This window comes from Acanthaster planci, linkage group LG13 (genome assembly GCF_054643075.1).
Source record: "Acanthaster planci isolate LZ-2023a linkage group LG13, COTS_SCS, whole genome shotgun sequence".
NCBI classification, from domain to species: Eukaryota; Metazoa; Echinodermata; class Asteroidea; order Valvatida; family Acanthasteridae; genus Acanthaster; species Acanthaster planci.
In genome coordinates this window covers 15,464,696-15,535,627 of record NC_141789.1, presented here as the reverse complement: position 1 = coordinate 15,535,627, position 70,932 = coordinate 15,464,696, and the positions used below count along the sequence as shown (strand labels likewise).

Genomic DNA, 70,932 nt, shown 5'->3' with positions numbered 1-70,932 from the left:
GGAACTCTTTGTGAACACTCAAAACAAAGCTTTACTACAACCTACAACTTTTATTTTGTCCACGGGAAAAATACAGATTCAGGTACTCTACAATATTTGTATTTTTATACTACTAAAAACTTTAACATGAATATAAATGCGTCATATTTTCAGGCAAAAACAAAGATATATGAGAAACAGATTTAAATTGGGGTTTTATCATAAATACAGTGAAAGGTGAACTAAGTAGCTGTCACTGTGAAGGGATGCAAAAATTTTCTTTAAAAACACAATTTGGGACAAAATTATGTTAAATCCTACAATTGAAACAATTGGCTTGTTATCATAAAACTGCTATCATACATGTGCCTTATTTTGAATCATAACGGGATTGTTTTGAAGACAAGTTACTTGCATGACATAACTTTTTTTAAAAATACATGTACAATGTACTCACACATCAGATTAACTTCTGAGTAAACCTCTCCTACTGTTAGTATGATAAATGAAATTTATCTTATTCAGTTCTGACTGTTGAGGACAGTATTTCTGAAAATGATCATCTCACAGGATAATTAAAATTAGAAGATTTTTTATTCCACCCATAAAAAATGCAGGCATGCATGTTACAAAGCCACATAAAAGATGTCACCAATTTCTTACCTGCTCAAATCTTCTCAACAAGGTCTATTTTAAACATACTTCAATTTACATGTGTCGGTACTAACTAAAATTAATTAAGGGATTTCAACTGAAGCTAAATTTTGTACGACTAAAACAAGAGTAAGAAACATGTTTGCACTAGCCTCTCAACCATTAAGCATCAATATAAAAAGAGGAGGTTTCCCTACATAATTTTGGTTAACTTTAAAAGCACCCACTGAAACATACAGTTAAAAGAACTTGAAATAAACAGGACAAGAAATAAGATGCAAGTTTATGTTATACACAAACATTTTTAGGGTATTCTTTACTGGGGGACACATCATTCCAAATCTTTTCACTTGAAAAAAAAAAGGAAAAAGAATCCTTTACAGTGATTATTTGACCTAATCTAAAATGCAAATGATATTTTTTATCAAGACTTGGGATTTTTGAACATGTAACAGTTATTTCACATACTGACGACAAAAGAATTACACGCAAAATCTAGATTCTAAATATTTTGTGTAAGCATTACATGTCAATTTACACCCAAACACAAGGCTACAAATGTGAACAAAGCTACCTAGTACGAGCAAGGCCATTCGCATGATACAGTTACAAGTTTCAAAATGAAGTGGCAGTGAAGGTACTACAATATCTGAAATTCATTGAGTGACAAAAAAAAAATCTGTTGGTATTCGTCGTAAGGAAATTTCACTGAATAAATTTTTTACACTGATTTAAAAAGAATTGCATGATAAAGTGACAAGAGATTGCAACGCTTAAGACAAAAGTGTTACGTGTTCATAACCTAACTGTCAAATATTCTTCAAAAGTTTTCTCCCCATGTCTATTGTCATTCAAACCCTTACTAAACTAAACTACACAAAAGTCCACACGTGGCTTGGAATAACCATTTCATGGGATCTTTCCAATTTTGAGTCAACAGCTAAAATCAGGAATTCTCCAGTTGTAAATACAAGGTAGAGCAAGTGCTGGCAAGAGACTTAATCCCAAGCTCTGGCAGGAAATTATGGATGCAAACATAAGTTACAGAGTCTTCTTGAACCAGGAAGTAAAGTGCAAACAATTGGAGTATCTCGCGTGTTGGTTCATGCGCTGGTTCTCATGCTAATGCCTTTTACACACATAATTGTGCACATTACGTAACCACTTTGGTACTCTATACTACACCGGGGGTATTCTAGGTACCAGACAAGAACAGAGCAACAGTTCCATTGGAAGAAACAAATCAAATGAGCCAGTTTCGGTATTTCAAAAAACCAAGGTCTTTCAGGAACCAACCGTACATGAGTCAGCGTAAGGCTGTGCTTATAGGCCAGACTCTCGAGAGAGCGCACAGCTTTTCCTGGATAGCCTCGTACTGGGCATGCGCTGTTGGAATACTGAGCTGACTTACTGATGTGGCATTCACAACTATTTACACAATTCATGTTTTTTGCAAACATGCACCTTAGAAGATGAGCTTTCTGTTTCTATTAAGCTTGAGCTGCTTATTTGAAATAATTCCTTTATACAAAGAGTACCATGGCTAAACAATTATAGGTAATTAATTTCTGAGTATCGAGGCAACTTTCACTCAAACCATTTGCAAGTCACATTCACCAAAATGTTGATTATAATTAAATTATTTTTTTGAAAATTGAGACTGGTTGCAAATGCGAGCACTTTTACTTCAACCTCAGACTACATGAAAAAAAAATCTAGTTCCTGCCTTTTTATCTGACTGGAACTGCTTGCTGTAGCCGGGGTAAGCAGACCTTGCAATTAAATTAAACCAAATATTATACATCTGAGATGTTACATTCATTCCTGTCATTGTTTCTGCTTCATTTACATGTTACATACAGTACATAACAGACAAATCAAACTTTAGGAGTCACCCCATCTTTTGAAAGAAAGGGAAAAAAATCAGGCTGAGTTGGGTAATAAAAATTGCAGCATTTTGTGTCAGAATGGACAAAGATTTTAAGTAAAATTACACAGACAGCCAAACACTAAACTGAACAATTCATCCAAGGGTCTTGAATGTTGCCATTCTTTGTATAGGAAGAACAAGATCAAACACAACATGCACGGATGACGGGATTTACCAACTTGAGGTTTCCAGTAACAAATAAAGTCACAATCCACTGCATTTTTTTACAGTCTGGTGTGTTTCCATAGAGACAATGTTCTCCCTGATGACTGGCTGGGTTATATCTGACGTGTTATGGGAACAAACTGAATAGCACCCTCTCTACTCATCTGATTGGTCAGCTTCCTCTTCCTGGGGCTTGGGAGTGGGTTTTCGGCCGACCTTCTTGGGCCGGCCTCGCTTTCCAGGGGTGCTGGACCTGGATGTGACCTTGGCCTTAGCTGCAGCCTTCTTCTTCTTCTTGGGGGAGGTGACGGTCCCTGCAGGTGGTCTGCCGCGGGGCTTCTTTGGAGCGTTGGGATCTTTAGGTGGGTTGAGGCGGGGCCTGCCGCGGGGTCGTTTCGGGGCGTCAGGATCGACAGCTTTCTTGGGTTTGCCGGAGCCCTTAGGTCTGCCCCTTGACCTCTTGGCTGGAGGTGCATCACCAGCAGGTGCTGCATCATTACCGTCGGTTTCAGCTGCAGTTGCTTCCGCTTTGCGTTTCACCATCTCTACCACCTCAGTACAGACTCTGATGGGAGACTAAAATGCTGGGGTAAAAAAACCAAAAGAATCAGCCACATGCCTTTTGACTAGGACACAATTTTCACCACTGATCTTTGTAATATTAAACTGTTTAGGCTATTTACTTAAAAATAAACAATGCAATGTCACATTGCTCTATGAGACAGCTAAACTTGCAGAACATCCAACAGCTAGCTGGGATATCTTTCAATGAATCCTTTTTAATTTTTTTTCAAATTTATTCTAGCATGGAATAAATTAGGCCAAGTAACATTAGGTCTGATGTATTTTAAAATATATCATTGGCTTAAAAATAAAGCAAGGATAACTTTAGTCTTTAGACCAATCTGTCTGGTACTTGTATAGCATTGAGGTCTAGTCTACAATTTAATTTGGCCACACTTTCTGAGGCATGAATAATTCCATCCCATGCAACACTACAAGTTTGGCTTTAGGGCCTATGCAAATCCAGGGTAACTAAAAATTGTATAAAATAAGATGTGAACATAATTAAAATATACCAAAACACTTCGAAAAATACAGTAATATAATTAGAAAAAATATAGGTAAACCCCACTAAAACTTCCACCTCACGTTACATTAAACTACAATATTGCCCATGTCTTCGATGCATGTTGCATGTGCCAGTAGCTTTATCAATAAAAATAAAATACGAAAAATTATAGAGGTAAAAACTTCGCCCAAAATTGCGCTTAGAATCAACATATACACCGCTCGAAAAATCACAATAAAAATCCAGCACTTTAGTTTTGATCTCAGTTCCCAAAATATATAGTTTAAACGCAAAAAAGTAGAGGAAATTGGCCAAAAACTCACGTATCAGCAACCGTTCGCTTTATTTCTCCAGTCGCACAGAACAAAGCAAAGGGGAACAGACGCGGGAAGAGTACGCTGAAATGGCTGTTGCATGTGATATTGTTCCCTGATGTTAAAATCCATGTGGATTTAATCGTTGGTTTTGAAGATTCAAGCTGTGAAACCAGACAAAAATCATGAACAGAGTAATAAATGTGAAATGTGATGACATTTAAGACACATTAAGGACGACGAAGGATTCCAATTCAGCAATTGTTGAAAACTTGAGTGAGGGAGAGGACGGTACTTTTTACCCCCCAAATTTTTCTTCATCAGAGGCTCTGTAGGATCGTGACTCAAATGGCACCAAAAATGTCTCCCCAAAAGGTTTTTATGGTAACAAATAAAACAATTCAAATTGTATGCATTGTTAAAACTTCCAATTCCATTTTGAGAATGAGAATATTTTGGAGATGGGCGACGGACGTGTCAGGGTGGAATACATCAATTATCATGTGATTACGTCGTTTGGATTTATGTTTCTCAGCTGAGGTAGGCCTAGATATTCATTCTTCCATCGTATACTGACTCAATGAAGCCTCACTTCCAGATTTTGGTGCAATTAAGTTACAAGATGAGATACTCAAAAGTGTCGTAAATATTTTTAAATGTCAAAGGATATTCAAAACATTTGCACATATTTTTATTCATTGAAGTGCAGGTAAATTATAGGCACATTGGCGCCTACCGATCACGAGGTGGCGCTCGTTTGACGCAAAATACGCAAACCGCATCAACCAATATTATTTGCAACACCCAATTTTAATCGCAAGGTCGTTTGAATGTAGTCTGGTGACTGGACCTCCTGTTCAGGCGATAAAAATAGCAATTTGTGTTGGCGGGGATCAGATGGCAATTTGTGTACATATTTTGACAGGTTGATAAACAACATGCGGAACACGTGTGTGTGAAGCAAACCAGGTGAAACGAGGCACCAGCAAGAGAAGTTATTACTTGAAACAGTGCACCAGTGGCATGGATTAAGTGGCTGATTCTGCTGATGGCACAGAGCCTGGAAGTAGTAATGCTGTTTGGACCACCTTTCGCTGTAATTTGTGTAAACTTGTGTTTATCATGATTAATCTAAGGAAGGGTAGGCATGGTGCAGGGTATGGCGATTGGCGGCCCATCAACTGATCAAGATTTACGGAGCAGAAACTAGGCCTGCGTGCGTGACCGTGTAGCCGGCCAGGTCCCTAATTTCGCCACCTATTGTCCAGTCTCATTGGTTTTCACAGTAAGTGGCCAAATAAGGGACCTGGCGACAGTACCGTCACGCACGTTAGGACCTGCCCGTCATGGATCATAAGTGTAAGATCATTAAGTTGGAGAGACTTTGCTGTCTCCATGAGTCCATGCATGGAACGCATGCACAAAATGACAAACACAAAAATGGCTTACATTTACACGTTACATGTAATTTCTCATATTTTTAAACAAAATTAACTAAAGGTAAACTGCAGCCCTTTGTTTGAAATCACAGTCTGACAGTTACCCTTGTTATTCTAATGAAAGTACTGGGCCTAGGGTATATTCCATTTTTTAAGAACATGCAAAGGATTATTTTGGCATGGGTTTCTTTCCAGTCTTCATCAACAGGGATCAAAGTTGATTCTTTGGATCAGGAGGTAATTGGCAAGTGAGGTAAATCAAGAAAGTAACTAGTTTTGGCCAAATTCCAACTGCCCAGTCATGCTAGTCAAATCATTCCGTTTATTGATAAATAAAAGCATTTCTGACAGATTGTGGCTAACTGAAAAAAAGAGTTTTAACATGAGAATATTGTCACTGTGTCTGGTGTAAACTTTTGAAAATCATGGATTTTTTTTCCTTAGGGGAAAACGGCATACTACAAACACCACCTTAAAAGGAGTCATGACAGGGTGTCAGCCATCGATCTGTTCAGAGAAGATTCAGACCTGGGATTGAGACAGGTCATCTTAAAAATTGTATCTCTACTGAAACAAGGAAAAAGAGTAGTCATTGACGATGAAAATTGGTCAAAGAGTACGCGACTGTCGTATGTCAAGTCCATATCAGCTAAGGTAAGTGAACACTGGAAATGACAGAACTAAAGAATTCTTCAGAAATTTGTCAGCGGAATTGCAGAATACCCGCCACTCTAAAAACGACCCCTGGAATGACTGCTTACGTGGGTACAAGGTGAAACTCCTTTGCGAAGAGTGTGACACTTGGACTTGTACCTGGCTATGAGGTTGATCATGCGGGGTGGTGGGGTATTCTGCAATTGAGCTAATTTGTCAACCAACACTTCTGTGAAGTGAAATGTTTATCTCAGGTTCCTAACTGCAAGTTTCGCTGCATAAAATTCAACACTGATGGACCACTTGCCCTCCACTGGTTGCAAGAATGGTCTCTCGCAAAGAGCATTCTCAGTTGTGACGAGAGGTCATTGGATGATTGGGCTCGGTGTGAAGCCAGGATATCACGATGGTTTGGAGACGATGTAACAGGACGAAGACCAGAGATACCTATGGCAGAGGAGGGCATAAGTCTTCAAGATATCCAGGTCAAATTGGTCGCTGATGATGTGGACTATAAGGTAATTCAGACATGAATGCTACAAAAGGCATTGTGAAGGAAATGATATTCAGCTTTGTTTCTGTTGATCATACGATTGAGTCAGTAGACAGCTTTGGATGAGTTGCAATTTTAGAATAAACCAATGAAATAAACTTGATGGAATTCCAATCAAATGTTCTATTTCACATTTAAAACAAGTTAACCCACTGTGCATTACTGTATGCATTCTTTTGTCAGTTCGAAGTTCCTGCTCTCTTCATCGAGTGGGAGGGCATTTGTCAACAAAAGGAAGATGGAACTAACCGATCCCTTGAGGGTACCAGGGAAGTCCTACAGACCTGGACATCTTGCAACCCATGGGGGCGCATTATTATCATCTCACACGGGTCATGCAGTGATGGTAATTTTTATGGGTTTTTTTTTATGTACTGTTTATACTGATGATGTCAAGTTGCTGATCTCTGAAGAGGCAATGGTGTATTTTTTTAATGAGTGCAGAGACTTTGAGACACACATACCATCTTGTAGTTTGAAGACAAAATGATAGATTGGGAGATCGGCAATGCACAGCATTGGTAGAGCACTTGTACAGTACGCTGGAAGTCACTGGTTAAAATCTCTCTGATGTCATTTTTCTTCACATGCTGAAAAAAAGTCATTTCCCATGTTAACATTTGCAGATGCTATATCAAAGGTGCCCGACAATTGGACGGTCATCAGCATGAAGCAGGCCCTGATGGACCTCTGTCAGTCTCTTCCAAGCCCTGTCTACTTTTACCACCACTCAGACCCAAAATCCTCTCCGTCTTTTGCCACACCCCCTCAGCCTGGTACCCTAGCGTTCCTTCAGCGGTTTCACCATATCCACCTGTGGCATAGGGGCACCTTGTACCTCTATCATACCATGGATCATGCAGATGGGGCTCGTGCTGCTGGAGTGAATTGTCTCAAAGCAGCTGCGGCCCTCCAGAGCCCTAGCTTGGTGTGCCTGAGCCAGTGCTCTGCCAGAGAGGATCCAGATCCTATTTTGAAAGACATAAAGCTGATTGGTCATTCTGAATTGGATCAGCAGAGGTCAACACCCAGAATTCCATTGTACTCTGATGCTGTTGCATCAGGGGAGAAAGTATGTTTTGTCCTGGAATCTGACTGCAGACGAACTCTTGGAATCTGCTTCAGAGATAGGAATACATTAGACAGGTAAAACTGCAGGAAACTAGTTTGTAAAAACCAAATGAATGTCTTATGATGAAAGGGGAACTTTTAATTTAGGAAGTTATTAATCAAATCATTGGATGCTGAAACATTTGTATGCAAAGGGCAAGTTTGTCTAGTTTGGAGACGGTTGTCCTCTTTCCATTGTTACTATTTCCTTGAGGAGTACCTGTCCGTAGTCCTTTCAAGGAAAGTTGTGTTTTCTCTATAGTTGGACGCTATGACAATCAAATATCTTGCTTAGGAACACAATGGGTTGAGAGATTGAACGAGCGTGCAGGAGATTTGTGGATGGGTTGCTGAAGTGTTTTTGTATCAGTATGATATTATTTCGGACTTTCACTTTAGGTATCAAGAGCTGTATGCGGAAACAGCCACTAAGATAATGGCCCCAGGGACCAAAATGGTCACCTGCATTCCAGACAACCCAGTCATTAATGGACAGAGACAAATCACTGACAGGTACGTAGTCAAGGAATTCAAGGATTTTTGCTTTCTCTGTTGACTTGCGGTTGAGACATTTCAATACAAGACTTTCCTAGTCGCTGGAATTGTGATCTTTGCAGTGAGTGAGTTTTTCTGCATCACATGGCATTTTGTGATGGGTTTAGGCAATTCTGCCATCCGTTTTTAAATTACATCACAGTTCCCGGATGCAATTTGCGATACAGATTTCGATGGATATTTTCAGTCAAAGAATTAAAAAATCTTTGGGGAGCTACGATAAACAGTTACCTGAACTGTTATTGGTAAAATAAGTCAAAACAGGATGAAAATCCCACGATGCGGTCGCTGCATGACAGTGACCATACGCTCGAAACATACACGTACACGCATACGCGGGCAGGCTGTATATGCAACTTGGAAAGTTCTTGCCGTGGAGAAATCATGTGCAGCATGCATGAGATTGGTTCCCGTCGCCGCGTTGCGCTGCCGAGAGATACATAGTAGACAGACTGGAAACCAGACTTCATCACAGTGTAAATCTGTGGTGTAGAGTGAGCTAGGTCAGTGTCTTCACTGCAGTAAAAATGCGTAGAGATGCTGTAATGATAGATGTATAGCCGTAGCTCTGGAAGCCTGCTGTGGACAAGCATAGGCTTTCTGACTGGGGCTTGATTGCGTGCATGTGGCTAGTGATGAAATGTAGCGACGCTGCAGGCATATTGTTATTGCACAAATTTTTTCAACTGAAAGTAAAGTCAAATTCAAATAACCAAAGTCCCCAGATACGATGTACGACAAAGTTCACTGAATTTGGCCTTCATCTGGCTGTAAGTATTTTATTCTTATGCCACAAACAAAAAGTTCATCGTCCCTGCCCAACCCACTAAAAAGCCTGGACCCCAGTTTCTACTTTTGATCATCTATTTTGCATTTACCATACATAACGATCAATGTTTTGCTGTACACAAACAAAATTGTGCAGCCAATTTGCTATACCTGTGTGTAAAGGTTTGGAACGTGATTGCTCACAGGTATGCATGTTATACCTGCTGAACAAAATGAAGCTACTGTAAGCACAGTCCTGCTCATACATTTATCTTTAACCCTGACTTGGTATGAAATCAAGAAGTAAATGTCCTCTTAAAGTTATATGAAACTTTTAAAGTCTTCCTTCATTCCACATGATAGTGTTGACTCATCTCAACAAGAGGCCGTGACATCTCAACAACCAATCACCCTGACAGCCTCCAAACCTGAGACCCAGCAGACCACACGAGGGCTCCCTTCTTGGATGCTGTCCCAGAGCCTCAAGAAGACCAAGAAAGTGGATCGGCTGATTGGTGGTGAATCGTTTGAGGACAGTAGTCTGGAAGAACCAGCAAGGTGGGATCAAGATGTGTGGACCTCTAAGTATTGATTGTCGTAACAGGTTGCCTGCTGCAATGCTTGAATCCACAGTTGGAAAAATCAGAACTTGGTGTATGTTGAGTGCAAATTTTGATCCCAACTTTGAGTTTCTCAAACTTTCCATTCAGTTTCTTTGATTTGGAGTTCCTGTATTGTAATAAATCAGTCTGTTTTACTAGTTTAGTATTTGTCCCCAAAATGAGCACATCATAAACTCATTCAGGTTTGTTTTATATTCTTAGTTGGTAAACGTAAATAACTACACCTCACAACGTTCATTTGGGAAAGAAATTGACAAGGACTTCAATCTGGTTTGTCAAGGAAGAAGAAAAGTGACGTGTCTCCACTGCTGAGTACTGTCTACTGTATGAGTCCTGCCGAGCTGTGTGAGACTGCATGGATGATTCTGAAAGAGGTCAGACAATGTAGCTAGAGAGAGGGACAGACAAACAGAGAACCAGTTTGACACAGCTTCAGTGTTTAGGGGCAAGTCTCCTAAAATTTCTCGTCTATGTAATGTTTGCGTTTGATGTCAGAGTACCCTGTTAAGTGTTACATATCTCTGTGTGCCAGTTTAGGAACCCAGGAAAGGTTGCAGAGTTAATTACATCTATTGCTCAGCCTTTGCCTGACTGAAAATGTTTGATTACTCTCAAAAACATTTGGATTTGCTAGTGCAATTGCTGTCAAAAAGGATAAAAGCCTTGCTTCGAAGAGTGTGAAACTCTCTGCCTAGTTTATGCTTCAGTCTGTGGTCATTGTGATTTCATTTTTTGTCAAGGATCATGATCTTGACAGCTCCCGGCAAGCAGACCGAGAAGATTCATCATTATCCAGAGAAACTCAGGAGCTAAGGACAATCACAAAAGATGCTTCCATCCTAGTTAACCACTCAGAGGATAGCATATCAGCTGAATCAAGGAGTGACATGCACACAGAGTCTGGAGGAGAGGAGGCACGTCTCCTTGACGACATCTTTATGGTCTCGTCGCCAGGCATGAAACCACCTCCAAGAAAAGCAAAGTAAGAGCTTTATCATCCTCAAGGGGTTCATTCTGAAGCTGTCTTTATTTTGTTCTGACTGGAAGAAATGAGAAGGTCATATTATTTATAGTTAATGTTGACATCTCACTTCAAGGTCAATTGTGCCAAATTGGAATGATGGTTTTTTGCACGTCTAAACCAATACCGTTGCTTGCTTTAATTGTATGTTAGAAATATGTCTTGTATAACACAAAATGTCTTGTTAAATGTCGATTATTATGCTCCCAAGTTGTGCAGGTCATAAGTTTGGTGTTAACCTCATTGAAACTTACTGAAATTGAGAATGATTTTTATATCGTAAAAACTCCAACTTTGGTAGCAATTTCCAACTTTATCAAGCTTGTGTTTGATTTTGAAATGATCTTACAGTACAATGGTGATGCCATTGAAGAAATCATTATAAAATTGTTATTAAGGGAAACATGAAGCAGTAAGTCGTTGAATTTGGTTTCCATCTTAATTCTGGAATTTCTTCTAATGATTAACTTGGCCTGATTTGGAAACTTCAGTATCCTGGACATGCTAGGCGACCGATAGATCAGATAAGAACTGGAAAGTGCTCTCAACAAATGTAATCTCTCTGTGTGAGCAGAAAGACAAAGTTCTTTTACGTCACATGTTTGGCTGAGCGCTCATGGTGCACATATCAAATTTCAGTTTGGAGATCGATCCAGATTGGTGGCGCGGTCGGAAATATGGACTCTTTATTTTTTACCAGCCTGCCAATTTCAACACACAATCTGCTCAGTTTGTATCCTGTTTCACCTAATGGCCGAAAGTAAAGTGTCGGCAAACACTTTCACAAATTAGGTCATGTCAGGTCACTGGCATTGATGGAAAATTGGCTTTTCCTGGAGACAAAGTGTGCAGGATATTCAAGCCGATATTGGGGGTAAAAACCCGTGTGCAAATTTGCGGCGAAAATGTGCTGATTGGAATTGTTTGATCTTCCCTTGGTAAATGAATCTGTGAATGCAATCAAGACTACCACGCTGACCTGAGAATCAGTCAACAACAGGAATATCAGTTAATATTGACTTAACCAGGCCTGTAGTGGTGGAATCTCTGTCTTCAGATTTATTGAGCTTCGTAAAATCACATGCTGGAAAAGATAATAACACATGCTGGAAAAGATGATAAATAGCATCAATTTCTGCCTGTTGGAATATCCCCGATTGACTTACGTGAGCTTTGTCAAATAAAAGTCTGTTTAAATGTGTAATTTCACAATTCTTGCATCCAACCAGAATTGGTACCTGCCTAATGTTTAAACCAAGGTATGCAACATTTGCCCTTCCAAATTTAAGGTTTCCTAAGAAGAGTCAGAAGTACTCTAATAGTTCCTCTGCCCGTCCTGAGTGTTATGCCCCTGAGACTGTAATGAGTGTTCCAGAGACTGCTGGCTACACTGCAGCATCTATAGGACCAAAGGAATCTACCATTGCCCTTTTAGGTGAGTCCTCTACGAAACAGATCGAAACAGGGACAAAAGAAAGCAGAGGGCCTGATTTCTCCTTTTTGGATGACATATTTTGAAATCAGTGCTGTTTCACTTCACATAGCGATTGTTTTAAAATAATGCTTCACAATATTCAATAACCTAAACACAGAATAGCCATTCTTTAAGTATGCATCCCACAAAGTGTAATGAGTGTTTATTTATGCTAACGTGCCCTTTCAAAGCATATTCAAATTCGGGACTTAAAATTCTAGCTACTGGTTTGGAGTGGTTTGAAGGGTTCTACGAGACTGTTTACAAGCTAACTGCATTAATGCAGTAGCTAAACCACAGAGTGAAGGTTATTACCTCTATAAAGATTTGTTCCCTCCATTTTGCATAGCAGGAAGCACTTTGTTTCCGCCATTTTATGACATGCTTTCTAAAAAAAATAAATGATTGAGTTACCAACAGGACTTGCATCAAATGGACCTCACCTGGTGTTTTTCTCAGCCGTAAAAGCCAGATGAAGGAGCTTTTAGATCCTCGTTCCTACTGAAATTTCATGAAGCTGAAGGTTTCAAAGCAATTTTAGCAATATTCAATATTTAGTTGGAACGGTCCTTTTTTTTTCGCCCGAGGAGAGGGAGTGTTTGAGGGTAGATAATTATGGAATGTCCCACCATCTCCAAACATCCTTCCTTTATCTACCCCTGTATACAAAAAATCAATGTCTTCTATTTTTTCTGCCATTTACAGATTTTTTGGTCATTATATCAGGCTTGTATATTTCATTGACGTTTTCTTTGGTACAAGTGGACCTAGTCAAAATAAAAGGCCACTTGTTTTAATAAATTGGTTTTTGTTTGGACTTTTTATCCAAATAGGGTTTGATTTTGTCAATATGGCTAAATTTCACTGGAATTAGGAATTATTAACTGTATTAGTGTCAGCCATTGAGTCAAGAATGAAATTCAGGATTAATGATGATGTGTTCTTGATTTGATCCTGACGAAAAGACTGTTAAATAGTCCTCTGTTTTAAAACAAATTCAAAGCTCACGACTAACTGAACACTTGCTACTGATGAATGAGAGAATAAGTAGTGGGAAATGGAAATCAAATAGGCCTCGCCAGCGATCAATCATTTTTCTTTGTCTCCAATGGGCTTGTCCTTTCTCTTTCAGTTTTTCTTCCCTGTCGTCGATTAAATTTGCCCCCGTTGTTTTTCCGTGTGTTTAGGGCAAACAGTGCGATCACGTTCTGTTTAAAAGCCATGCCTGGAGATTCCTGCACAAATACAGGGCATTTTTGAGTGTCCATTGGTGCGAGACTGGTAACATGGTTTGCTTTTTATCAGCTGAACAAGAAGCGACGCCATTCGGTTAGCCTCCTGTCAGGTTTCTCGACGGTTGATTTATTGAAGACTTTTAATATTAATTAAAACACGGCTAATTCTGGTGTATGGGCTCTTTATGGGTTTGCAATTTTCGTTGTAATGACAAAAGGCGCCATTTTGGACGAACGCTTTTCATATCTGTTGCTAGGCGCTGGCGATGCTAGATTCGACTTCAGGAGTTAAGAGAAATTGACCGAGCTTTCGCCGACTTCCTCATTTGTCTACACGAGGCGCCAAATTAATCTGGCTACCATTTGTCCAGTTTAAAACTCGTTTGTGGTCCTGATATACCGATGCCTTACCCTCATTAAAAATTAACAGGTTGTGTAAAACTGGCAACGCTTACCGACCATATGGTCCTTTGTCACTCCGGCAGCCTAATATGTTATCGCGGTTTATTTTGACTCTCCACAGTGCTGTTATGAGACGGAATTTGGAATCATTATGATGTCAGATTAAAAGCATGATGATATTTGCAGAGCTGCATTTATTGAGGATTTTACTTTCAAATTAAAATATGTTTTGTGTCCGGCACTCTTCAGCGGTGGGGTCATTTTTATGCGACTGTTTGGGACCGCAGCGTCTGCAAGTCCCTTTGGATTACCTATGGCGGGGCTGGTAAGCTTCAGGACCCCCATTAATCATCAACAGGATTGTTTACTCAGAGTGAAAATAGCCTTGCATGTGACACGAAGTGTCTGCATGAAACGATCCGCTTTGATTCGGGCATTCCTCTACATCATTCGAAAATAAACATGACCGTTCATGAAGTGGTAACTTCGGAGCAGGGACGCGTATTCGATAAACATAACGACCGCAGCTGAACCTTTTCATGTTTAACTTATTAAATTTCTTCGATCAATTTCTTTCTGGAATTGTGGGTGCATTCTATCATGTTAGAATTTTTCAAAGGATGCATTATGTTGAAAGAATATTGACCAGTTTCCCTGTCATGGTGTTTTCTTGTTATGTTTTAAGTGAGAGTTTTTGTTCATTCAGAAAATTCTGCTAGCCGGGTCACTTCTTATCAAGGACCTTTACATGTATAATCAAAATAATGAATGTGTTTAAATGAACTCCAGCCCTTCATCAAATTGAACTGAAGCCATCTTTATTCTAAAATAATCTTACACAGTTTCCCTTGCACTGTTTGTTGTGAAATCATCACTGAGTTTGTATTTTCTTTTCTTAATTTCTTAAATAAATACATACACAAATTCATGAATTCAAATTCGGAGCAGTATTCCCATACACTATCAAAACCATATCAGGATTGGTCCTTTGTATTGAAACGTTTAAGTTTCCTGTAATTTTTTCTTTTCCAAGTTTACAAACTTTGAAGCATGCTCACTTCAAGCTAAATATTTGGGGTCATCTTAAACGGATAAAAAAATATAAACTACTGTGTCGGTACGGTAAATATTTTACAGTGTTGTGATAAAAATATTAGATTAAAACTTAGAGCTTCTTAAATTAAATTACGTAAATTAAATTTAGGATTGCACAATACCCGATTTACTGTATGTACATTTAATTTGCACTGTTCACATTGTATCAGTCACGTGTTTGTTTCGTTGAAGCCATAACCCACTGTCTTTGTTGTTGACGCATGTCATCTGGGATATGTCGTTTGTCTGGTCTTCGTACCCAACCTAGCTAAATTCGTCTATTCGATGCGGTTTATCTGTTGTGTTATCGACTAAGTAACCGTTTTCTTCGATCTTTCCTGACTTTTTGTAGGCTATTATATTTGATGTATTAAATGCCAGGGATGACAAGAGCTGTATTTGCCAGATTCGATTTTGTGTCTGTACAGGCCACTCAGGTCAAATTGATCGATGTTTTTTTCCAACAAAATGTTGGAGAGATGATGGCTGAGAGGGAAGTACTGTAGTTTATCTAACCGATCGAATTCACTGGTATTTGCAAGATTCAAAGAGTTGTAAACCGACAGAATTTTGTCCTTCCTCTCAGATTCTTTTCAGTGTAAAGAATTGGTTTTGTCATGGGAAGACTCGGTGTTTTGACATAACACAAACCGTTGCTTGAGTGTAAGAAGTATTAGCTTGGACCCTGACCAAATTTGATCATCCCCGTTTACCATTTGCATTATTTTTTAAATGCTTGTATTGGAATTGTACAAACTGTTCAGGGACAAGACGGGGTGTATTTTAGAAGCCCATGACTCTTATCAAAATGGCAAGTTTTTGGCGGGATTTCTTTCTGTGTTAGACGTAACCCATTTGGATACAGATGTCGTTCATGTCTACTTGGTTCGATTCGTCCCACGGGACTTTCTTCGTGAATTCCTCAGTCATTTTGCGCGAGTTCTCGCCCAAGAGTTTCTTCTTGTCGTCTGCCGCAGTCTCACAGAACGTTGAGTTAGATGACAAACTTGAGACCGAGACGGCATCCTCACCAGCCGTGTTTTGGGAATTTACCTCTGCCGAGAGAGAGTGGTATTTACCCGGTACTTCTGCCTCTGTTAACACTGTCTCCTGTTCTTTTCCTTCGTCAAGGCAAGATCGAGAACTTACATCTTCACTTAAAACAAGTGTCACTTTTTCAGTGTTCTCAGCAAGACTGTTTTTGTCCTCGTATCCAGGCTGCAAGATGCTATTCGAGGTGTTCCTTTGAAGCGAAGGCACCTGCACAGGGGTCAGCTTTGTCTGGATTGTATCGTCAAAGATGCCATCAGCATGGGAATCCAGGTCACTGTTTTCCCGCGTTTTGTTGAGAGCCTGAGTAGCGGTTTCTGTTTCAGTTTTGCTCGCGCACATCATAGTACTGTGAATGGCTAAAACATGTTCTTTGTTTTCATTTCCTGAATTTTCTGGGCTCGGACTGTTTGTCAGCTTGTCTCTCTCTTTCCTGTCCTCTTTCGTGAGTTGGACGTCATTACCTGAACTTTGACAAAGTACATTTATCTCTTCGGTAGATTTCCCCTTGATTGTCTTCGATAGTAATGGAGTTTGTTTCGACTGCTCTTTAGAGCCCTTGGTTGTTCCACCTGCACTCGGTCCCGTTTTGCTACCAACATACACCCCTCCGAGAATCTCAGGTACCCCTGGTTTATGATCTTCCACTGTCAAGGTGAGAGTCTGACCGAGCATGGAGACCACAAACATGTCCCCTTCGCCTTGCCCCGGCCCCGTGCTGTCCGTCTCCCTCAAAGAGAACTTCACCGGGCAGTTGGCGGGACCGTTATCACTGTCGTTCTCTTTCGTCTCTTCTATGAAATGAATCACAAATAGCCCGCTGGATTGTCTCCTCATGCCGTCTCGTAGCCGATGTCTGTGGGGTATGTTAGCGTCCCCAATCCCTTCTGCTGCTACCGAGGCGTTAGCCACCGCCGTGACGTCTGTGACCTCTCCGCTCCGTGAAGATCCACGGTGTGGTTCCCCTGCTTCCCGGCGCACCAACCCGTTCTCTGTACCCCGCGTTCCGTCCTCCAAAATGTGAACGGATTTCTTGCGCGCCTTGCCCGCGGCGCGCGCTGCCGACCCGTTCTGAAACGTGTCTGACACGAATGGAGCGCCGTGGATCTTGCCTCCCAAGCTTCGCAGGGACTTCAGGGGCCTCTCGTTCCGAGATTGACCCTTACCCTCCCCCTCTCGGCCCCCGCCTTCCGTGGGTGAAAATTCAGACTGCCTCTGCATGTGAGCTAGAGTCATTCTGCGCAACTCCTGCACGGTGTTACGCTCTGGACGCACCAGCACAATATACACCTTAGGGAAAAACAGCAACACCAGCTGCGCTAAGGGAGTGAAACTTAAACTGATGTTCGTCACAATGATCTTCGTAACGCTTTGTAACGATTGCGAAACTCCGAAGCAGGTAAAGACGACCAACAAACAGACGGTCATGGTTGCTAAGATGTGCCGCGATTCGCCGTAATTCTCCGGTAGGCGTCGTGCCTTGAAGGCGAAGCACAGAGACAGTATCGTGAGAAGCATTGGATAAACGCTGTTGGTGATGTTTATCAGACCGTCGCTTTTACATTCCGTATAAGTGACCATCAGCGCTGGGTCATGGGTGTACTGTACCCCGGGGGGAAAGATTATGACGTATACAATACTTATCATGGCATGCACCAACGTCAACACGATGACGCTGACGACTTGTAAGCTACGGCCCAGTATCCACTTCCGATGAACCACCTTGGGTAGCCGGGCCTCGAAGATGCTGAGCACGCGGTGAGTCTTGACCAAGAAAATGGCATAAACGCAGGTGATGATGGGACTTTGAAAGGTCGTCAACACACACCGCCAAAGCTCAACAGGACCGACGTGAAGGACTGGGAACGAAAAAGAAATCATCAAGACGAACAAGAGGAGAAAACTCAGCTCCCTGTTGGCTGCCTTGACGATCGGGGTATGGCGGTATCTGACGAAGACGACAAAGACTCCGAGATCTAACAACGCACTGAGGATTGCTATCGTCAAGAAGACGATACCTGCTGGGTCTAGTAGCCCAAATTCCTCCCGGGGGAAAGTCTGACACTCACAAGACGTGACGTTGTACCACTCCTCTGACTCACAAGGCGAGGAATCGACATCCTCACTCCCGCTGCAGTTGACGCCTTCAGATCCTTGACAAGAAGCGAAATAACGAGAACAAACTCAAATCATTTGGGTCGGCGCCGCAGGAATAGATTTATCGTTTGAAAATAGGCAAGCGATCAGTATCCGACGTCTTCTTGTATAGAAAACTCAAGGTCCTTCCAAAATGACAGTAGTTACAGAAATGGAGTTTAATGCTATTTTCATGACTTTTGAAAAGTAAACTTTTTAATAGTCAAACTCAAAGAAAACAGAAGCCTTACGGTTAAGACTTCATTGGTCTCATTGGAACTACGCAAGGGAAAATAAGATTGCTATACATTATGTGCAATAACCGTGTTTCGTCTTAACAAAATGAGAGGTTTGTAATTAACACCAGTAGTGCTAATATTGTAGCCTTTCGAGGAAATATTGGATTTGGAAGGATATTTGGCAGTATGATTCGGACATGCATCGATAGTTGTATCAGTAAAGAACTTACCAAATGAAGAAGTTACTGTGGTCATATTTCTTTCCATATCCGAGGAGGTCATCGTCACTGCCGTACAGTGTTTTTTGCAGACTCTGCTATAGTTGTCTGTTAACTTTTGATAGCCAGCTTTTGAAGACGGCTGAAGCGAAGGCTAGCCGTTGGGCTCCTTACACGTGCGGTTTCCGCTGTTGCTTAGGAAAAAGATAAACAAATTCGTGAATTGATATCTTTCCACTTCGAAGGTCCAATAAAAAATTCTTGGGAAGCTATCGCTTGACGTCTAGGATCGGATCAAAAGGTATTTCTTTAGGATTCCAACGAGAGTGAATAAAGGCCTGCACCTTGACAAAATAATTCCTTGTTCTATCTAGCGGAATCATGTGGATGAAATAATTGTTCGAAAAATTAAAATTATTTTCCACCAAATGCTACTTCTTTTATGCTATTTCCAGACCCAGGGTCGGTTGCGTATAATTTTACAGTTGAGGACTTTACAAGTAGCCCCTGCGTTTACATTTGCAGACATTTTGTTAGGATTTTTATAAGTTTGCTGCATTATTGTAATCAAGTCATTTACGTGAACAGATGGCCATGTAGGCCTACATTGCCGAAATGAGTGTTGAAATATATTTCACACAAAATCGAAACTAATTTTTGGTAAATTTGAGTCACGTGACATGTTTCAATTTGTTGTAACAAGTCCCTGGTTGTTCAACGCTGCCACTTCAGCGTCTGGCGTTGGTGATCAGACACCCAGACGCGAGAGTAGAATCTATTGATAAGGAAGATCATTAGGATATTTGTCATGAAATTAATTGTTTTACTTCTTAGGTGATACACCATATGGCGAAGCGTATACATGGAGAAATCTTAAATTTAATTAAAAACTGACAACTTTATATCGGTAGTTGTCAGTGCGTGAATACTTGAATATCTTACCACTTTCATCTTCAGATAGCTGAGCACGTGCAAAGAAAAATCTCTACAAAATGAAATCCTGTCGTCGTGAAGCAGTCGCGGTTTGACACAGTTGTCAGCATTCCTTTTCGAAGAAAGGTTGGGATTATGTAAACTGTACGGCGGGCTTGTCCCTTAAATGTCTTGAAGCGTGTGGTCGATGAGTCGGTTGTGGGGATCAAAGCGACAGACAACGGCTCTTACATCGCAGCCAGCCACGCCGATTCCTTGCCTGTCCCGTACAGTGCCGTGCTGTCACGCCTGACGACCAAGAAATCGATACGCTGGCTAGATAACATTTTCTCAATCTCCGGCGCGTGTTTAAGAAGAAATATCTTTTTCGATGTTTATTTCGAGTCCTTTCAGATCGGGTATTTTCCTAAGCAGTGTTGATTAGAAGTTGATACGTGTATCCATTGAGCTATCTATGGTGTATACGTACGGTCGTTGTTGAGGGTGTTTAACGATCGTGGTCGCGTATCTCAATGAAGTGTTCGCCCTCAACCATTCGTTACTATTATACATGTTCGAGCGTGACTGTAAAACAAAAGACATCACAGTGACGTGAACATAGACTCCATTCAGTCGTCAGAGCTTGTTTCAGTTGTACCGCAGCACTCCGTGGCAACTGAAATGCTCGCTATCAAGAAATCTGTGATAAATTGGCTTCGTCTGTGCCTCGGATGACCCAAGCTTGTCGTGTATTTACTCTTCGAGACGTTTGTCAGATCAATGCTGGCTTTTTCCGAGCAGTGTTCTGAACTGCGCCTTTGTCTGGAAATATATTGCTTATTGAAACGCGAATTACATGGGACCAACACGATGTAATTCCGTTTCATCGGTGGGACTGTCTTAGTTGTCAGTCTGAGAAAATATATCGTCATCTTTCTTTTTTCTTTTCCGAAGCTTGGACCAAGTCTTGTTCCGGTCATTTACTTTGATTATTCCATTCTTGTGGATGCGAATGGAGTAGGCACTATGCAAAAGAAAGAGAGATGTCATGATTTAGCAAAATGACAAGTGGCGTCAAAGCTGTGTTTGATGCATTAATGTGATTGGTTGGAGTGCGTATTACTGAAAGATTTCTTGGTCCTGAGTGGTCGTTGCATATAGTGAGTAATGCTGGAATCAATCGAATTTGTGTATAGCAGGCTAAAAGCTGCTTGACCTCTGTCCTCTTTTTCTGAAATAACATGTTTCACTGAACATGGATTTTTGATGTTTCATGTATAATTATACATCTGAAGATGTGTCTTATAAACGGCATCTAAGAATAAGAATCTAAGTATACAAAATGTATACTGACCGGTCAGAAAGGCCATAAAAGATTCCAAAATAAAGGTGCAGTTTGGGGCCCCTCATCCCCCAAGTTTCCTCCCTCAAAAAAAATTGGTCCTGAATCCGCCGTTGAATGAAAGATACGGTAATTAATCTTGTCAGTGATGTTAATATTACGAATTTCCTTTTTTTAAGTCAAAAAAATAAGTTGTTTGTTCTGTCCACTGAAAGCCCCCTTCCAAGAAGCAGGGTGATTACATTTCCCCTATTCTTAATTTCAAGTAGCCATGACTTTTACTTAATACATTGACGTATGTTGAACTCATTTTCCTTTTAACTCTAAACGGTTCCGTTCAACTCCTCTAATGGGCCGCCAAAAATCACATTTATTACAGTTAGGGGTTCAAGCCAGCGAAAGGGCGCGAAATAAAAACAAAAAGTGCGCGGAATACTCTCGTCAGACAATTTGCGTGAAACGATTATCCGGAGGTGGTTTGTATTTGTGATTTCAGCCGACCCTCAGAGCCGAGCAACCACCGGTCATCAAGGTAAGACGGCGGACTTTGTTCTATCGTCATTATGGACGGGCAAAATTGGATGTTGCCCATTAAAAAAATGATGAGGCTATTGCTTATAGTTCGTAGTAAGTAAAATATGGAAAGTCGGATGTCCACAGTTAGTGTTTGGTTGCTTGAACTGCACAAATCTGCCGAGAGCGGGAAAATGGTTTACCGGCAAAGTGAGGTTCGCCAATTAGGTAGCATTGCCTTCTGTGTTGTCGGTTGTGGCCCAAAATGAAGTCTGCAAAATCTCGATTGTGCGTCTTTGAACTGCTGGGCTTTTGAGTAGAAACAGGCTGATTTTCGGTCTCAATTGGTAATCTTACTTTCCTTACTGGTGATCTTTCCAGGACGCACATCTCGAGCAGTATCTTTACCAATATTTTTGTCTATTGAATATTGAATATTTTTGATTGATATTCCTCGGGTTTGTTGATAGGTTTAAATTTCAAATTTTAAAGACTAATTGGTTTTTAGTTTGTATTTTTGGTGTATTTTTATTGTATGCAGAAGGCCATCCGAATTTTCCCTGCTTGGAGGCATAATAAAATTATTTGAATCTTAAATCTTGAATACATAAATCTTATGCAGACTACAGCATTTTAGCACATAGATGCTGTATTCAAACAGTGCCGTTTTTATTATTTTGACTCTCCAAATTTGCGGTGTTTGATTACGTTATTTGGTATACACAGTCTTGTCACCACGAGGGCAACATTTGTGCTAATTCAACTCTTCACTCTTTGCAGTACAAACACCGCAGAAGTTCAATACAGGAGACAATGTCGGCACACTCAAGCTTTGAGTAAATTGTCGAAAATTGTTATATGCCGGTGTGTTACAAAATACATGTATATCAAACGACTTTTCTTACAAGTTTCGTTTATGAAATAAGGGGGACCTTTTCTAAAAAATAAGTGACAATTCGTACGCATGGCATGTAATTCATTTTGTTGGTCCAATATCTCCGTCCATGCACCGTTATTTCCTTGGAATGAAATGAAAGCACTTAAAATGGCCAGTTTTCGGTTTCCGGTATTTTGCCTTTTCATCGGCCGCTTGATTTGGTACACCATACGAATAACATCATAGTGAAGCTTGTGTAACTTATTCCCCAAAATCCAATAAAATGAAAAATGCGGGACCACTCTGTATCTCACGATCTATAAATTCACCCTTATCGCTATAGCTTCCTTAAGGAAACGGCGGGAAACCCATGCATGGTCACGACTCCGCGGTTCGCTCACGCTTGAAGAAATTAACTACACGGTCTGAGTTCTCTCAGGGTGCAGCGCGGCGCGCAGAGTAGATGGAAGATGAAATGGTCAAAGAGTTGCATCAGACGTTGGACGTTGTGTTTGAAAGCGAAATCAGAGGCAGATCCAACGACTTCCGAGCTTTTGCATGACATTGAGCTAAAAATAGGTATTTTACCAAATAGGCCTCTACTGAAACTGTAAAACTGTCCGGGGATATTCTGAATTTCCGTCATATTTTGCGATTTTGTGAAGTCTTTTGAGCTAGGTCAGCGTGTGGGGTCCTGTGTATAATAAGGCATTGAATGCGAGCTCCACTATCACAACGAGGTGTAAGTAATATGGGAAATCCAATATGGCGGACAGGATTTGTTTGCCTGTCAAATAAGTCTCATGGTGATTTGGGTAAATACTTACAGTTTGATGTTAACTTTCTGTTTGTTTAAGCCTATAATTAGTAATATTTATTAAGAATTAGGCTTTGTGGATAACTTTTATTTCGCTATCCTTTTTATTCAGATGCCAGTCAAATATGTTCGGAAATCACGCCGGGCTTTGTGGTTGCCTGAAGACATGCAGACAGCCATCAATGCATGCAGAGCCAAAGACATGGTTCTGACAACAAATTATAGGCTTGCATGGGCAATTATAATGCAGCCAAAACAGCATTTAACAGTATATCAGGTGTGAAATAAAAGTGTTGGCATACATGTCACGATATGATGCATGTGTTCATACACTTTTATCTTAATTCCAAGTATGACGAGGCAATTTGAAATAATTTGTGAAATTGCATTTTTAAAGTGAGATAATTACACGTCTTGTCTGAGTTTATGTATGGAGATGTCAAAGGATGCTTTTATTTACATTAAACATGTTAAGTAAGTGAAATTCCGTGTGTAAATATTTTCCAGTTCAAAATAATTATAATGTCTTTACATTGTCTTAGAATCAGTGTCCCATATTGCCTGCACATCACGCTGTCTCATGCTGCCTTTGGTGATGACGTCATACTTTGCATCTTAACTGTGGATGCAACATGATGCAAGTTGTAGCATTCAAAGGAAGAGTAGTCGTTACTCTTCCCAACAACCAATGTTTCTTTCTAATTGTTTCATCAGTCTTTATGCAAATTATGTAAATGAGCTTCATGGTCACATATTACCTGCGCTTACCGTATGTTTAATTTCGGAAAAATCACTATCTGTAAATCGGTACTCAGTGTAGTTCTTTAAACTTGAAATTTACACTTTCTGCCTTTAAAGTGATGGATAAGACCCTATAACCATAAAAGGGGCTAAAGAAATCGATTTGCAAATACACATAAAAATAATTACCGATTTGCGCTATGATCTGCGCATGGATGAAATGATATTCATTATCATATATATCATGGATATCCGCTATGATCTAACTAATGTATACTCGGTTGCCAATAAGCTCACAATCGGCAATAATTGCTCGGGAAATCAATAACTTATGGCCTTAAGATTAGTTTTATAACAATGGAATGAAAATTTTGTAAATTTCCTCCACCGTGTCTGTCATTACCTACCGTCGATCTCTTTACCAGTTATTTCTAACGCCGTCCTGCTCATGAATATCCACTGCGTCGTTCCCATTTCTTTGTTGCAATGGCCAAAGGTGTCTAAACACACATTTGAACTTCAAAAGTGCCCCTTTTTTCAGAGTAAATGTAAAGACTTCTGCTTTGAAAAACTGCTTGCTTGCGTAAAGCGCGCCCCCAGTCTCCATAATAATAGACGTGCACCACTTGTGCTCTTACCCTTCGGGGCAATTATAGTAGCGAATAATTACGTCGGTATTGTTGTCTCAATTAGTTGCATTTCTAGTGCATCTTAAAAGAAATTACCAAGAGATATTTAGAATTTCTAACGTTAATTATAAATGAAATAGTTTAGGCCTAATGAGATGGTCATAACTCTTGTGAAAGTAGGCCTAGAGCTCAGAAAGACTTTTTGAAGGAATATTTAAGACATTGATAAAAGAATGGGTTTACGTCTACCCCCAAAAAATCAAAGGTAAATTGAAGTTATTCCCTGCTGGATTAGTGTAAGGTGACGCAGTGCAATCATTCCCGTCTCGCTCTCTCTTCGAAAGGGCATCGTTAATGAGACAATTGAAGACAGAGTGAATTACAAGCAAGATTGAACCTTTACCACAAAGGCTATTTTGTAATCCGCTGAAGGCGGTATCCATTCTGTCCATTTTTATTTTGTTCATAAACAAAGAGCTTTAAAGCCTTCGTACAAGCCAATTCTCTATGCCGTGGTAACAGAGAACCCGGGCCCCACCTTCGCTTGCATACCGGGCACACGCAAATTTTTGAGCCATCATAGAGGAAACTTCATCGAACCACAAAGGAAATCTTTCTAAATCAAGGTGAAAAGTATCAAAAGTAGCAAGGACAGGATCATCTTTATTGCCACGATAACAGAGTAACCCACCCGATTTAGTTTATATCAATGAAATTATATACATTGTAACCATTTCAAAGCCATACTGATTCTCTTTGTTTATTGTCTGGACCCGCGCTCATCTTGTGAGATAAATTTTGCAGGATTTCCAGTTCCGTCCTTTGTAATAATACAGGGCGCCCTCTACCCACAGGTTCCGTCCGGCCAACGCCTCCGCTTGTCACCTACCGCCAACGCAAGGAGCTGGGAGGAGGCGAATGCGCTCCACACATTTTTTGAAGGATGATGTCAAAGCTATGAATGTGCAAAGCGCTGTTGGTTACTTGCTGTTGTATTGAACGCACGTAGTGCGCACGTGTCATGAGCACGTGACCCCTTGTTATTATTCAAATAAACTCGGTCCAATGATTGTTTGACAAAAGATTACAGCATGATTTGCTCTTTGTGGGCGTTGAGCGTCGAGTGGAACCTAGGCCTCATACAAGTGATGTCCCTTTTAAGTCTAGCTTGCTTTATGATCATTGTTTGACGATCATGCCTATGTTGTTGGTTAGTGGTTGCCTGTTACGGTTTGGTAAAAAATTCCCATTGTTTTGATTTTCGATTGGCTGGGGATAAGTAGTTCTACTTCCGATTACATGCCTCTCAAAAATATCTGGGGGGTTATGCTGCTTAAATGGCCTATTTAATTACGTGATAATTTCAGTCTGATCTATTTTCATTTTGTGTTACGAAAGCTGTATAAAAATTGGCACAAAAGTGATGCTGAACTTGCCTTGGTCATTATATCTGCACTCAAGCCTTCAGAATAATATATGATTCACTCCACTGGCCAACAATGTATCGAAGTGAAGCACATAGAGGGGCGAATGAAAAACCTAGTGTTACGGCAGGAATTTTTGTGGAATCACGCTCACTTCAATTACAAGTGATCCTATTATTAAATTCGTTTGCTTTTCCGATATCTAACATATAATATTACATATATTTAAATCTTCCCGAACATCTCAAAACTCAAACCTTTGGTCAATGAGCTAAAATTTTCCTTGAATGCAGATTTTATTAATTTTTGTCTTTTTTTAAGTTACCTTTTGAAATCTTAGAGACTCGAAATTACAAGTTACTTTATAAAAAGCTTGAAATGTATTTAAAATAAGGTTATTGCGCCTATTTGAATCCTATTTTAACAATTTGGAGAAAACAGAAGGTTAGCAAGGGAAACCCATGTTAGATTTCAGGAAAGGAAAACTAGGCTGCGGTGTTTACAAAGAAACAAATAGAAAAAAGATAACATAGACTTGAATCAAGCGGAGTTCGGTTGCTCTTCCCCGGTCAGCCATCCCTTCATACAATATAACTAGTACACGGTCGTCGCGCTTGGCCTCTCGTATAACTTAGGCGCCCTCATTTGATAGTTTTCCGCGATATCCGGCGGCAACGTCAAGACTGTACAACGTGTGTCACCAGTCATTATGTGCAACTTAACGGATAAGCCAATCAGACCTACGTCATTGATATGTAGTTATTAATATTGATGTCGACATGATCTTGCATAATGTATACGGAATTTCCACCATACTAGTCAGACTTGGAATTTGCACCAATCAAAATAGTCGGACCTGTAGACTCTTTCATTATAATGGCGGTATGAACGACGTAAAACAAGTCCAGCAATTTGATTGGCTGCTGCCACTTTTGGTAGATGAACTATTTCGCTGTGTACAAACGGCTGACACAGACTCGTTCACACAAGATCCCGACTTGAGTCAAGTCTAATAATAACGACAACGGGGCATCCTTTGTATTTCTGTCATAACGAGCACATGATTACATTACTCGACATTACTCCTGACTCGAAGAAGCGTCCTGCCTTGATACCCGTACCTTAAAGGATCCCTTGGATATGTACTAGGGGGGTGCATTTCGTACGCGATGCGTTTATCATGAGTTTCACCTTTGTGGACACAAAAATCGACCCCCATTAACATAACACGTGCATGCCTTGCATTCGCCGTCGAAATCGCCCCAGGGGAGATTTGGACGGATATGCAAGTGTTGACGCGCATATGGGAAGGCATTTAATGCGATAAGAGGCAATTCCCCACTCTTAGATTGTATCAGAGGCGTGTCCAGCTTTTGGTGTCGGGGGAGGGGACGAATCCAAAAGCGAATGCGCCGGGCTCATTCAACATGATGTTGCGGAGAAAAAAAACCCCAAAACCACCACAACAACAAAGCTTTACAGTCCCAACATGCTTGCTTTTATTTGCTGGTGTTGTTTTCTTAGGGACTAGACTGTACGATTGCTTTACTTAATACTTGGCGTGAAAGTGGATCATTTGTTAATTTTTTTCAGAGCTTCTAAAAATAGCACAAAAACTGTATGCTTCAAGCGTTTTTGCGATTTGCACATCCGCTACCAACACAACGGTTGTCGGTGTGTTTTGATTGGATTTCAGTTTGTGATTCCAGTAATGATAAAGGGCGGCCTCTATCGGCGCCATTCGCTCGTCGTGATTCGATGTGTCCTAAGTTTCCTGGTGTAAGGTAAGACTTTGTTCCCTATGGATTGATTGACGTAGTGATGAATTCGGCCGTGCTCGAACCAGAACGGTTGCGACTGGAGCTGACTGTTGGCTTCTGTTGGTGCACATGAATATTTCCAGCCGTAGCCATAGCTCCTGGGCACAACTCTTACTTCTCTACAATGATTCCAGATTTCATGGTGTACTTTGAAACGATTCCAGACTTTGAAACGTCAGCGAACAGTCCATACCAAGGGTTCAGGCACAAAGACTTCAGATGACATGTACATCGTGGTTGCAAGGAGATTTCTAATCGCAGAAGGCACGTGCGTAGTTTTATATGTCCGTGATCCATGTTGTAATAATAATAGCTCGCAAAATGTCTGAGGAACCAGAGCAAAATCAAGTTACACTAGAAATCACCGATGCTGAGAATAAAAATGCAGAGAACAACGATGCTCCAGTACCACCAGCTAATAACAATGACGAACCATCCGAAAATACGTCTTCTCCGAGCAAATGTGAAAGCCAGAAGCCCATATCGCCAAAGAAACTCCCGCGGATCGTCAAGGTTGGCCTGTTCCTCCTAGGCTTGTATCCGGTGGCAAAATGCTCCAAATGCTGTCGCAGTGAAGGTAAGATAAATTCTATACATTTATTTTACTTCACTGGACAGGTTGTCGATGGACCAAAAATTTAGAATGGCGGAAGGGGGAATAAAGTCAACTTTGCTTTTATCTCATCTTGAGAGCTGTTCATTAAGTCGGTCTCCACGCTGTGCGGATTTTATTCTTTTGGTCACTACAGCTGATTCAAAATTCATAGAAATATATGAATCCTCAAGTCTAGCATTAATTCAACGTAACAAATGGTTTCTTATGCTAAATTCACCACGAGAATAAACGAAATTGTTTCAACAACCGTCGGAAATCAGGTCCAAACGTGGTAACCATGAGGTAACATGACTCTCTGTAGACTGCTTTTTCATTCGAACCCCCTGACTTATGAATCTCAAACCTTAACCATCATCCAAGTTCTTTAATTAATTATGTGATGTGATAGCAACATTTCCTTGATAAAAAATACTGCGTGCATTGCCTATACGGCATGTACAGGTGCAGGATGTAGGCCTACTAAAGTGTGACCAAGAGGTGCCTACGAAGCCATGGTGCTGTCACATGTACTCGTTGATTTTAAGATTGACACTTTCTCCTCTCTTTGTTCAGGAGCAAGCGAGGATGGAAAAAATGGTCAGGAAGAGGATTTTTGGTCAGGTAGGACAGCGACCCCAAACGCTCCTTTTATCATATTTTATTCCTGGGAATGATAGCCACACTTGAGAGTGTCTAAGCACACGTCTCTCTTGGAATCGGTGCTGTATTTGCCAAAGCTAAATACTCTGTGCTATTAGTTTGTATTTTGTCTTCTTTTTTATTTTGCTGTCTGTTCCACATTTACTTCCTATCCACGTGAACATTTTTGCAATTTCTCTGCAGTGCGGGTGTTAAATGCAAACCCCGAAAGGGTGTCATATCAGATTTTTTTGCGGGCCACAGACAGGGCTGGATAGGTTTTATCAAGGATGTTCCAGAGTGTGGACTGTGTGGCTGTACAAAGTTCATTGCATTTAAGATCCTTGTGGGAGTTTCATTTCTCAGGGGAACGTCATACATTTCAAATCTCCATTCTCATGAGTCTCTTTTGGACGTTTCGTTTGCCTTATCCTATCGAATTTGTTCTTCCAATGTGACATTTAATTCTAGTCCTATTTCAAGCATTAATTGTTATTTTGAATTTAGTTTTGTTTATTGTATTATATTTCTTAATACGCAAATCTACGATCACTTATGAACCAGATCTTCCCTTTAAAATTCACCATCTTTGTCGTCATAGTCGTCGTTATCAACTTGTCGATATCAACATTTTGATACATTTAATTTCATTTCTCGTTGACAGAGTATGGATGCTGCAAGAAAATGTGGGCCTTTTCACCAGTATTCGTTTTGGCTGGGGTTGTAATTTTACATGTCCTAGATTTCTTTGTGATAATCGTCATGTTCATGGACAAAGAGGAGAACGCAGTCTTCGTTTTGTGGTACTTCACTTATCTGCTTCACCTGACCATCACTCTTACATTCTGTCTATCCAGATGGCTGTATCTGTCTTTGTGTTACGATCAACATAGAAACCGCTTGTCAGTTTGGTCGAAGAAATACTTGAAGATGCATGCAGGTTACGGTCCTCATCGGCCGATTCTATATTTCTTTCTTTTCATGACTTTACCTATTGCCTGCATTCTTTTGAAAGTCGTAACGTTTGCCTTCGAATCTGGCCAAACCAATTGCCAAAATGATGCTTTCTCAGTGCTCAGATTTATTGGGGGCGTGTTCGGATATTTCTACTATGGAGTCTTCTGCTTCGTGATCTCGTTCTTCAGAATCGCACATCGTAAGAAGTTTTACGAAATTGCTAAAAAAATCAGTGAACGTGGTAAGGGCAACATCGAAGACACAAAACACGACATCAAAGAGCTGTCCCTGGGGTTTCTCAGCTTTCGTGACTTTGTTGGGGCGTGGATGATGATATCCCTATCTTTGGGCGTCTTTGGGCTTGCCTCCATGGTTCCGTTTACTCTTTACACCTTGCCGACGATAAGAAATCCTAAGAACTCTCTAGTTCAGGTCATGCACTTAGAGATTTGGACAGCCTTTACGTGGCTTGACAAGATTCTTTTTATACTGTGGCCAACAGTGGCAGTTGCGGGTTTGGATGCGGGGTACTCTTGGCGATATTTTAAAGAAATGATCTTAATGAAGTGGCATGCTAAGTACGATAGCAGCGTTGAAAATGAAGAAGAAAAGTCACAACGCAGTAAGACGCTGGAAGACATCTTGGTTCATATTCAGCAGCTAAGCGATGGATGGGCCTGGGCCGCATCTACCTTGATCCTCTCTGTTGTCACTGTGTACGTGACCATTCAGTTGTTTCCTAAGCAGGATGTCGACCCATGGATCAGCGTAGAATGTGACTCAGATACATCCTCAAATTACACAGTCAACAGGTTTATATTTTCAAGATTCTTGTAAATCGTTCAAGCGCACCACTCTCCCAAGGAAGACCAGAGCTTTCTGACGAGAGACGTTGAGTTAAGACAAGTAATTCTTCCCCAAAACGCGCCGCCCATTTTAGAATCGGTCACATCGGTGTATTCGCAAACATTTCTATGGCATCAAAAAGTCTCGTATCGTGTTTAGATTAATTCTTGATTCGCGATATGTACCAGGTCCGACTGGGAAATGCGTTCTATTTACGCGGGATCTCGATCCTTGAGTAAGGCCATGCATTAGCACATATTCTTCGTTAAACTATCCTATTAAAATTGTATTTTGTAAACTTCTTATTAAGGCGATAATTTACCATATTTTACCTCAATATTTAGTACACTTTTCAAGTTTCCATTGAAATTGGATCTTGGTTCAGGTGCTGTTGATCTTCAATAATTTGGAGACTTGATCTCGGCTTCCATTGACATGGTTAAACCAAAGTTCTCTGTTACAATGCAATTTTCAAAACCAGGATTACACATGAAAATGATGCAAACTTGAGGGGGTTATTTTCGATTTCGCTTTCACTCGAGACTTATACACCAGACTTAGCAGACTCAGAAAACATGATGCTTGGAGCATAAGCACCACATTAGTAGTTAAGTTACTGATGCGCACGATTGTGGGTTTTGGAAATTCCAGATGTCTATTTTTGTCTTTTCGCTGAATCACGCCCTCTTGTGTACTTTGATTTGTTTAATTTCTTCTTGATAGCACACATTAACCCAGCTATAGATTCATTCTCGAAATGATCTTTAAAGTGCTCAATGTACACGGCAAAACAACCATCGTAAAAACATATTTCACGCGCTAGTGATATTCTTAGGAGCAGCTTAATGTAGAGGAATTCATGTTTCACGTGCTTAAATGAGCATTTATTATTAATGTTTTTAAAAAGTAACTTGTAATCACTAGAATTTCGTTAGAAACGTGGTTTCTGTTACTTTATGAGCTTTCAAGATTCTTTTCACTTTTGTTTTCTTTATTTTCATAATCAAATTTTCTATTTTTATTTCAAATTATTGGTTGGTCAACAATGTGTGTGCATTGGTCATTCAGATATCTATTGTTGGTATAATGAATGTGATCGTAGGTTGATGGATATGACAATTATGTTTACAGTTTGTCACGATTGGGCAAGTTTTTTTCGTTTTTGGTTTTAGATTAGTTTGGTTTATTGTTATCGCAGTCCTCTTGTAGACAGTCTGATGTTATGAATGTATATAGGCTTGTTTCTATAATTTGTTTGAAAAATCTCCGGTTCACCATTAACTTTCTTCTGTTAAATTGATTCTGATTGCATGGATTAAACTACAGAAATCGAATTTAAAATGTGTATCTTTTACTTGTGTTGTAATTTGAAGGCAGACTCTACAACTAATTAAATTTGTATGCAAATTAATAATGCTTGCTAAATGTGATAAAAGTGCATGTGTATTGTACATGTACCAAAAGTTTACCAAAATAATGTTTGCTGCTTTCCTACTTATCAGTAATTTCCATTTTTTATTGCATTTTCTTCAAATGTTTTATATTGAAGGGAATTGTAATTTTAAATAAACTTCAACGTGCTACGGCATGCATTGGATTGAGGTTTTACATTTCAACGGATATTAGACTCTTTACTTCTTTAAAGCATGGGTGGATTTCAGAACTAGGCCTATTTGATGATTTACAGGGGAGACCAATACTAAACCAAACCCTTGGATAATGTCACTCTTTGATTATGACGGGATGGAAAGTATAAGGCTTAACACAATGACGTCGTGCATTCCGCCTCGAGGCTACAGTATAGTGGGCTTCAAGTTTGATGGAATTTTCAATGTAGCCTTAGCACATGCCAACAAGATCAAAGACACACATCACTGTCCACTTGAAAATAAAAAATCAGTAGGAATGTGTTAACAGTAAACATTAATCCACAAGATACGGTCCATTAATTTGCTTTTGTTGAGCAACATGCACAAGGGCAGGGTGACAACGGAATGAGGATTTTGTGGGAAGAAGCTTTATGCTTCCACTGTGATGAAAGGCGCCCTCTATTCCGCCAGTTGTCTGTCTGTTTTCCAATAATACGCGAAAATAGGAATAGTCCATTCAAGTTGCTGAGGTAATTTATTTTGTAAAAGCTGAAATGTGCACCCCATTACGCAGATTATATCGATTTTTTTCTAATTTACAATGCAAAGTTCAACGAAGTTCTGAAAAGAATGAGGGTGTAGGTGACTTTTCAGTTTTAGTGAAATACAACTCAGTATTATTGCCGCAACACGAACGCATCTAAAATAAACGTTTATTTTGTCATGATTTTTTAAGTTCACACGAGACAAACGTCTCAGTCAAACCGTTTAACTGTAACTTAAATGATCACCTGATTTTTCCCAAAAGGAAAAAAAGTAAATCTAAAAATACGCTGAATTATAAATGAACAAATAATCCTAGAGACGAGACAAGAAATGTAAAGTCATCATTATTAATTCATTCTAAAAGAAAACACCTTTTAGTGGGAAGGATTCTGGGGGATTCATGTAATCATGTAAATAAATACTGCTATGTATGACATCAAGTTGACTTGAAGGTAGATGACTTCAAGATAACAATCACACCTAAAGTGACAAAGTAATTCTAGAAACTTCTCCTCGATCAGTTTAATGAATGAAGTTCTCCGCAATAGTACATGTTAAAACCATAAGTGCTAGGCTAGTGCTCGTGACTATATGTGGAAAGAGTGGAAGCCAGCATTTTTAAAATAAAGCCAGACATTTAATTCTACAAATTAAATATTTATCTAGAACTTGCCGAACAGCATTTGGAAAGTCGACTTTATTTATAAATATCTGTTCATCCAACAGTGCATGTCGCTTCAAATACAGAATGATGATGGGTGAAGAAGACAATGATAAAATGTGTCATTTTAGAGGCGGGAGGAAAGCCTCGAATAAATGTTTCGGGAAGACCACGGACTCAGATAAGGACTGAAACCTAATAATAAATCCACATGTGTACCGAGCGGGATTCGAATCCGGGCCCCAGAGGTGGAAGGCGAATGAAGAGCCATTACCCCAACCTGACTCCCCACGTCAGTTCTTAGCGTATAAAACTACAAAGGCATAGTTTATGTAGGCCTCTGTATCCCCGTCCACAGAAATTTATTCATCCTGTATTCATCGTTCAACAGACACCGAAATTAGTAAAGAATTTATTATTCAAAATTTTTGTTAAATTTGTTCTGGGTTTACAAATTGAAGGGTCTACATCTTTGCATCGTGCATCAATGAATAAAGACGATTTACTGATTCTACATGTTTACCGTAATTAGACAAATTACAAGCAACCCTCGGGTAGACTACCTCTTTCAGGAGGAAGTTAATTCACCCGAAGCACTCAGCTCTGTTTCCAAGAGACTTTACCTTCACAGAATTTTTGCAGTCAACTTAAAGTTTCCTCTTCGATATTCCTGACAGGAATATAAAAAAATACCTCAAAACGTAACTGAATTGAGAGTTAAAAAATGGATGTGTATATAGAGTAAAATGCAAGGGATTGATCCAGCCGAGGTCCATTTCAAAGAGTTTTTCGGGGGAGCACTTCCGGGGATGGGGGCCAGGAGAAAAGCAGTAATCAGGAACGAAATGATAAATCGTTTACAGTGGAAGGAGTCAACAGGAGTTTTCCCGAGCAAAGTGGTGATTTTTATCTCTTTTCATCCTCCTTCATTGTCGTTCTGCCTTCAACAACAGTAAAACAGATCAAGTTTCATTCAGGGAGATTTTAACATGACACACATTCCATCACTTTTGAACTTCAGAAAGTCAGGTTTGCACAGATCACGCAGTTGTGAACCTCTGTAGCCTGGGTTTGAATCCCACGTGATCCGACGTGTGGGTTGGGTCGTTAGTCCTCACCTGAAACTGTTCCCGTAACGTTTGTCTGGAGTTTTCCCGCCCACCTCTAAATCTAGAACGAGTAGTGTCAAATAGTGCTTTACCCTTGTTAAATGAAGAATAAATAAGTGAGTCATTAATCGATTTCAGAAAGTAAACACACGTGCCTATAAAAAGGCCATGGTCCAGACGTTTCAGCAGACAAACACGTGACCTACAAAAGGCAGAATGCAAACTGATGAAAGATCTCCCCTGTTGGGTAAGGGCCAGCCTGACAATGAAGGGTACCAAAGCACCCAACCTAGCAACGGACGAGGCGATAGAGAAGGCGGTGGACAAGGCGGTGCACAAGGCGATAGACACGACAACGGACATGGCGATGGACATGGCGGTGCACAAGGCGATAGACACGACAACGGACATGGCAATGGACATGGCGGTGCACAAGGCGATAGACACGACAACGGACATGGCAATGGACATGGTGGTGCACAAGGCGATAGACACGACAACGGACATGGCGGTGCACAAGGCGATAGACACGACAACGGACATGGCGATGGACATGGCGGTGCACAAGGCGATAGACACGACAACGGACATGGCGATGGACATGGCGGTGCACAAGGCGATAGACACGACAACGGACATGGCGATGGACATGGCGGTGCACAAGGCGATAGACACGACAACGGACATGGCGATGGACATGGCGGTGCACAAGGCGATAGACACGACAACGGACATGGCGGTGCACAAGGCGATAGACACGACAACGGACATGGCGATGGACATGGTGGTGCACAAGGCGATAGACACGACAACGGACATGGCGGTGCACAAGGCGATAGACACGACAACGGACATGGCGATGGACATGGCGGTGCACAAGGCGATAGACACGACAACGGACATGGCGATGGACATGGCGGTGCACAAGGCGATAGACACGACAACGGACATGGCGATGGACATGGTGGTGCACAAGGCGATAGACACGACAACGGACATGGCGATGGACATGGTGGTGCACAAGGCGATAGACACGACAACGGACATGGCGATGGACATGGTGGTGCACAAGGCGATAGACACGACAACGGACATGGCGATGGACATGGTGGTGCACAAGGCGATAGACACGACAACGGACATGGCGATGGACATGGTGGTGCACAAGGCGATAGACACGACAACGGACATGGCGATGGACATGGCGGTGCACAAGGCGATAGACACGACAACGGACATGGCGATGGACATGGCGGTGCACAAGGCGATAGACACGACAACGGACATGGCGATGGACATGGCGGTGCACAAGGCGATAGACACGACAACGGACATGGCGGTGCACAAGGCGATAGACACGACAATGGACATGGCGATGGACATGGTGGTGCACAAGGCGATAGACACGACAACGGACATGGCGATGGACATGGCGGTGCACAAGGCGATAGACACGACAACGGACATGGCAATGGACATGGCGGTGCACAAGGCGATAGACACGACAACGGACATGGCGGTGGACATGGTGGTGCACAAGGCGATAGACACGACAACGGACATGGCGATGGACATGGCGAACAGGAACCGAGATTACCGAGCATTGTATTGCTTTGTCTCTTTCTACTGGGCTTTCCTACTGTCAGATTGTGTCCGAAACACTTTCCCAAATCATGGTGGAATTGCTTGAAAAGTTCACTCCGGACAGACAAAGGTAAGATAAATCGTGCTGTTTAAGTACCGGCAATGTGATTTTTTCCATCCCTTGAAATGTTTATGGAGGACCGTGAAGGGTGCTAATATGCAAGAGGTAATCAGTTTTTGGAAAACCGTTCTCAACCGTGGAAGGATTGGTTTTGAAGCTTGTGATAAAAACCAGGCTTCCTAATATATGTTAAGGGGATTCAACTCTTAATTACATTTAGTTGTATTCAATAGGCCAAACGTCGTTTTAGGGTCCATAAACTTACAATGATACTATGATTTGCTGCCCAAAACCACAATATGTGATCATAACTCAAACTAAGAGAGAAGTAGAAACTCACGAGTTTGCGTAATGTCATGCTTAGCTTTTCTCGATTAATGTGTCACGGGGATCACCTGCACTGTTCACTCAAGGGTGTGTTCGCCCGTCTTGAGTGCGACCCGCGCTGATCAGCTAGAATTTACTCCCACTATTTCGGGGGGGGGGGTTACATGTATACTCCTACATCCAGGTATAATGCGCAGGCATCCTACTCTTGAACCGAAGTAACTGCGCGAACGTGCCCCAAATGTCAGTAGAACTATTGCATTATTTCACAATGTTATTTCGTTGTTTCGCAATAACAAATATTTTTGCATAATTCAAATTGGCAAACAGGCTTCCGTAAACGTCAACAGATATATCTAAAAAAAAAAAAAAGAATGTCAACCCAAACTTGATATGTATGCTAAATTCATGAATGCCACTTTTCATCCATTTAGGCCCAAACATTACACAAGGCGCTTCAACAGCAGAGAAAAACGGAGTCCGCAACCAAGTGCCAGGTAAGATGAATTCCCCAAGCTGTTTCATCTTCAAACCCTCGACCCCAATAGAAGTCTTAAACCTTAATTACACAACCCAGATTCTGTGAGTAATTATAACATTTTCATTGCTGAAAGTTAAATCCTGAAAGGGTTTTCATTGACCCTGGGAAGGGCTGGATAGGGTTTGAGTAATTATAGTATGATCTGTTCAGTTTATACATTTATGATTAATTTTGGATTTCTCTTGGATGTGGTTGTTTGGCCATGCCCGACGTGTATTTTAACACTGATACTACATGTATGTCCCCGAAGGCTTGTGAAAAAACCACAAGCGTACTCAGGTGGGACTCGAACCCACGAGCTCCTGCTTACTAGTGCAGACGTCTTAACCCCTCGACCACCGAGCCTGCCGGTGTCAGCTGGCTGGTTTGAATCAGATGTCGCAGCAGGTACCACGAACAACTATTTCAAAGATGGATTTGCGCCGGAGAAATGAAGTTAATTTTGGATTTAAGTTGTTTGTTGGGTTGTTTTGTTGGGGTGTTTGTTTGTTTGTTTGTTTGTTTGTTTTTGCCTTGCCCGACGTGTATTTTAACACTGTATATTCAGTGTATGCCCCTCTCACTCACTGGTTTATCCAAAGTGTTACAACTGAGTTCGGACGCCCCATTTTCAAGACAATGGTGTTCAGTCATGCATGACAGGAGGGATACCATCAAGGTATCATTAGAAAGAATACTGCTTCTACTTTGCGGAGATCCTTATACATTATAATCATATCTCATGGTTTGGGCATATTAACCCCTTTCCTCAGGGTTTGGTTTTTTCTGGGACACCCTGTAGTACATTTATGATCTTGTAAGGTTTTTCAGGGTACGTGGGTCATGCACTTTTCAAACTTCACGTATGTTCATTTATTTTGGGAGTTTGGCATGCTTTATTTTATCAATTGTTTTATCAATTGTTTTAAGTGGCTTTTAATTCGGTGCTCTATTTCTCTATGAATTTTCATGAATATTCTTATTTTGCATGTCCCTGTTGGCAGATTGTGAATGCAAGAGGAAAACTATGTGCTTACCAAAAGGCGTGACGGTGTTCTTTATGGCTGTGGTTGAAGTTTTGCTCATCATAGATTTCTTCAAAATAACAGATATGTTCATGGGCGAAGAGGAGAACGCCGTCTTCGTTTTGTGGTACTTCACCAACCAGCTTCCACTGACCATCGCTCTTACATTCTGTCTGTTCCAACAGCTGTCCTGTTTTGACGATAAAAATATGAATCGCTCGTCGGTGTGGTCGGAAAATTACATCAAAATGCGCCAAAGTCACAGTTCTGAACATCCGTATAGGTATTTCGGTTTGTTCGTTCTTACTTTACCAATTGTCTGCATTGCCTTGACTATCTACCTGTTTGTTGGAGAGGTCGGCCGAAGTAATTGTAACGGTGATGTCTTCTCTTGGCTCAGATTCTTTGGTGGTGTATTCGGGTATTTCTATTATGGTGTCTTCTGCTTCGTGATTTATTTCTTCAGAATTTCGCATCGAAAGGAGTTTCTTGGTTTTGCAGAAGAAATCGGGGGAAATGGTGCGAAATATATCGAAGCCACAAAACAAAGAATCCGTAGCTTATCCAATGCTTTTCTAAGCTTTCGTGATTTCGTTGGGGCATGGATGGTGATATCCATTTCCATTGGGGTCTTAGGGCTTGCCTCCATGATCCCGTTTACTATTCATACCTTACCAAAGATCAAGGATCCCAACAATCCTGCATATGAGGACACAATCTTAGAGCTTTGGACAGCCTTTACATGGCTCAACAAGATTCTTTTCCTCCTGTGGCCCACAGTGGCAGTTGGGGGTTGGGACGCAGGGCGCCCGTGGCGTTATTTTAGAGAAATGATCCTGATGAAGTGGACAGAGAAATACAAAGATAGCCATGGAACAGAAAAAGAGAAATCGGAGGCGCTGGATGACATCCTCGCTCACATTAAGCAGCTAAGTGATAAATGGGTTTGGCTGACATCTGCCATAGTCTTGTCGGCTGTCACCCTGTTCATGGCTATTGAATTTTTTCCCGAGCAGGATGTCAACCTGTGGATCATCTTGGAATGTTACCCAAAAAACGATACAACTTTTAACCGGACAGGCTGAAGATTTATATTTTCAATAATCACGGAAACCCTTTAAGCACGTCATTTCCTTGTGAAGTCTGAATATCCTGACCGAAAGACCATGAATTAGTCATTATGGTGTGTCTGCTAAAATTCTCATTTTGCCTAGCATCTCCTGGTCTCAAATTGCATCTGATTCTTTGACAAAAGAATATGTTCGATTTACATGGTAGTTCTGTCCCTATAAGCAATGCCATTGGTACACGTTCGTATAATTTATCATGCTAAATTGTATTTTGTGAAGTTATTTATTGAAGCGATACTTTGCCATATTTTTTGTAATTTATTGTACATCTTGGTTCAACATCATAATAGGTGCTGGCGATCTACGGTATTTTTGAGAGCAGGTTTCCCCTGATTTATGTTACCATATCACTAAAATTTTGTCAATTAAGCTTTTTAAAACCATGATTTGAATGAAGGCAAAGTTGTAGAATGGGGAGGATATTCGGGAGTTCATTTTTACCTTACAGATGTGTCTCAAAAGAGGCAGTTCACATGATGCTTTTAATGACAGGCCGCAAATGTTAGTCTATTGATGCACGCAATTGTAGATTTGGGGATTCCACGTGCCCATAACTTTTGTCCTTATTGCTAAATCACACAATGCATTTTTTGTTTTTGGGTGTGTGGCACAGATTAGCCTCGCTAGATTAAATTTCGAAATGGCTTTTCCCCTGTAAACGAAGTTTTTAGTGCAAATTTATGCTACAAAAGAAGTACATGTATAGGCGTAAAACTAATGAGATTCTTATGACCAGCGGCATTCATCACTTGTGAGTTTCACATGTTGAATTGAGCGTTATTTAAAAATGATTTATTCTCTTAACTCATCTTTTTCATTTGTTTAATGGAATTTTCCGTTGAATTGTATCAAATTCTTGATTGGAGAGCAATATACTTAATTTTGGTGAGCCCAGTCGTCATAGGCTTGCTAATATTATGATCCTGGTCGTAGTTTGACAGATATGACGGTGATTTTTACTAATTTCATGCTTTTAGAAAACTTTCATTTTTGGTTTTAGATAAAATCGGTCCATAGTTATCTTCATGCAGAATGTCCGGCGGTCAGTGTGGATTTATTTATTTATGTTAATCCTTAGCTTAGGCAGTATTCGTAAGCACAAGCTGTACAGACTTCCTAAGGGAGGGGTACTGCGATTGGAAAGAATCCACCCATTAATGTGTGTTCTCAATGAGCGTCACTCGTACTGTTTCTTCCGTAATGGAGAGATAAACCGGTGATATCTGTATTTTGAGGATGAACTGAGCAAATCGTTTTAAGAGGCAAAACCTCATACCAAAGTGTCTCTTATTAGAGGACACTCTTTTGCAAAATATTTCGACGAAGTTCAAACACACAAACCTTCTTCCCTATGTAAATCCGAAAAGGTAAATTTTATTCACTGTTTTTGTTCATTTGCACAGATGTTTCACTTCTTTGCTTTGCCGTTTAGTGGTTTTAAATCAGACGTTGGTCTAGATTCGTTAAGTTGGTTTCCCTGGAGAATGTAGACTTCCGTTAAAGAGATTGCTGTGTTATTTGCAAATGCTTGAGTCTCCATGGATAAATTTTGGCCAAACAAAATGCAATTCGTTAGAAAAATCTTCGCTTCACAATTAATCTATTATGTTTAATTTGATTCTGATATTGATTTTGAAATATTTTTCTTTTGCTTTAGTACTTATTTGATGACCGTGCAACTACTTACTCTTAATGTTAATTAATAATGCTTGTAACAATTGATAAAAATGCATGTGTTCGTGTAATGGCTGTTTTTTAATTAAAGTGCCGATTTAGCCGCCTTCCAATGATTAAGAAAGTGTCTTGTTTTAAACATCCCCTTTAATGATTTATACTCAACGGAATTCTATTTTATATTTAATTTCAACGTTCTGCGACATTCATAGGATTAAATTTTATACATTCCAACGGTATCACCTTTTTCTTCTTTCGAGGCAGAAGGAATTTCAGTGCTATTTTGATGATCTGGGAGGTGTAACTATATACCACAAATAGTCCTCTTGTGATATCACGCCTTGGTTATGCCGGGAATTTTTCGTGACATGAAAATAGCTTTTGTTATTCGAGAGGAAACAGATAACGGGGAACATTGCAAATAGTGACCAAGACATCCCCCTAATTTCCGTGATGACGCCACATTGTCAACAATTGATATCAGATTCTATGTATGTTTACTTTTGAAGCACAGCGTCAGTGAAGGAGCCAAAATTAAAATAAAGCTCTTTTTAAGTTGCTGTGGTGACTGTCAAACGTATTTGCACAATCATGCAGCCCGTTACGTTTTGGTTCTAAATCACTGTATAGACAGTCACATTATATACTCAGCGGACAGGTATGCTGGACTTGGTTTAGTTACAAAGCGAAGCCCTCCATTTTTCGGGGTTACATCAAGTGTGCTAAGAACAAAATGGACATTGCTGCCCCCAAGCTTCTATATATAGACACAATCTGATTGCCCAAATTTGTTTTCCATTTTTTTCGATTTATCTTATTGCATTCTGAGAGTTCCAGGAATAATCATAATTGTAATTCTAAGGTTGAGGCCACAAAACAAGCTTGAATGGTAAACGTAAACCATAGAAAAAACGAAGGATGCATGCCCATATATGGATGGAAACTATAGGCCTATCCTGGCAGCGGCAGATTCTAGACATTTTTCTCCTCATGCATTGGTGACGCACATTAACTTGTTAATATTCAACCCATGTACATGAAGCTTATGACAAAGCATTGAGGGTAAACGCTGTGATGTCATCATGTGGGGGGGAGATTTAGGGCTTCAAGTTGGAAACGGATTTTCAATATTATTGCCTACAAGCCAAGAAGATAAAGACACATAGGCCTATTCACCGTTCAGTTGAATTTGAAAAGTCAAATAGGGACGTGTTAATGGTACCAATTAGCATGGAAGATATTTTCCATTAATTAGTTGGCTTTTGGTAAGCAAGGGTACAACAAAGGGGAGCCTACCGTGGATTTTTAAGGGAAAGCCCACAATTTGTGCTGAACGCTTATGCCTCCGCTGTGATAAAGGGCGCCCTCTATTTTATCAACGTTTGATACTCTGGTAATTTGTTTTGGGATCCCTGGCATATGAACCCAGTTACACAGATTATGTCGAGAATCTTTTTTTTCTGAAACAAAAATTCTGAAATAAAAAATTCAACACAGGCTGTATTATTTCTCTGAAAACATTGAGGGTTTAAGTAACTTTTAATTGTTCGTGAATCAGAACTCAGAAAGAGAAACACTGACTCCTGGAGTCACTCCTAACAGGAATATAAAAAAAATACCTCAAAACGTAACTGAATTGAGAGTTAAAAAATGGATGTGTATATAGAGTAAAATGCAAGGGATTGATCCAGCCGAGGTCCATTTCAAAGAGTTTTTCGGGGGAGCACTTCCGGGGATGGGGGCCAGGAGAAAAGCAGTAATCAGGAACGAAATGATAAATCGTTTACAGTGGAAGGAGTCAACAGGAGTTTTCCCGAGCAAAGTGGTGATTTTTATCTCTTTTCATCCTCCTTCATTGTCGTTCTGCCTTCAACAACAGTAAAACAGATCAGGTTTCATTCAGGGAGATTTTAACATGACACACATTCCATCACTTTTGAACTTCAGAAAGTCAGGTTTGCACAGATCACGCAGTTGTGAACCTCTGTAGCCTGGGTTTGAATCCCACGTGATCCGACGTGTGGGTTGGGTCGTTAGTCCTCACCTGAAACTGTTCCCGTAACGTTTGTCTGGAGTTTTCCCGCCCACCTCTAAATCTGGAACGAGTAGTGTCAAATAGTGCTTTACCCTTGTTAAATGAAGAATAAATAAGTGAGTCATTAATCGATTTCAGAAAGTAAACACACGTGGCTATAAAAAGGCCATGGTCCAGACGTTTCAGCAGACAAATACGTGACCCACAAAAGGCAGAATGCAAACTGATGAAAGATCTCCCCTGTTGGGTAAGGGCCAGCCTGACAATGAAGGGTACCAAAGCACCCAACCTAGCAACGGACGAGGCGATAGAGAAGGCGGTGGACATGGCGGTGCACAAGGCGATAGACACGACAACGGACATGGCGATGGACATGGCGGTGCACAAGGCGATAGACACGACAACGGACATGGCAATGGCGAACAGGAACCGAGATTACCGAGCATTGTATTGCTTTGTCTCTTTCTACTGGGCTTTCTTACTGTCAGATTGTGTCCGAAACACTTGCCCAAATCATGGTGGAATTGCTTGAAAAGTTCACTCCGGACAGACAAAGGTAAGATAAATCGTGCTGTTTAAGTACCGGCAATGTGATTTTTTCCATCCCTTGAAATGTTTATGGAGGACCGTGAAAGGTGCTAATATGCAAGAGGTAATCAGTTTTTGGAAAACCGTTCTCAACCGTGGAAGGATTGATTCTGAAGCTTGTGATAAAAACCAGGCTTCCTAATATATGTTAAGGAGATTCAACTCTTAATTAAATTTAGTTGTATTCAATAGGCCAAACGTCGTTTTAGGGTCCATAAACTTACAATGATACTATGATTTGCTGCCCAAAATCACAATATGTGATCATAACTCAAACTAAGAGAGAAGCAGAAACTCAGGAGTTTGCGTAATGTCATGCTTAGCTTTTCTCGATTAATGTTTCACAGGGATCACCTGCACTGTTCACTCAAGGTTGCGTTCGCCCGTCTTGAATGCGACCCGCGCTGATCAGCTAGAGTTTACTCCCACTATCGGGGAATACATGTATACTCCTACATCCAGGTATAATGCGCACGCATCCTACTCTTGAACCGGAGTAACTGCGCGAACGTGCCCCAAATGTCCGTAGAACTATTGCATTATTTTGCAATGTTATTTCGTTGTTTCGCAATAATAGATATTTTTGCATAATTCAAATTGGCAAACGAGCTTCCGTAAACGTCATCAGAAATGTCTAAAAAAAGAAGAAGAGAATTTCAACCCAAACTTGATATGTATGCTAACTTCATGAATGCCACTTTTCATCCATTTAGACGAAGACGTGGTACAAGGCCGTTCACCAACAGACGGAAACGGAGTCCGTAACCAAGGGCCAGGTAAGATGAATTCCCCAAGCTGTTTCATCTTCAAACCCTCGACCCCAATAGAAGTCTTAAACCTTAATTACACAACCCAGATTCTGTGAGTAATTGTAACATTTTCATTGCTGAGAGTTAAATCCTGAAAGGGTTTTCATTGGCCCTGGGAAGGGCTGGATAGGGTTTGAGTAATTATAGTATGATCTGTTCAGTTTATACATTTATGATTAATTTTGGATTTCTCTTGGATGTGGTTGTTTGGCCCTGCCCGACGTGTATTTTAACACTGATACTACATGTATGTCCCCGAAGGCCTGTGAAAAAAACCACAAGCGTACTCAGGTGGGACTCGAACCCACGAGCTCCTGCTTACTAGTGCAGACGTCTTAACCCCTCGACCACCGAGCCTGCCGGTGTCAGCTGGCTGGTTTGAATCAGATGTCGCAGCAGGTATCACGAACAACTATTTCAAAGATGGATTTGCGCCGGAGAAATGAAATTAATTTTGGATTTGGTTGTTTGTTTGTTGGGGTGTTGGGGTGTTTGTTGTGGTGTTTTGTTTGTTGGGTTGTTTTGTTGGGGTGTTGGGGTGTTTGTTTGTTTGTTTTTGCCTTGCCCGACGTGTATTTTAACACTGTATATTCAGTGTATGCCCCTCTCACTCACTGGTTTATCCAAAGTGTTACAACTGAGTTCGGACGCCCCATTTTCAAGACAATGGTGTTCAGTCATGCATGACAGGAGGGATACCATCAAGGTATCATTAGAAAGAATACTGCTTCTACTTTTCGGAGATCCTTATACATTATAATCATATCTCATGGTTTGGGCATATTAACCCCTTTCCTCAGGGTTTGGTTTTTTCAGGGACACCCTGTAGTACATTTATGATCTTGTAAGGTTTTTCAGGGTACGTAGATCATGCACTTTTCAAACTTCACGTATGTTTATTTAGTTTTGGAGTTTGGCATGCTTTATTTTATCAATTTTTGTTTTAAATCGTCGATGTGGCTTTTAATTCGGTGCTCTATTTCTCTATGAATTTTCATTAATATATTCAGGGGATTCAACTCTTAATTAAATTTAGTTGTATTCAACACTAATTCTAACCCTCGGTATGTTGCCGGTTCCGACACTGAGTAGATTTTATTCTTCTGGACACAAAATTCAACATGTACGGAAGCCCGTTAGTGCCAATTTGAACTCGGTCTACCAGAAAAATATTTTTTATTGCGAAATATAACAATAACATTGCGAAATACCATAGTGGAAGTATATTGTCGCTGACCTGCGGGTCATACTCCAGCCTCTCGAACACTCAGGATCGAGTATCATGTTAACACGAGTGGCTCGCTCGAACGCATCCACCCAACCCCCGCGTCTGCTCCAGTATAAAAATAGCTGCATCAAAAATCGATGACTTCTTCTTTAGGCTCCTGGACAATCCGTAATAGGCCAAACGTCGTTTTAGGGTCCATAAACTTACAATGATACTATGATTTGCTGCCCAAAACCACAATATGTGATCATAACTCAAACTAAGAGAGAAGCAGAAACTCAGGAGTTTGCGTAATGTCATGCTTAGCTTTTCTCGATTAATGTTTCACAGGGATCACCTGCACTGTTCACTCAAGGTTGCGTTCGCCCGTCTTGAATGCGACCCGCGCTGATCAGCTAGAGTTTACTCCCACTATCGGGGAATACATGTATACTCTTACATCCAGGTATAATGCGCAGGCATCCTACTCTTGAACCGGAGTAACTGCGCGAACGTGCCCCAAATGTCCGTAGAACTATTGCATTATTTTGCAATGTTATTTCGTTGTTTCGCAATAATAGATATTTTTGCATAATTCAAATTGGCAAACGAGCTTCCGTAAACGTCATCAGAAATGTCTAAAAAAAGAAGAAGAGAATTTCAACCCAAACTTGATATGTATGCTAACTTCATGAATGCCACTTTTCATCCATTTAGACCGAGACGTGGAACAAGGCCCTCCACCAACAGACGGAAACGGAGTCCGTAACCAAGTGCCAGGTAAGATGAATTCCCCAAGCTGTTTCATCTTCAAACCCTTGACCCCAATAGAAGTCTTAAACCTTAATTACACAACCCAGATTCTGTGAGTAATTGTAACATTTTCATTGCTGAGAGTTAAATCCTGAAAGGGTTTTCATTGGCCCTGGGAAGGGCTGGATAGGGTTTGAGTAATTATAGTATGATCTGTTCAGTTTATACATTTATGATTAATTTTGGATTTCTCTTGGACGTGGTTGTTTGGCCCTGCCCGACGTGTATTTTTAACACTGATACTACATGTATGTCCCCGAAGGCCTGTGAAAAAAACCACAAGCGTACTCAGGTGGGACTCGAACCCACGAGCTCCTGCTTACTAGTGCAGACGTCTTAACCCCTCGACCACCGAGCCTGCCGGTGTCAGCTGGCTGGTTTGAATCAGATGTCGCAGCAGGTACCATGAACAACTATTTCAAAGATGGATTTGCGCCGGAGAAATGAAATTAATTTTGGATTTGGTTGTTTGTTTGTTGGGGTGTTGGGGTGTTTGTTGTGGTGTTTTGTTTGTTTGTTGGGTTGTTTTGTTGGGGTGTTTGTTTGTTTGTTTTTGCCTTGCCCGACGTGTATTTTAACACTGTATATTCAGTGTATGCCCCTCTCACTCACTGGTTTATCCAAAGTGTTACAACTGAGTTCGGACGCCCCATTTTCAAGACAATGGTGTTCAGTCATGCATGGCAGGAGGGATACCATCAAGGTATCATTAGAAAGAATACTGCTTTACTTTTCGGAGATCCTTATACATTATAATCATATCTCATGGTTTGGGCATATTAACCCCTTTCCTCAGGGTTTGGTTTTTTCAGGGACACCCTGTAGTACATTTATGATCTTGTAAGGTTTTTCAGGGTACGTAGATCATGCACTTTTCAAACTTCACGTATGTTTATTTAGTTTTGGAGTTTGGCATGCTTTATTTTATCAATTTTTGTTTTAAATCGTCGATGTGGCTTTTAATTCGGTGCTCTATTTCTCTATGAATTTTCATTAATATATTCAGGGGATTCAACTCTTAATTAAATTTAGTTGTATTCAACACTAATTCTAACCCTCGGTATGTTGCCGGTTCCGACACTGAGTAGATTTTATTCTTCTGGACACAAAATTCAACATCTACGGAAGCCCGTTAGTGCCAATTTGAACTCGGTCTACCAGAAAAATATTTTTTTATTGCGAAATATAACAATAACATTGCGAAGTACCATAGTGGAAGTATATTCTCGCTGACCTGCGGGTCATACTCCAGCCTCTCGAACACTCAGGATCGAGTATCATGTTAACACGAGTGGCTCGCTCGAACGCATCCACCCAACCCCCGCGTCTGCTCCAGTATAAAAATAGCAACATCAAAAATCGATGACTTGTTCTTTAGGCTCCTGGACAATCCGTAATAGGCCAAACGTCGTTTTAGGGTCCATAAACTTACAATGATACTATGATTTGCTGCCCAAAACCACAATATGTGATCATAACTCAAACTAAGAGAGAAGTAGAAACTCACGAGTTTGCGTAATGTCATGCTTAGCTTTTCTCGATTAATGTTTCACGGGGATCACCTGCACTGCTCACTCAAGGGTGCTTTCGCCCGTCTTGAGTGCGGCCCGCGCTGATCAGCTAGAGTTTACTCCCACTATTTCGGGGGGGGGGGGTACATGTATACTCCTACATCCAGGTATAATGCGCACGCATCCTACTCTTGAACCGGAGTAACTGCGCGAACGTGCCCCAAATGTCCGTAGAACTATTGCATTATTTTGCAATGTTATTTCGTTGTTTCGCAATAATAAATATTTTTGCATAATTCAAATTTGCAAACGAGCTTCCGTAAACGTCAACAGAAATGTCTAAAAAAGAGAGAGAATTTCAACCCCAACTTGATATGTATGCTAAATTCATGAATGCCACTTTTCATCCATTTAGGCCGAGACGTGCACGTGGAACTAGACGCTCCAACAGCAGAGGAAACCGGAGACCGTAACCAAGTGCAAGGTAAGATAATTTCCCCAAGCTGCTTCATCTTCAAACCCTCGACCCCAATAGAAGTCTTAAACCTTAATTACAGTTTACTCTGGATATGCGAAGGTAAGATAAATCGTGCTGTTTAAATACCGGTAATGTTATTCTTTTCATCCCTTGTACGGATTTGAACCGCTGAAATGTTTAGGGAGGACCGTTAAGGGTGCTAATATGCCAGAGGTAATCAGTTTTTGGAAAACCGTTCTCAACCGTAGTGCCTGATGAAAACTGTTCATGGAACCGGTCTCTGCAGGTCAGAGAAACTTATCTCACAGCCAAATAAAACCATTCTAGTTCTTATTCTTTTAATTAAAAAAAATTTTATCACTTTTTACAAGATATACACGCACCAAGTTACACCACGCATCTTGATCAAGTGTTCAAAATAGAATAACAATATGCCCTCGTGCAAAAGAATAAAGGAATTCTTCCTGTAAATATCTTTTCCATGTTATGCTTTACATTTTCTGTACGCTATGTCTGAAAACAAGCAATAGTGGACAGGTTGATTCTGAAGCTTGTGATAAAAACCAGGCTTCCTAATGTCATATATTTTAAGGGGATTCAACTCTTAATTAAATTTAGTTGTATTCAACACTAATTCTAACCCTCGGTATGTTGCCGGTTCCGACACTGAGTAGATTTTATTCTTCTGGACACAAAATTCAACATGTACGGAAGCCCGTTAGTGCCAATTTGAACTCGGTCTACCAGAAAAATATTTTTTATTGCGAAATATAACAATAACATTGCGAAATACCATAGTGGAAGTATATTCTCGCTGACCTGCGGGTCATACTCCAGCCTCTCGAACACTCAGGATCGAGTATCATGTTAACACGAGTGGCTCGCTCGAACGCATCCACCCAACCCCCGCGTCTGCTCCAGTATAAAAATAGCAACATCAAAAATCGATGACTTCTTCTTTAGGCTCCTGGACAATCCGTAATAGGCCAAACGTCGTTTTAGGGTCCATAAACTTACAATGATACTATGATTTGCTGCCCAAAACCACAATATGTGATCATAACTCAAACTAAGAGAGAAGTAGAAACTCACGAGTTTGCGTAATGTCATGCTTAGCTTTTCTCGATTAATGTTTCACGGGGATCACCTGCACTGCTCACTCAAGGGTGCTTTCGCCCGTCTTGAGTGCGGCCCGCGCTGATCAGCTAGAGTTTACTCCCACTATTTCGGGGGGGAATACATGTATACTCCTACATCCAGGTATAATGCGCACGCATCCTACTCTTGAACCGGAGTAACTGCGCGAACGTGCCCCAAATGTCCGTAGAACTATTGCATTATTTTGCAATGTTATTTCGTTGTTTCGCAATAATAAATATTTTTGCATAATTCAAATTGGCAAACGAGCTTCCGTAAACGTCAACAGAAATGTCTAAAAAAGAGAGAGAATTTCAACCCCAACTTGATATGTATGCTAAATTCATGAATGCCACTTTTCATCCATTTAGGCCGAGACGTGCACGTGGAACTAGACGCTCCAACAGCAGAGGAAACCGGAGACCGTAACCAAGTGCAAGGTAAGATGATTTCCCCAAGCTGCTTCATCTTCAAACCCTCGACCCCAATAGAAGTCTTAAACCTTAATTACAGTTTACTCTGGATATGCGAAGGTAAGATAAATCGTGCTGTTTAAATACCGGTAATGTTATTCTTTTCATCCCTTGTACGGATTTGAACCGCTGAAATGTTTAGGGAGGACCGTTAAGGGTGCTAATATGCCAGAGGTAATCAGTTTTTGGAAAACCGTTCTCAACCGTAGTGCCTGATGAAAACTGTTCATGGAACCGGTCTCTGCAGGTCAGAGAAACTTATCTCACAGCCAAATAAAACCATTCTAGTTCTTATTCTTTTAATTAAAAAAAATCTTATCACTTTTTACAAGATATACACGCACCAAGTTACACCACGCATCTTGATCAAGTGTTCAAAATAGAATAACAATATGCCCTCGTGCAAAAGAATAAATGAATTCTTCCTGTAAATATCTTTTCCATGTTATGCTTTACATTTTCTGTACGCTATGTCTGAAAACAAGCAATAGTGGACAGGTTGATTCTGAAGCTTGTGATAAAAACCAGGCTTCCTAATGTCATATATTTTAAGGGGATTCAACTCTTAATTAAATTTAGTTGTATTCAACACTAATTCTAACCCTCGGTATGTTGCCGGTTCCGACACTGAGTAGATTTTATTCTTCTGGACACAAAATTCAACATCTACGGAAGCCCGTTAGTGCCAATTTGAACTCGGTCTACCAGAAAAATATTTTTTTATTGCGAAATATAACAATAACATTGCGAAATACCATAGTGGAAGTATATTCTCGCTGACTTGCGGGTCATACTCCAGCCTCTCGAACACTCAGGAGTTTAGAGGTTTGGTCTCTAATTTAATTAAATAAAGATAGAAATAATTACCCCTAAAGGAAAAACTTGAGTCTTGGTCTTCTCCGGCCGCTTCTTGACTCGACGAAATAGTGAAGATTTAATATATACAATAATGAATACTAAGGAAATGTGTCCTTCCGCGGGAACAGTCACCGTAAGGAGAAAACACTACCTAATCAGATCCTATCCCCGCATCTGGACACAAGTTGAACTAAGAAAAATGGCTGCTAGATGAAGTAGTGGACCAGTGACTTGTAGAAGCTCGGCTGCACAGCGAAGGAGTGTGTGTGTGTTCTGCATGCACTAAGCTTTTATACTTCTTTGCTGGAATGAAGAGCCCTACCCTGTCCATTGAATTCAATTATAAAAGCCACAGGTCTGAACAAAGAGGGGGATTAACCGACCTCAAAAAAGCCAGGACAGGACTGCAGCGCTAAAGCTGTTCAGGAATTCACTACAGGAGTATCATGTTAACACGAGTGGCTCGCTCGAACGCATCCACCCAACCCCCGCGTCTGCTCCAGTATAAAAATAGCTACATCAAAAATCGATGACTTCTTCTTTAGGCTCCTGGACAATCCGTAATAGGCCAAACGTCGTTTTAGGGTCCATAAACTTACAATGATACTATGATTTGCTGCCCAAAACCACAATATGTGATCATAACTCAAACTAAGAGAGAAGTAGAAACTCACGAGTTTGCGTAATGTCATGCTTAGCTTTTCTCGATTAATGTTTCACGGGGATCACCTGCACTGCTCACTCAAGGGTGCTTTCGCCCGTCTTGAGTGCGGCCCGCGCTGATCAGCTAGAATTTAGTCCCACTATTTCGGGGGGGGGGGGTACATGTATACTCCTACGTCCAGGTATAATGCGCAGGCATCCTACTCTTGAACCGAAGTAACTGCGCGAACGTGCCCCAAATGTCAGTAGAACTATTGCATTATTTCACAATGTTATTTCGTTGTTTCGCAATAACAAATATTTTTGCATAATTCAAATTGGCAAACAGGCTTCCGTAAACGTCAACAGATATATCTAAAAAAAAAGAATGTCAACCCAAACTTGATATGTATGCTAAATTCATGAATGCCACTTTTCATCCATTTAGGCCGAGACGTGCACGTGGAACTAGACGTTCCAACAGCAGAGGAAACCGGAGACCGTAACCAAGTGCAAGGTAAGATGATTTCCCCAAGCTGCTTCATCTTCAAACCCTCGACCCCAATAGAAGTCTTAAACCTTAATTACAGTTTACTCTGGATATGCGAAGGTAAGATAAATCGTGCTGTTTAAATACCGGTAATGTAATTCTTTTCATCCCTTGTACGGATTTGAACCGCTGAAATGTTTAGGGAGGACCGTTAAGGGTGCTAATATGCCAGAGGTAATCAGTTTTTGGAAAACCGTTCTCAACCGTAGTGCCTGATGAAAACTGTTCATGGAACCGGTCTCTGCAGGTCAGAGAAACTTATCTCACAGCCAAATAAAACCATTCTAGTTCTTATTCTTTTAATTAAAAAAAATCTTATCACTTTTTACAAGATATACACGCACCAGGTTACACCACGCATCTTGATCAAGTGTTCAAAATAGAATAACAATATGCCCTCGTGCAAAAGAATAAATGAATTCTTCCTGTAAATATCTTTTCCATGTTATGCTTTACATTTTCTGTACGCTATGTCTGAAAACAAGCAATAGTGGACAGGTTGATTCTGAAGCTTGTGATAAAAACCAGGCTTCCTAATGTCATATATTTTAAGGGGATTCAACTCTTAATTAAATTTAGTTGTATTCAACACTAATTCTAACCCTCGGTATGTTGCCGGTTCCGACACTGAGTAGATTTTATTCTTCTGGACACAAAATTCAACATCTACGGAAGCCCGTTAGTGCCAATTTGAACTCGGTCTACCAGAAAAATATTTTTTTATTGCGAAATATAACAATAACATTGCGAAATACCATAGTGGAAGTATATTCTCGCTGACTTGCGGGTCATACTCCAGCCTCTCGAACACTCAGGAGTTTAGAGGTTTGGTCTCTAATTTAATTAAATAAAGATAGAAATAATTACCCCTAAAGGAAAAACTTGAGTCTCGGTCTTCTCCGGCCGCTTCTTGACTCGACGAAATAGTGAAGATTTAATATATACAATAATGAATACTAAGGAAATGTGTCCTTCCGCGGGAACAGTCACCGTAAGGAGAAAACACTACCTAATCAGATCCTATCCCCGCATCTGGACATAAGTTGAACTAAGAAAAATGGCTGCTAGATGAAGTAGTGGACCAGTGACTTGTAGAAGCTCGGCTGCACAGCGAAGGAGTGTGTGTGTGTTCTGCATGCACTAAGCTTTTATACTTCTTTGCTGGAATGAAGAGCCCTACCCTGTCCATTGAATTCAATTATAAAAGCCACAGGTCTGAACAAAGAGGGGGATTAACCGACCTCAAAAAAGCCAGGGCAGGACTGCAGCGCTAAAGCTGTTCAGGAATTCACTACATCAGCCCCCTTCAAGATCGCATGTTGGCAGAAAAAGTGATCGATATTAATTAATAAATAGATATTTACAAAGAGAGTATGTGTACAAAACTTTAATTCAGATGAGAAAAGTCTGTATGTATTTTCTTGGCCAGCGCACACGTCTTCCAGATCTTGTGAACCTCTCTGCCTCTCTTGGTGTATTACTGGATGGAGGTTGTTCTGAAGCTGGCGTCTGGAACTTGGTATCAGTATTAGCGACCTTCAACCTGTCAACACTTACAGTACATTGTTTGCCATTGATGTCCAGAATAAAATATTTATTTTTTCTTTCGATCACCCGATAGGGGCCATCATAGGGAGGTTGGAGTGGCTTTTTAACAGCATCAACACGCAAAAACACATGTGTACATGTAAACAAATCCTTAGGAACTTGACTTTGATGTGCACTAGTTCTAGGTGGTTTTGGTTTAAGCTCCGACATGTAATGACGAAGGCGGTCGACATAACTGGTTGGGTCTAGACTTTCTACATTTTTGACTGGAACGAGTAATTCGCCAGGGAGTCGAAGAGTGGAACCATAAACCACCTCTGCGGCACTACATCCTAAGTCAGCTTTAAACGATGAGCGAAGACTAAGTAGAATAAGTGGTAATGATTCTGTCCACTTGTTAGGTTCCCTTTGAGCTTTTAATGCTGACTTGAGGGTTCGATGAAATCGTTCCACTAATCCGTTTGCAACGGGGTGGTAAGCAGTTGTACGAATGTGTTTGGTGCCAAGAAGGTGCGATAGATGTTTGAAAAGGTTTGACTCAAACTGGCTACCTCTATCAGTCGTTATAGTTGTAGGCACTCCAAATCTGGCTATCCAATTGTCAACAAAGGCTTTTGCGACTGTTTCAGCCACAATATTAGAAATTGGTATTGCCTAAGGCCACCTTGTGAATTGGTCTATGTAAGTAAGCAAGTAAGAAAAACCATGAGACGAAGGAAGAGGGCCAACTAAATCTATATGTACTTGGCTAAAACGAGCGTCAGGGGTTGCGAAAGTACCTATCGGTGTCACTGTGTGACGCTGTACTTTTGCACGCTGACATTGAATGCATTGCCTGGTCCAATTCCGAACATCTTGATTAATGGATGGCCATACAAATCTCTCAGTGATTAGACGTTGTGTGGCCCGAATACCTGGATGGGATAGCTCATGTAAAGAGTGAAAAATGTCACGCCTAAATTCTTTTGGAATATACGCACGTAGTCTACCAGTTGATGTATCACAGATAATGGTATTCTGCGATACGAGTATAGGTAGTTCTTCAAAATGAAGACTAGACGATTTGCGAAGCTTTGCTAGTTCTGGATCTGTCTTCTGTTTGATTGCAATTTGGTCAAAATCAATAAAATCGCTGGTGTGACAAACGCAGTGGAAGAAATTGACATCATACCTTGAAAGTGCGTCAGCGACAACATTTTCTGAGCCTTTTATGTGGCGTACGTCAGTACTGAACTGAGAGATGTAGTCTAAGTGCCGAATTTCTCTCGGTGAGTAGCGATCTGGCTTCGATTTGAATGCATACGTTAGAGGTTTGTGATCAGTCAAGATGAAAAAGTCGCGACCTTCTAAATAATATCTAAAGTGGCGAATTGCTAAATATACAGCCAGCAACTCGCGACCAAACGTACTGTATCTAGTCTCTGCTGGTTGTAAACGTTTAGAGAAAAACGAGATTGGTTTCATCTGACCATCAACGTATTGATTAAGTACACCTCCAACTGCCTTGTTTGATGCGTCCACCATTAAACAAAGAGGAGCGTCTGCAAGTGGGTGAACGAGCAAAGTGTGTTGAGCTAGAGCGGATTTAGCTTTGTCAAAGGCAAGTAACTCTCCTTCCGACAGTTCAATTACTTTGTCCTTTCTTTTACACGAAAGGAGGTCCGTCAATGGTTGTAAAATGTCGGCGCAGTGTGGAATGAAACGCCTGTAAAAATTGATTAATCCCAAAAACTCTCGTAGTTTACGAAGCGAGGTCGGAACAGGAAAGTCTTGTATGACTTCAACTTTACTCTCCAAAGGTCTAATACCGTTGGAGTCGATAGTGTGGCCAAGAAATTCAAGGCTAGAAACACCGAACTCACACTTGCTAGGATTGACAACGACACCATATTCGCGAAGGCGGTCAAAAAGTAGCTTTAGATGTTGCTCATGTTGTTCTGCATCATCACTTGCTATCAGTAAATCATCGATATATGCGTAAACGAAGTCAAGACCATGCAAGACTTGGTCGATGAATCTCTGGAAAGTTTGGGCTGCATTCCTTAAACCAAAGGGCATCCGAATATATTCAAAAAGGCCAAAAGGTGTGATGATGGCCGTTTTAGGAATGTCTTCAGGTGCAATAGGTATTTGATGGTAAGCTTTAACTAGATCAATTTTGCTAAAGATAGTCTTACCATGTAAATTCGTCGAAAAATCGTGGATATGCGGAATAGGGTATCTATCAGGTACCGTGATATTGTTTAAGGCACGATAATCGCCACAAGGCCTCCAATCACCTGATTTTTTGGGCGCCATGTGCAATGGTGAAGACCACTGACTATCTGATGGGCGAATAATTCCTAATTCCAACATATGATCAAATTCGGCTTTTGCTGCTGGCAATTTATTTGCTGCTGGTCGTCTAGGTCGAGCATTGACTGGTTGTCCAGTAGTTTTTATCTGATGAGTGACGTTGTGCTTGATAGAACTTTCCTTATAATTTGGCCTAGTTATTTCTGGATATTGACTGAGCAAGGAAGTGTAAGCATTGTCACTGTTAGGCATAGCGAATACTGGGCCTGGTGAGTTTACAGACGTTACATTGCCGTTAACAGTGAGATTAGTCTGTGAATCAATCAATCGGCGGTTTTTAACATCTACCACTAGAGAAAAATGTCTAAGAAAATCGGCGCCAATAATCGGCACAGGTACAGCGGCGATAATGAAAATCCATTTTAAATCGCGCCTTAATCCGAAATTCAGTGTCATAGATCTCTCTCCGTAAGTGGTGATGAGGGTCTTATTAACCGCTTGCAATGTATACGAACTACTGTTGCGCTTATCACTATTGGTTGGTGGAATAACACTAACTTCAGCGCCAGTGTCAACAAGAAATCTGGTACCAGTAATTTTGTCTGTAACATAGAATAGACGACTTTTTGTTTTGCCAGTCGAACCCGCCGTCCCTAGTTGCTGGCTTTCTAGTTTTCCTGATTTGTCGCCTTAGATTTAGTCTCAGAATAAGAACAAGGTTTGACACATTTGGTTGCTTTGTCCCCAAATCGCCAATGGTACCAGCAATCGGAACCAGCACGCGGTACGCTTTTGGACTTGGAAGGACTTCTGCGATCATCGATACTCTTATTTTTAGTGTGTTCTCTACTACGCCCCCGGCTAAAGTCACGTTTGCCTTTACTTGTACCTTTCATGACCAGTTCATGAACAAGAGTCGTTAAATCGCTAACCTGACTTTGCAGTTCATCTATGCGTTTTTCTAGTGATTTAGATGAAGAGACTGCGTTTACTGTTGTAGAAGTTACTACAGTGGGCGGAGATGCAACTTCCAAAATTTTATCGGCAATAATTGCCAACTGCTCTAGGTCCACGGTATCACTAGAGGATGCCAAAATAAGTTGCACATTTTGTGGCAACCGTTGGAGAAATAATTGTCTTAAGATTCTTTCTTCAAGAGTATTTTCTCCTAGTAGTTGCTTCATACGGCGAAGAAGCTGTGACGGCTTTCTATCACCAAGTTCCTCGGAGATTAACAGTTGATGGAGCCGTTTTTGTTCTGACTCTGATGTTCTTTTAATTAGTTCCATTTTCAATTTGTCGTACTGATCAACTGTTGGAGGGCTAATCAACAGGTCCCTAACCTCTTGAGCAATCTCCGGTTGAAGTGAGGACACAACATAAGCAAATTTTGTTGCTTGAGTTGTAATTTGGCGAGTTTGGAATTGCGCGTCTACTTGTGCAAACCATATGGTAGGGTCATGAGGCCAAAAGGGTGGCAATTTAAGACTCACCGCAGATAAGGGTGCAACTACCTCGGGTGGTGTGGCCATCATGCCAACAAACAGGATAATATATACAAAGTATTTACAAACTGTGGAAGATTTCCCTAATTCTTTATACTGGAGAATTACTTCTAAGTTGGCGATCAAAAGCAAAGGATCTACACATTTCAATGAACCAACGCTGTTTTAGTTTCGAGTCACCATGTAGACCGTCGTACAGATGAGCAAAATGATTTCTTACAACTCTTGTGGTTTTGCCACGACGAGTTCTCTTTGCAGTCTTCCGAACAGAATTATGCCAAGACAGTGTTCGTAAAGTAACTCCGTGCTGTTCGACCAGATTGTGTTTAATTATTCGATTATTTACATCATCTAAGATTGCGTCAGTTTCGCGTTGAAAGGTTTGAAGCTCAGTTTCAGAAAGAATTGGAATTGAGAGTTTCTTGCTTGACTGAAACTTTGCAAACGAAATGGGTGGAATGGTTGCGAACGCGACGTAGGTTTCAGGCCGTGCAGTTAAAATTGCCTCCTTAAAAGTAAGCAGCTCTGAAAACAAACTCTCGGCACTATGATGTGATGGTTTGAGTACACGATTCTCACGGTTTTCGTCATAAACAAAAGTTGTAAGGTCATTTATTCCCGCGGCTATTTGTATGATGACCTGGTCCTCTTGAGGGTAAGTATGAAGCTTACGAATGACTGGGCCAGTAAGGTTGTAAATTTTAGCACCGCGGTAAGTCACAAAATCAACTGGAAATTTAAAATCAGTCGGTATAGAATACTTGTTAAAGTTATGTCCACGCGAATCTGCCGCAAACAAGCAATGAATCATTACTAGTTATACTGAATTAAAGAAAGGTCTATCTATCAACACGGTTATTAACTTTTATTATGGACGAAATGGGAATGAACGTACACGTATTCGAACGTCAGGGTCACCAGTTTTAGAGGTTTGGTCTCTAATTTAATTAAATAAAGATAGAAATAATTACCCCTAAAGGAAAAACTTGAGTCTCGGTCTTCTCCGGCCGCTTCTTGACTCGACGAAATAGTGAAGATTTAATATATACAATAATGAATACTAAGGAAATGTGTCCTTCCGCGGGAACAGTCACCGTAAGGAGAAAACACTACCTAATCAGATCCTATCCCCGCATCTGGACACAAGTTGAACTAAGAAAAATGGCTGCTAGATGAAGTAGTGGACCAGTGACTTGTAGAAGCTCGGCTGCACAGCGAAGGAGTGTGTGTGTGTTCTGCATGCACTAAGCTTTTATACTTCTTTGCTGGAATGAAGAGCCCTACCCTGTCCATTGAATTCAATTATAAAAGCCACAGGTCTGAACAAAGAGGGGGATTAACCGACCTCAAAAAAGCCAGGACAGGACTGCAGCGCTAAAGCTGTTCAGGAATTCACTACAGGAGTATCATGTTAACACGAGTGGCTCGCTCGAACGCATCCACCCAACCCCCGCGTCTGCTCCAGTATAAAAATAGCTACATCAAAAATCGATGACTTGTTCTTTAGGCTCCTGGACAATCCGTAATAGGCCAAACGTCGTTTTAGGGTCCATAAACTTACAATGATACTATGATTTGCTGCCCAAAACCACAATATGTGATCATAACTCAAACTAAGAGAGAAGTAGAAACTCACGAGTTTGCGTAATGTCATGCTTAGCTTTTCTCGATTAATGTTTCACGGGGATCACCTGCACTGTTCACTCAAGGTTGCGTTCGCCCGTCTTGAGTGCGACCCGCGCTGATCAGCTAGAGTTTACTCCCACTATCGGGGAATACATGTATACTCCTACATCCAGGTATAATGCGCAGGCATCCTACTCTTGAACCGGAGTAACTGCGCGAACGTGCCCCAAATGGCCGTAGAACTATTGCATTATTTTGCAATGTTATTTCGTTGTTTCGCAATAATAGATATTTTTGCATAATTCAAATTGGCAAACGAGCTTCCGTAAACGTCATCAGAAATGTCTAAAAAAAGAAGAAGAGAATGTCAACCCAAACTTGATATGTATGCTAACTTCATGAATGCCACTTTTCATCCATTTAGACCGAGACGTGGAACAAGGCCCTTCACCAACAGACGGAAACGGAGTCCGTAACCAAGGGCCAGGTAAGATGAATTCCCCAAGCTGTTTCATCTTCAAACCCTCGACCCCAATAGAAGTCTTAAACCTTAATTACACAACCCAGATTCTGTGAGTAATTGTAACATTTTCATTGCTGAGAGTTAAATCCTGAAAGGGTTTTCATTGGCCCTGGGAAGGGCTGGATAGGGTTTGAGTAATTATAGTATGATCTGTTCAGTTTATACATTTATGATTAATTTTGGATTTCTCTTGGATGTGGTTGTTTGGCCCTGTCCGACGTGTATTTTAACACTGATACTACATGTATGTCCCCGAAGGCCTGTGAAAAAAACCACAAGCGTACTCAGGTGGGACTCGAACCCACGAGCTCCTGCTTACTAGTGCAGACGTCTTAACCCCTCGACCACCGAGCCTGCCGGTGTCAGCTGGCTGGTTTGAATCAGATGTCGCAGCAGGTACCACGAACAACTATTTCAAAGATGGATTTGCGCCGGAGAAATGAAATTAATTTTGGATTTGGTTGTTTGTTTGTTGGGGTGTTGGGGTGTTTGTTGTGGTGTTTTGTTTGTTGGGTTGTTTTGTTGGGGTGTTTGTTTGTTTGTTTGTTTTTGCCTTGCCCGACGTGTATTTTAACACTGTATATTCAGTGTATGCCCCTCTCACTCACTGGTTTATCCAAAGTGTTACAACTGAGTTCGGACGCCCCATTTTCAAGACAATGGTGTTCAGTCATGCATGACAGGAGGGATACCATCAAGGTATCATTAGAAAGAATACTGCTTCTACTTTTCGGAGATCCTTATACATTATAATCATATCTCATGGTTTGGGCATATTAACCCCTTTCCTCAGGGTTTGGTTTTTTCAGGGACACCCTGTAGTACATTTATGATCTTGTAAGGTTTTTCAGGGTACGTAGATCATGCACTTTTCAAACTTCACGTATGTTTATTTAGTTTTGGAGTTTGGCATGCTTTATTTTATCAATTTTTGTTTTAAATCGTCGATGTGGCTTTTAATTCGGTGCTCTATTTCTCTATGAATTTTCATTAATATATTCAGGGGATTCAACTCTTAATTAAATTTAGTTGTATTCAACACTAATTCTAACCCTCGGTATGTTGCCGGTTCCGACACTGAGTAGATTTTATTCTTCTGGACACAAAATTCAACATGTACGGAAGCCCGTTAGTGCCAATTTGAACTCGGTCTACCAGAAAAATATTTTTTATTGCGAAATATAACAATAACATTGCGAAATACCATAGTGGAAGTATATTCTCGCTGACCTGCGGGTCATACTCCAGCCTCTCGAACACTCAGGATCGAGTATCATGTTAACACGAGTGGCTCGCTCGAACGCATCCACCCAACCCCCGCGTCTGCTCCAGTATAAAAATAGCAACATCAAAAATCGATGACTTCTTCTTTAGGCTCCTGGACAATCCGTAATAGGCCAAACGTCGTTTTAGGGTCCATAAACTTACAATGATACTATGATTTGCTGCCCAAAACCACAATATGTGATCATAACTCAAACTAAGAGAGAAGTAGAAACTCACGAGTTTGCGTAATGTCATGCTTAGCTTTTCTCGATTAATGTTTCACGGGGATCGCCTGCACTGCTCACTCAAGGGTGCTTTCGCCCGTCTTGAGTGCGGCCCGCGCTGATCAGCTAGAGTTTACTCCCACTATTTCGGGGGGGAATACATGTATACTCCTACATCCAGGTATAATGCGCACGCATCCTACTCTTGAACCGGAGTAACTGCGCGAACGTGCCCCAAATGTCCGTAGAACTATTGCATTATTTTGCAATGTTATTTCGTTGTTTCGCAATAATAAATATTTTTGCATAATTCAAATTGGCAAACGAGCTTCCGTAAACGTCAACAAAAATGTCTAAAAAAGAGAGAGAATTTCAACCCCAACTTGATATGTATGCTAAATTCATGAATGCCACTTTTCATCCATTTAGGCCGAGACGTGCACGTGGAACTAGACGCTCCAACAGCAGAGGAAACCGGAGACCGTAACCAAGTGCAAGGTAAGATGATTTCCCCAAGCTGCTTTATCTTCAAACCCTCGACCCCAATAGAAGTCTTAAACCTTAATTACAGTTTACTCTGGATATGCGAAGGTAAGATAAATCGTGCTGTTTAAATACCGGTAATGTTATTCTTTTCATCCCTTGTACGGATTTGAACCGCTGAAATGTTTAGGGAGGACCGTTAAGGGTGCTAATATGCCAGAGGTAATCAGTTTTTGGAAAACCGTTCTCAACCGTAGTGCCTGATGAAAACTGTTCATGGAACCGGTCTCTGCAGGTCAGAGAAACTTATCTCACAGCCAAATAAAACCATTCTAGTTCTTATTCTTTTAATTAAAAAAAATTTTATCACTTTTTACAAGATATACACGCACCAAGTTACACCACGCATCTTGATCAAGTGTTCAAAATAGAATAACAATATGCCCTCGTGCAAAAGAATAAATGAATTCTTCCTGTAAATATCTTTTCCATGTTATGCTTTACATTTTCTGTACGCTATGTCTGAAAACAAGCAATAGTGGACAGGTTGATTCTGAAGCTTGTGATAAAAACCAGGCTTCCTAATGTCATATATTTTAAGGGGATTCAACTCTTAATTAAATTTAGTTGTATTCAACACTAATTCTAACCCTCGGTATGTTGCCGGTTCCGACACTGAGTAGATTTTATTCTTCTGGACACAAAATTCAACATGTACGGAAGCCCGTTAGTGCCAATTTGAACTCGGTCTACCAGAAAAATATTTTTTTATTGCGAAATATAACAATAACATTGCGAAATACCATAGTGGAAGTATATTCTCGCTGACTTGCGGGTCATACTCCAGCCTCTCGAACACTCAGGATCGAGTATCATGTTAACACGAGTGGCTCGCTCGAACGCATCCACCCAACCCCCGCGTCTGCTCCAGTATAAAAATAGCAACATCAAAAATCGATGACTTCTTCTTTAGGCTCCTGGACAATCCGTAATAGGCCAAACGTCGTTTTAGGGTCCATAAACTTACAATGATACCATGATTTGCTGCCCAAAACCACAATATGTGATCATAACTCAAACTAAGAGAGAAGTAGAAACTCACGAGTTTGCGTAATGTCATGCTTAGCTTTTCTCGATTAATGTTTCACAGGGATCACCTGCACTGTTCACTCAAGGGTGTGTTCGCCCGGCTTGAGTGCGGCCCGCGCTGATCAGCTAGAATTTAGTCCCACTATTTCGGGGGGGGGTACATGTATACTCCTACATCCAGGTATAATGCGCAGGCATCCTACTCTTGAACCGAAGTAACTGCGCGAACGTGCCCCAAATGTCAGTAGAACTATTGCATTATTTCACAATGTTATTTCGTTGTTTCGCAATAACAAATATTTTTGCATAATTCAAATTGGCAAACAGGCTTCCGTAAACGTCAACAGATATATCTAAAAAAAAAGAATGTCAACCCAAACTTGATATGTATGCTAAATTCATGAATGCCACTTTTCATCCATTTAGGCCGAGACGTGCACGTGGAACTAGACGTTCCAACAGCAGAGGAAACCGGAGACCGTAACCAAGTGCAAGGTAAGATGATTTCCCCAAGCTGCTTCATCTTCAAACCCTCGACCCCAATAGAAGTCTTAAACCTTAATTACAGTTTACTCTGGATATGCGAAGGTAAGATAAATCGTGCTGTTTAAATACCGGTAATGTTATTCTTTTCATCCCTTGTACGGATTTGAACCGCTGAAATGTTTAGGGAGGACCGTTAAGGGTGCTAATATGCCAGAGGTAATCAGTTTTTGGAAAACCGTTCTCAACCGTAGTGCCTGATGAAAACTGTTCATGGAACCGGTCTCTGCAGGTCAGAGAAACTTATCTCACAGCCAAATAAAACCATTCTAGTTCTTATTCTTTTAATTAAAAAAAATCTTATCACTTTTTACAAGATATACACGCACCAGGTTACACCACGCATCTTGATCAAGTGTTCAAAATAGAATAACAATATGCCCTCGTGCAAAAGAATAAATGAATTCTTCCTGTAAATATCTTTTCCATGTTATGCTTTACATTTTCTGTACGCTATGTCTGAAAACAAGCAATAGTGGACAGGTTGATTCTGAAGCTTGTGATAAAAACCAGGCTTCCTAATGTCATATATTTTAAGGGGATTCAACTCTTAATTAAATTTAGTTGTATTCAACACTAATTCTAACCCTCGGTATGTTGCCGGTTCCGACACTGAGTAGATTTTATTCTTCTGGACACAAAATTCAACATGTACGGAAGCCCGTTAGTGCCAATTTGAACTCGGTCTACCAGAAAAATATTTTTTTTATTGCGAAATATAACAATAACATTGCGAAATACCATAGTGGAAGTATATTCTCGCTGACTTGCGGGTCATACTCCAGCCTCTCGAACACTCAGGATCGAGTATCATGTTAACACGAGTGGCTCGCTCGAACGCATCCACCCACCCCCGCGTCTGCTCCAGTATAAAAATAGCAACATCAAAAATCGATGACTTCTTCTTTAGGCTCCTGGACAATCCGTAATAGGCCAAACGTCGTTTTAGGGTCCATAAACTTACAATGATACTATGATTTGCTGCCCAAAACCACAATATGTGATCATAACTCAAACTAAGAGAGAAGTAGAAACTCACGAGTTTGCGTAATGTCATGCTTAGCTTTTCTCGATTAATGTTTCACGGGGATCGCCTGCACTGCTCACTCAAGGGTGCTTTCGCCCGTCTTGAGTGCGGCCCGCGCTGATCAGCTAGAGTTTACTCCCACTATTTCGGGGGGGAATACATGTATACTCCTACATCCAGGTATAATGCGCACGCATCCTACTCTTGAACCGGAGTAACTGCGCGAACGTGCCCCAAATGTCCGTAGAACTATTGCATTATTTTGCAATGTTATTTCGTTGTTTCGCAATAATAAATATTTTTGCATAATTCAAATTGGCAAACGAGCTTCCGTAAACGTCAACAGAAATGTCTAAAAAAGAGAGAGAATTTCAACCCCAACTTGATATGTATGCTAAATTCATGAATGCCACTTTTCATCCATTTAGGCCGAGACGTGCACGTGGAACTAGACGTTCCAACAGCAGAGGAAACCGGAGACCGTAACCAAGTGCAAGGTAAGATGATTTCCCCAAGCTGCTTTATCTTCAAACCCTCGACCCCAATAGAAGTCTTAAACCTTAATTACAGTTTACTCTGGATATGCGAAGGTAAGATAAATCGTGCTGTTTAAATACCGGTAATGTTATTCTTTTCATCCCTTGTACGGATTTGAACCGCTGAAATGTTTAGGGAGGACCGTTAAGGGTGCTAATATGCCAGAGGTAATCAGTTTTTGGAAAACCGTTCTCAACCGTAGTGCCTGATGAAAACTGTTCATGGAACCGGTCTCTGCAGGTCAGAGAAACTTATCTCACAGCCAAATAAAACCATTCTAGTTCTTATTCTTTTAATTAAAAAAAATTTTATCACTTTTTACAAGATATACACGCACCAAGTTACACCACGCATCTTGATCAAGTGTTCAAAATAGAATAACAATATGCCCTCGTGCAAAAGAATAAATGAATTCTTCCTGTAAATATCTTTTCCATGTTATGCTTTACATTTTCTGTACGCTATGTCTGAAAACAAGCAATAGTGGACAGGTTGATTCTGAAGCTTGTGATAAAAACCAGGCTTCCTAATGTCATATATTTTAAGGGGATTCAACTCTTAATTAAATTTAGTTGTATTCAACACTAATTCTAACCCTCGGTATGTTGCCGGTTCCGACACTGAGTAGATTTTATTCTTCTGGACACAAAATTCAACATGTACGGAAGCCCGTTAGTGCCAATTTGAACTCGGTCTACCAGAAAAATATTTTTTTATTGCGAAATATAACAATAACATTGCGAAATACCATAGTGGAAGTATATTCTCGCTGACCTGCGGGTCATACTCCAGCCTCTCGAACACTCAGGATCGAGTATCATGTTAACACGAGTGGCTCGCTCGAACGCATCCACCCACCCCCGCGTCTGCTCCAGTATAAAAATAGCTACATCAAAAATCGATGACTTCTTCTTTAGGCTCCTGGACAATCCGTAATAGGCCAAACGTCGTTTTAGGGTCCATAAACTTACAATGATACCATGATTTGCTGCCCAAAACCACAATATGTGATCATAACTCAAACTAAGAGAGAAGTAGAAACTCACGAGTTTGCGTAATGTCATGCTTAGCTTTTCTCGATTAATGTTTCACGGGGATCACCTGCACTGCTCACTCAAGGGTGCTTTCGCCCGTCTTGAGTGCGACCCGCGCTGATCAGCTAGAGTTTACTCCCACTATCGGGGAATACATGTATACTCCTACATCCAGGTATAATGCGCACGCATCCTACTCTTGAACCGGAGTAACTGCGCGAACGTGCCCCAAATGTCAGTAGAACTATTGCATTATTTCACAATGTTATTTCGTTGTTTCGCAATAACAAATATTTTTGCATAATTCAAATTGGCAAACAGGCTTCCGTAAACGTCAACAGATATATCTAAAAAAAAAAAAAAAAAGAATGTCAACCCAAACTTGATATGTATGCTAAATTCATGAATGCCACTTTTCATCCATTTAGGCCTAAACATTACACAAGGCGCTTCAACAGCAGACGAAAACGGAGTCCGTAACCAAGTGCCAGGTAAGATGAATTCCCCAAGCTGTTTCATCTTCAAACCCTCGACCCCAATAGAAGTCTTAAACCTTAATTACACAACCCAGATTCTGTGAGTAATTGTAACATTTTCATTGCTGAGAGTTAAATCCTGAAAGGGTTTTCATTGGCCTGGGAAGGGCTGGATAGGGTTTGAGTAATTATAGTATGATCTGTTCAGTTTATACATTTATGATTAATTTTGGATTTCTCTTGGATGTGGTTGTTTGGCCCTGCCCGACGTGTATTTTAACACTGATACTACATGTATGTCCCCGAAGGCCTGTGAAAAAAACCACAAGCGTACTCAGGTGGGACTCGAACCCACGAGCTCCTGCTTACTAGTGCAGACTTCTTAACCCCTCGACCACCGAGCCTGCCGGTGTCAGCTGGCTGGTTTGAATCAGATGTTGCAGCAGGTACCACGAACAACTATTTCAAAGATGGATTTGCGCCGGAGAAATGAAATTAATTTCGGATTTGGTTGTTTGTTTGTTGGGGTGTTGGGGTGTTTGTTGTGGTGTTTTGTTTGTTTGTTGGGTTGTTTTGTTGGGGTGTTTGTTTGTTTGTTTGTTTGTTTGTTTGTTTTTGCCTTGCCCGACGTGTATTTTAACACTGTATATTCAGTGTATGCCCCTCTCACTCACTGGTTTATCCAAAGTGTTACAGCTGAGTTCGGATGCCCATTTTCAAGACAATGGTGTTCAGTCATGCATGACAGGAGGGATACCATCAAGGTATCATTAGAAAGAATACTGCTTCTACTTTGCGGAGATCCTTATACATTATAATCATATCTCATGGTTTGGGCATATTAACCCCTTTCCTCAGGGTTTGGTTTTTTCTGGGACACCCTGTAGTACATTTATGATCTTGTAAGGTTTTTCAGGGTACGTAGATCATGCACTTTTCAAACGTCACGTATGTTTATTTATTTTGGGAGTTTGGCATGCTTTATTTTATCAATTTTTGTTTTAAATCGTCGATGTGGCTTTTAATTCGGTGCTCTATTTCTCTATGAATTTTCATTAATATTCTCATTTTGCATGTCCCTGTTGGCAGATTGTAAATGCGGTAGGAAACCTGTGTGCTTACCAAAAGGCGTGGCAGTGTTCTTTATGGCTGTGGTTGAAGTTTTGCTCATCATAGATTTCTTCAAAATAATAGATATGTTCATGGACGAAGAGGAGAACGCTGTCTTCGTTTTGTGGTACTTCACCAACCAGCTTCCAATGACCATCGCTCTTACATTCTGTCTGTTCCAACAGCTGTCCTGTTTTGACGATAAAAATATGAATCGCTCGTCGGTGTGGTCGGAAAATTACATCAAAATGCGCCAAGGTCACAGTTCTGAACATCCGTATAGGTATTTCGGTTTGTTCGTTCTTACTTTACCAATTGTCTGCGTTACCTTGACTATCTACCTGTTTGTTGGAGAGGTCGGCCGAACTAATTGTAACGATGATGTCTTCTCTTGGCTCAGATTCTTTGGTGGTGTTTTCGGATATTTCTATTATGGTGTCTTCTGCTTCGTGATTTCTTTCTTCAGAATTTCGCATCGAAAGAAGTTTCTTGCTTTTGCAGAAACCGTCTGGAAAAATGGTACGGAAAATAGTAACAAAGCCACAATAAAAACATTAGCAATCGTTGAGTTATTCGAGGCTTTTCGAAGCTTTCGTGATTTCGTTGGGGCATGGATGGTGATATCCATTTCCATTGGGGTCTTAGGGCTTGCCTCCATGATCCCGTTTACTATTCATACCTTACCAAAGATCAAGGATCCCAACAATCCTGCATATGAGGACACAATCTTAGAGCTTTGGACAGCCTTTACATGGCTCAACAAGATTCTTTTCCTCCTGTGGCCCACAGTGGCAGTTGGGGGTTGGGACGCAGGGCGCCCGTGGCGTTATTTTAGAGAAATGATCCTGATGAAGTGGACAGAGCAATACAAAGATAGCCATGGAACAGAAGAAGATAAATCGAAGGCGCTGGATGACATCCTCGCTCGCATTAAGCAGCTAAGTGATAAATGGGTTTGGCTGACATCTGCCATAGTCTTGTCGGCTGTCACCCTGTTCATGGCTATTGAATTTTTTCCCGAGCAAGATGTCAACCTGTGGGTCATCTTGGAATGTTCCCCAAAAAACGATACAACTTTTATCCGGACAGGCTGAAGATTTATATTTTCAACAATCACGGAAACCCTTTAAGCACGTCATTTCCTTGTGAAGTCTGAATATCCTGACCGAAAGACCATGAGTTAGTCATTATGATGTGTCTGCTAAAATTCTCATTTTGCCTAGCATCTCCTGGTCTCAAATTGCATCTGAATCTTTGACAAAAGAGTATGCTCGATTCACATGGTAGTTCTGTCCCTATGAGCAATGCCATTGGTACACGTTCGTATAGTTTATCGTGCTAAATTGTATTTTGTGAAGTTGTTTATTGAAGCGATACTTTGCCATATTTTTACAATTTATTGTACATCTTGGTTCAACATCATAATAGGTGCTGGCGATATACGGTATTTTTGAGAGCAGGTTTCCCCTGATTTATGTTACTATATCACTAAAAGTTTGTCAATTAAGCTTTTTAGAGCCATGATTTGAATGAAGGCAAAGTTGTAGAATGAGAAGGATATTCGGGAGTTCATTTTTACCTTGTAGATGTTGCTCAAAAGAGGCAGTTCACATGATGCTTTAATGACAGGCCGCAATTGTTAGTCTATTGATGCACGCGATTGTAGATTTGGGGATTTCAGATGCCCATAAATTGTTGTCCTTAATTGCTAAATGACACAATGCATGTTTTGGTTTTTGTTTTGGTGTGTGTGTGTGTGTGTGTGTGTGGCACAGATTAGCCTCGCTAGATTAAATTTCGAAATGGCTTTTTCCCCTGTAAACGAAGTTTTTAGTGCAAATTTATGCTACAAAAGAAGTACATGTATAGCCGTAAAACTAATGAGATTATTATGACCAGCGGCATCCATCACTTGTGAGTTTCACATGTTGAATTGAGCGTTATTTAAAAAATTATTCATTCTCTTAACTAATCTTTTTTATTCGTTTAATGGAATTTTCCGTTGAATTGTATCAAATTCTTGATTGTAAAGCAATATACTTAATTTTGGTGAGCCCAGTCGTCATAGGCTTGCTAATATTATGATCCTGATCGTAGTTTGACAGATATGACGGTGATTTTTACTAATTTCATGCTTTTAGAAAACTTTCATTTTTGGTTTTAGATAAAATCGGTCCATAGTTATCTTCATGCAGAATGTCCGGCGGTCAGTGTGGATTTATTTATTTATGTTAATCCTTAGCTTAGGCAGTATTCGTAAGCACAAGCTGTACAGACTTCCTAAGGGAGGGGTACTGCGATTGGAAAGAATCCACCCATTAATGTGTGTTCTCAATGAGCGTCACTCGTACTGTTTCTTCCGTAATGGAGAGATAAACCGGTGATATCTGTATTTTGAGGATGAACTGAGCAAATCGTTTTAAAAGGCAAAACCTCATACCAAGATGTCTCTTATTAGAGGCCACTCTTTTGCAAAATATTTCGACGAAGTCCAAACACACAAACCTTCTTCCCTATGTAAATCCGAAAAGGTAAATTTTATTCACTGTTTTTGTTCATTTGCACAGATGTTTCACTTCTTTGCTTTGCCGTTTAGTGGTTTTAAATCAGACGTTGGTTATATAGATTCGTTAAGTTGGTTTCCATGGAGAATGTAGACTTTTGTTAAAGAGATTGCTGTGTTATTTGCAAATGCTTGAGTCTCCATGGATAAATTGAGGCCAAACAAAATGCAATTCTTTTGAAAAATCTTCGCTTCACAATTAATCTATTATGTTTAATTTGATTCTGATATTAATTTTTGAAATGTTTTTCTTTTACTTTAGTTATTATTTGATGACCGTGCAACTACCTACTCTTAATGCTAATTAATAATGCTTGTAACAATTGATAAAAATGCATGTGTTCGTGTAATGGCTGTTTTTTAAAGTGCCGATTTAGCCGCCTTCCAATGATTAAGAAAGTGTCTTGTTTTAAACATCCCCTTTAATGATTTATACTCAACAGAATTCTATTTTATATTTAATTTCAACGTTCTGCGACATTCATAGGATCAAATTTTATACATTCCAACGGTATCACCTTTTTCTTTTTTTGAAACAGAAGGAATTTCAGTGCTATTATGATGATCTACCAGGTGTAACTATATACCACAAACAGTCCTCTTGTGATATCACGCCTTGGTTATGCCGGGAATTTTTCGTGACATGAAAATAGCATTTGTTATTCGAGAGGAAACAGATAACGGGGAACATTGCAAATAGTGACCAAGACATCCCCCTAATTTCAGTGATGACCCCACATTGTTAACAATTGACATCAGATTCTATGTATGTTTACTTTTGAAGCACAGCGTCAGTGAATGAGCCAAAATTAAAATGTAGCTCTTTCAAGTTGTTGTGGTGACTGTCAAACCTATTTGCACAATCATGCAGCCCGTTACGTTTTGGTTCTAAATCACT

The 70,932-nt window shown here is 40.6% G+C and overlaps 6 protein-coding genes across 33 annotated transcripts; 3 read left to right on the top strand and 3 right to left on the bottom strand.

The window, feature by feature from the left end:
• Positions 1 to 30: 30 nt before the first annotated feature.
• On the bottom strand, positions 31 to 4,281 carry LOC110973916 (uncharacterized). Its single transcript, XM_022225135.2, has 2 exons — positions 4,124 to 4,281; positions 31 to 3,312 (listed from the first exon to the last, which is right to left on the bottom strand). Exon 2 carries the CDS (start codon positions 3,269 to 3,271, stop codon positions 2,885 to 2,887), a length of 387 nt encoding a protein of 128 aa, XP_022080827.1. The 5' UTR covers positions 3,272 to 3,312; positions 4,124 to 4,281; the 3' UTR covers positions 31 to 2,884.
• Positions 4,282 to 4,934: 653 nt separating this feature from the next.
• On the top strand, positions 4,935 to 15,435 carry LOC110973903 (uncharacterized). The gene is made up of 10 exons (XM_022225114.2): positions 4,935 to 5,210; positions 5,998 to 6,207; positions 6,462 to 6,725; positions 6,944 to 7,106; positions 7,387 to 7,906; positions 8,270 to 8,383; positions 9,557 to 9,751; positions 10,097 to 10,190; positions 10,557 to 10,798; positions 12,127 to 15,435. The coding sequence occupies exons 1-10, from the start codon at positions 5,163 to 5,165 to the stop codon at positions 12,353 to 12,355; spliced, it is 2,079 nt and encodes a 692-aa protein (XP_022080806.2). The 5' UTR covers positions 4,935 to 5,162; the 3' UTR covers positions 12,356 to 15,435.
• A 144-nt stretch (positions 15,436 to 15,579) lies between these two features.
• Positions 15,580 to 20,477, bottom strand: LOC110973927 (uncharacterized). Of its 2 annotated transcripts, none has more exons than XM_087144998.1 (3): positions 19,629 to 20,477; positions 18,699 to 18,880; positions 15,580 to 18,246 (listed from the first exon to the last, which is right to left on the bottom strand). In XM_087144998.1, exons 2-3 carry the CDS (start codon positions 18,748 to 18,750, stop codon positions 15,884 to 15,886), a joined length of 2,415 nt encoding a protein of 804 aa, XP_087001124.1. In that variant the 5' UTR covers positions 18,751 to 18,880; positions 19,629 to 20,477; the 3' UTR covers positions 15,580 to 15,883. The 2 variants fall into 2 exon arrangements, with proteins under 2 accessions (XP_087001124.1, XP_087001123.1); XM_087144997.1 differs by having other exon boundaries at positions 18,699 to 18,874.
• Positions 20,478 to 27,753: 7,276 nt separating this feature from the next.
• On the top strand, positions 27,754 to 32,406 carry LOC110973793 (uncharacterized). Its single transcript, XM_022224894.2, has 3 exons — positions 27,754 to 28,338; positions 28,930 to 28,977; positions 29,660 to 32,406. Exons 1-3 carry the CDS (start codon positions 28,044 to 28,046, stop codon positions 30,787 to 30,789), a joined length of 1,473 nt encoding a protein of 490 aa, XP_022080586.2. The 5' UTR covers positions 27,754 to 28,043; the 3' UTR covers positions 30,790 to 32,406.
• A 2,360-nt stretch (positions 32,407 to 34,766) lies between these two features.
• LOC147797039 (uncharacterized) lies at positions 34,767 to 70,371 on the top strand. 27 transcript variants are annotated; one of them, XM_087145181.1, is made up of 13 exons: positions 34,770 to 36,417; positions 44,421 to 44,483; positions 46,441 to 46,503; positions 48,463 to 48,531; positions 50,034 to 50,102; positions 52,084 to 52,152; positions 59,584 to 59,646; positions 61,602 to 61,670; positions 63,171 to 63,239; positions 64,743 to 64,811; positions 66,314 to 66,376; positions 67,050 to 67,125; positions 67,451 to 67,593. In XM_087145181.1, the coding sequence occupies exons 1-13, from the start codon at positions 34,920 to 34,922 to the stop codon at positions 67,455 to 67,457; spliced, it is 2,247 nt and encodes a 748-aa protein (XP_087001307.1). In that variant the 5' UTR covers positions 34,770 to 34,919; the 3' UTR covers positions 67,458 to 67,593. The 27 variants fall into 27 exon arrangements, with proteins under 27 accessions (XP_087001308.1, XP_087001307.1, XP_087001305.1 ...); XM_087145179.1 differs by lacking the exon at positions 67,451 to 67,593 and having other exon boundaries at positions 67,050 to 67,444; XM_087145154.1 differs by lacking the exon at positions 67,050 to 67,125 and having other exon boundaries at positions 34,841 to 36,417; positions 67,451 to 70,371.
• LOC147797040 (uncharacterized) lies at positions 56,697 to 57,560 on the bottom strand. Its single transcript, XM_087145113.1, has one exon. It carries the CDS (start codon positions 57,558 to 57,560, stop codon positions 56,697 to 56,699), a length of 864 nt encoding a protein of 287 aa, XP_087001239.1.
• Positions 70,372 to 70,932: the final 561 nt, after the last annotated feature.

Bases quoted from the DNA above. Each gene is read 5' to 3' on its own strand.
- LOC110973916 (XM_022225135.2), bottom strand. From the start codon at position 3,271: ATGGTGAAACGCAAAGCGGAAGCAACTGCAGCTGAAACCGACGGTAAT.
- LOC110973903 (XM_022225114.2), top strand. From the start codon at position 5,163: ATGGCACAGAGCCTGGAAGTAGTAATGCTGTTTGGACCACCTTTCGCT. The intron at 10,191-10,556 runs GTCAGACAATGT...TTTTTTGTCAAG, and splicing joins CATGGATGATTCTGAAAGAG to GATCATGATCTTGACAGCTC. The intron at 10,799-12,126 runs GTAAGAGCTTTA...TCCAAATTTAAG, and splicing joins CCACCTCCAAGAAAAGCAAA to GTTTCCTAAGAAGAGTCAGA.
- LOC110973927 (XM_087144998.1), bottom strand. From the start codon at position 18,750: ATGACCTCCTCGGATATGGAAAGAAATATGACCACAGTAACTTCTTCA. The intron at 18,247-18,698 runs GTAAGTTCTTTA...CTTCTTGTCAAG, and splicing joins CACAGTAACTTCTTCATTTG to GATCTGAAGGCGTCAACTGC.
- LOC110973793 (XM_022224894.2), top strand. From the start codon at position 28,044: ATGTCCGTGATCCATGTTGTAATAATAATAGCTCGCAAAATGTCTGAG. The intron at 28,339-28,929 runs GTAAGATAAATT...CTCTTTGTTCAG, and splicing joins CAAATGCTGTCGCAGTGAAG to GAGCAAGCGAGGATGGAAAA. The intron at 28,978-29,659 runs GTAGGACAGCGA...TCTCGTTGACAG, and splicing joins GGAAGAGGATTTTTGGTCAG to AGTATGGATGCTGCAAGAAA.
- LOC147797039 (XM_087145154.1), top strand. From the start codon at position 34,920: ATGCAAACTGATGAAAGATCTCCCCTGTTGGGTAAGGGCCAGCCTGAC. The intron at 46,504-48,462 runs GTAAGATGAATT...TCATCCATTTAG, and splicing joins AGTCCGTAACCAAGTGCCAG to GCCGAGACGTGCACGTGGAA. The intron at 61,671-63,170 runs GTAAGATGATTT...TCATCCATTTAG, and splicing joins AGACCGTAACCAAGTGCAAG to GCCGAGACGTGCACGTGGAA.
- LOC147797040 (XM_087145113.1), bottom strand. From the start codon at position 57,560: ATGGCCACACCACCCGAGGTAGTTGCACCCTTATCTGCGGTGAGTCTT.